The sequence below is a fragment of the Brachypodium distachyon genome, chromosome 3, assembly GCF_000005505.3.
Source record: "Brachypodium distachyon strain Bd21 chromosome 3, Brachypodium_distachyon_v3.0, whole genome shotgun sequence".
In the NCBI taxonomy this organism is placed as follows: domain Eukaryota; kingdom Viridiplantae; phylum Streptophyta; class Magnoliopsida; order Poales; family Poaceae; genus Brachypodium; species Brachypodium distachyon.
In genome coordinates, this window is record NC_016133.3 from 28403840 (window position 1) to 28475308 (window position 71469).

At 41.5% G+C, this 71469-nt stretch overlaps 5 protein-coding genes across 8 annotated transcripts; 3 read left to right on the forward strand and 2 right to left on the reverse strand.

Moving 5' to 3' along the window:
* Nucleotides 1–16959: 16959 nt before the first annotated feature.
* Nucleotides 16960–22694, forward strand: LOC104583657. 2 transcript variants are annotated; one of them, XM_014900636.2, is made up of 12 exons: nt 16960–17080; nt 17665–17815; nt 18255–18360; nt 19248–19376; nt 19474–19497; nt 19601–19650; nt 19736–19817; nt 19898–20007; nt 20151–20345; nt 20468–20524; nt 20599–20739; nt 22570–22694. In XM_014900636.2, the coding sequence occupies exons 2-11, from the start codon at nt 17696–17698 to the stop codon at nt 20701–20703; spliced, it is 978 nt and encodes a 325-aa protein (XP_014756122.1). In that variant the 5' UTR covers nt 16960–17080; nt 17665–17695; the 3' UTR covers nt 20704–20739; nt 22570–22694. The 2 variants fall into 2 exon arrangements, with proteins under 2 accessions (XP_014756122.1, XP_014756120.1); XM_014900634.2 differs by lacking the exon at nt 22570–22694 and having other exon boundaries at nt 20599–21230.
* A 9-nt stretch (nt 22695–22703) lies between these two features.
* Nucleotides 22704–25959, forward strand: LOC106866469. 3 transcript variants are annotated; one of them, XM_014900724.2, is made up of 8 exons: nt 22704–22810; nt 23163–23186; nt 23422–23503; nt 23584–23693; nt 23856–24050; nt 24173–24229; nt 24304–24444; nt 25283–25959. In XM_014900724.2, exons 2-7 carry the CDS (start codon nt 23163–23165, stop codon nt 24406–24408), a joined length of 573 nt encoding a protein of 190 aa, XP_014756210.2. In that variant the 5' UTR covers nt 22704–22810; the 3' UTR covers nt 24409–24444; nt 25283–25959. The 3 variants fall into 3 exon arrangements, with proteins under 3 accessions (XP_014756210.2, XP_014756211.2, XP_024316260.1); XM_014900725.2 differs by having other exon boundaries at nt 24173–24205; XM_024460492.1 differs by having other exon boundaries at nt 24173–24205; nt 24304–24340.
* Nucleotides 25960–38050: 12091 nt separating this feature from the next.
* On the forward strand, nt 38051–44317 carry LOC100842566 (protein GDAP2 homolog). The gene is made up of 14 exons (XM_003573933.3): nt 38051–38584; nt 38678–38755; nt 38883–38938; nt 39666–39785; nt 39954–40024; nt 40368–40461; nt 40528–40734; nt 42206–42457; nt 42582–42690; nt 43317–43384; nt 43476–43545; nt 43624–43698; nt 43785–43876; nt 43962–44317. Exons 1-14 carry the CDS (start codon nt 38207–38209, stop codon nt 44041–44043), a joined length of 1752 nt encoding a protein of 583 aa, XP_003573981.1. The 5' UTR covers nt 38051–38206; the 3' UTR covers nt 44044–44317.
* A 4251-nt stretch (nt 44318–48568) lies between these two features.
* LOC100842873 (probable inorganic phosphate transporter 1-8) lies at nt 48569–50604 on the reverse strand. The gene has a single exon (XM_003573934.4). It carries the CDS (start codon nt 50384–50386, stop codon nt 48773–48775), a length of 1614 nt encoding a protein of 537 aa, XP_003573982.1. The 5' UTR covers nt 50387–50604; the 3' UTR covers nt 48569–48772.
* A 17764-nt stretch (nt 50605–68368) lies between these two features.
* On the reverse strand, nt 68369–68734 carry LOC100843180 (ethylene-responsive transcription factor ERF096). Its single transcript, XM_003573935.1, has one exon. It carries the CDS (start codon nt 68732–68734, stop codon nt 68369–68371), a length of 366 nt encoding a protein of 121 aa, XP_003573983.1.
* Between the last annotated feature and the right edge of the window lie 2735 nt (nt 68735–71469).

Consider the following 71469-nt stretch of genomic DNA (forward strand, 5'->3'; position numbering starts at 1 on the left):
TAATTAGTAGATTGTCTACTTTCCGATCTAGTTTCTTCCGGCGGTTCTTCGTACTGGACGTCGAAGTGCTGCTGAACTATTCCTTCAGGACGTGTGGAGAGATCGTCCACTTCGATCTTGCGGGCGGATCGCTGTTCGTCTACTTGAAGCTTTCAGGCGCAGCAGATCGTGCGAGGAATATTCTCGCGGCTGGGAGGTATAACCTAGCTGCGGGAATCTGCTATAGGCTTCAACGACAATCTACTTCCGCTACGGTTGTTGGTACGTGATCAATCTATCGCATCCGCATAGTGATCTTGGTTGGTTCGTTCGTAGGAAAATTTTAATTTTTGCCTACGTTCCCCTTCAGGGTGGGGAGGGGGCTGCGGAGGGGGCGGAGGGGGAAGAAGAAAACCAAGTGGAAGAAATTGATGAGAGTGCGTACGATGGATCCCAACAAAAACAACCAAGGAATGCAACCAACTATAGTGACTCAGAAGATGTTACTTAGGTTAAGGCATGGGAGAGCGTCTCACTCGATGCCGTGACCGGCAAGAAGTATTTGGCAGCGAATCAAGGACAAATTTTACCGCCTCCTTCCTAATTATACCTCGCGCACTTTGAGGTCACTTCAAGGTCGATTCGAGTTGATCAAGTCTTGTTGTAGCAGCTGGAGTGCCTGCTTGGAGCAAGTGAGGAATGCGTTGCCGTGTGGATGCATAATCGATGAATATGTGAGTTCCATTGGCAGAAATTGCTCTCTATACTTCGTTGAATTGTGAATTGAGTCTATAGATTAGATTTTTGAAGCGATCCCCCTTCACCAAGGGTTTGATCTTTGTGCTTACTTGTGCTAGTCCCTGGATCGACTCACTAGCACACACAGTTCAAGATGTAATACCAAGATACAAAGGTCAAAAGTACTTTATTACATCGTATCATCCAGAACTTAAATTGTACTTACAAACTTGCATGACCTCCTAGGCCAGCATAAACAAATAATGTTCAAAACCATGATAACAAAGTATCACGAAGCTGCAGCGGAAAAGTAGAGAAAAAGGGCCTCATCTACTCCTAGAGGAGAGAGCATGTTGGAATGTAAGCACATGACCCAGAGAAATATCGACGAACCTCACTCTTCGTCAGTTTCACCTGCATTATTAATTGCAGCCACTACGTGGTCAATACATTTGAATGTATTGGCAAGCTCACTAAAGGTATAAAGGACCTACCAAGTACATGCATAGTTTGGCTAAGTGGGGTTTGGCTATTTTGCATAAAGGCATCATTATTCAAATCCTATCATTTTTAGACAAATAGTTTTGAATTCTATTGGACACGGGGTAGAAACACCCATGCTCCTATTAACCTAGGCACATTGAGTAGAAACATCAATGCTCCTACTCAGTTCAAACCATTTATTTTATTTGGAAATTTGAATGAGTGAGACTTTCCTTACAGTTCCAATATCTAGTTGCTCGTAATTGTCCGTAACCGGGGACACGGCTAAGTACTTAGTTTGACACTCTCGAGAGGTGGTACACTTTACCCACAAGAAATCAACGTGTTAATCCCTTGCTGTCCTCAGGGTAGAGTAGCAACGGCATCGACTACAGGAATTTTCAGAACATAATCCCCCAGACCACCTGAGAGACACGCCCCCACCTACACTGCTACATACCGATGTCACCTCGGATCTGGATTCATATTTCTTACATCCATTCTGGCAGAGCCCATAATACCGTGTGGTTGTACTGGAAGCTACTAAACAGAAAACTAGTCCAGTCTCTGGTTACCCCGGGTGGCATCCCACATTGTGACGCAGGCGCTCCCCGAATCCACGGGGAGACGACCATGGACGCTCCCGAATCACACGGAGAGACGACTCAGCGGGCCCCATAGAAATGGACCTAACGTCACTACATTCGAAAACTCAAAGCAGCCCACCCAGGACGGTTCATTGAATTACTTGTTTTGCCATACACTAGGAAAATCATATGGTAATTCAATAGTATCACATTGTAATAATACCACCCTCGTATATTATCATAGCATAGCATTTTACTACTACGATAGCAATTGGTGGTGAGGGTCATGACAAAGGTATCCTATACTAGTAGGACAGATCATAGCTAGCATAGATACAATAATAATCCTAACAATGCAACTAATAAAATCTAGTGCTTAATAAAGTAATAGGTGAATGATCAAAGTGAACTTGCCTTGGTAGTAGTTGGTATTCAGACACTCTTCACAGTCACATAGTTCGCTCTCCGAGAAAACTATACAATCAGGCAAACATACACATAAATAAACACACCATACAAGCAAAAGAATATGTATGTCATGATGCAATGCAAAACATGTGACATGAGTTTGGTTTATTTTATTTGGATGATCTGCTGATCCAATGCCTTGAGAATTAAACACATGTAATTAGGGTTTTTAAGCAAAAGCAAAAGCAAAAGCTAGGGTTTAAATCCTAAAATGAGGTTTTATTTGCATCTGCAAAACAATTTAATTCAAAATATTTATTTCTCTGCCCCATTGGACAGAGGACATTAAAACAAAATTTTGGGCACTGGTTTCATTCAAAAAGGACTTCTAAATAATTAGTTATGATTTAAATGGCATAAAACCCTAATCTGTAATTTGAATGTGATTCAAATATTCAAATTTGAAATTGGACAGTGCCAAAAGATTCTACACTTCCTAAGGATTCCAAAAAGGTGTGGATCACTAAATTTGGCCAAACAGATTTAAAGTTATGATCATTTGAAGTTACAGGGGCCTATCTGCAAAAGTGCCTTTTATTAATTCTGTGGGATTAAAATTACATTTTTATTTTATAAAAACCGGGTGCCACGTGGCGCATTATTATTGGACGGTACCGGTTCGGTTTATAAATAAATCTGAGCCGTTAGATCTAACTTATAAAGATCGGACGCTTCACAGTGCGTACCGGTTCGTTTTATAAGTGATCTAATCCTAGCCATCGATCTAGATCGGACGGATGAGGGGAGTTCTAGGGTTTACCGGGTGGCGCGGGCGGCCGGAGTCGGAGGAGACGGCGGCGCGGGCACGGGCGCGGCGGCGCGGGGACGCTTCGGTGACGTGGGCGCGACGGGGAGGCGCGGCGTGGCACGGCGAAGACAGGGGTGCGGTCGGCGGCGCTCGGGGACGGCGCGGTCGGCGCCTAGGACAAAGACGGGCGGCGGCGCGGGCGCGGCTCCGGCGAAGGATTCCGGCGGCCTGGCGGCGTGCGAGTGAGGGAAAACGGGGGGGGGGGGGGAAAGAAGAGGGGGTCGCGGGGGTTATATAGACGTGCTCGGGCGTGAAAATGGAAGGCCGGAGGAGGAGATTGCGGCGGCAGGCGCGCGGGGACGGCGGCCGGAAATCGCGGCGGCGGCGCGAGGGTTTCCTTCCGGGGAAGAAGCCCCTGACAGGTGGGCCCCACCTGTCAGCGGGTGCGGGCGCGCGCGTGGGGCGGCGGGGCTTGTCGGGCCGGCGTGCGTGCGGTCGGACTGGGCCGGTTCGGCCCATTTTGGCCGGGCCGGTCCGGTTTTCTATTTTTTTTTTCTTTTAGCCTTTTCTTTTTCTGCTTTTCCCATTTCTTTGATATCTTTTGTGTTTGAACTCCAAATTGGTCCAATCAAATTCCAGAGAATTTGTAAAATCATGTTCTATCAAGATACAACTTTTGGAAGTAGTTTATCTTCAAAAATAAAATATATAAAAATACATTTGCCCTATAAATGCCTTTAGGGCCATATATCTATTTAAATAAAATACTTTTTCAACTCTAAATAATTGTCCAAAAATTATGGGATAGCTTATATATGCATTAAACCCCTTTTGTATATAAACCTTAATGCTTTGAAGATCCAAAGCTCAAATAGGTGTAAAGAAAGTCTTTTAGAGCCCTTTTGAGATTTAATAATTGAATTCAAATATGATATTGTGGCATGATGCTCATGGATGCAATGCACATGTAAAAGTTTGAAATTTTGCGATGTTACAATTTTGAATTGGACTAGAATGCTAGTACGTATAGGTTTTGAACTTTTGAGTTTTGGTTGTGTGTGTATATATACAAGATTTTTGGACTAGAGTGCATGATTTTTGGACTAGAGTGCAATTTACCAGATTTATGAGTAAAGCAGAAATTTAAAAATGAAAGAATTAAAGAAGACTATGGTGCCTTTGGCCTAGCAATTTCTGGTGTAGTTACTTCATGCGATTGATCTTGGAGCAAAACCAAAATTTCTGTGAGGGAGCCTTTTGTTGTACGTGTTGCCTTATAATTACTACTCACTACAAATTGCTATTTTGTATAATGTTATTTCAAAGTCATTTATACTTTACATAAAATCCTACTATGATTGATATTGCCAGCTTCTTCTTTTTTCGGTTTATGAGGCACATTTTAAGAGTCCATATTTTTTTGTAAGCTCTGTTTTGAAAATATGGAAAACTAATTTCTATGTAATTTTGGTTCCTATCCATGGAACCAACCAATATATGAAGGAGAGAAAGGTGGAAATGAATGTTGCATTAATACTTTGCTTAGCACTTAACTAGGTATTCCTTGGTTACTGCAAAATTTAAGATATACTCCCTCAGTTCGGATTAAAAAGGCCTCTTTCAAAAACTTGTACTGTATAACAAAGACATAATAAAGAAAATGTAGATTTATTGCAAACAATACTACCAAGGTGAGACAAACACTAGTACCATAACAAAAATGACTTATGCATGCAAAGGAGTTAATGAATAAGTGGAAACCAAAAGAATTAGTCCATATAGTTAAAAGAGAGATATGTGAAAGGTCCATTACATTTGTGAATCGCGTTTTGAGCAAGATAGCTAGGCCTTCAAAACATGGATGCTAATAAACTGAAAATGAGGGAGTATGATTCAGTTCACGCTTCTATCATTTCTTAAAAGAGCATGCACATTTACATGTTCTTTTACTTTTCTTTGACCAACAACATAAATATAATTTTTATTTTATACAATTATGAGAAAATATATTTATAAATGCAAATAAAATGTATTTTTCATGTTGGGACGTGCTTTGCATTTCTTAAAATGCATGCACACATCTTCTATACCTAAATAGGAGATTCCGACTATCTATTTCTCTCAACATACAAACATGCCACCTCACTAGATTCACTACATTGCATGCATGGAAACCATGCCACATCATTAAATCATGCATGTCTTTTTTCCCACTCGAGCACATACAGTTGGCGGTTGAAAGTGCGTGTCGCCCCATGTGTGGTTTTGGTAATAAATGACAATCCCTATGGACTAATGTTTTAGTTGAGATATATTTGAAGAAATGTTTCATAGGCAATGAATGAAGACCACTTGGTTAATTCAATGATAAATGTCATGAAGATAAAGATATACATTGAGTTGTTGACAATTGGATGTGTGGTTTTGGTATCCGATGACAATCCATATGCATAAGTGTTTGCATTGAGCTTTAATTGAAGGAATGCTAGTATATCAAATATTGTCAAGAAGAAGAAAGTGAAGTTCCCGTGAATGATTAATATCTTGAGAGAATGATTACAAGATAAGGATTCAACATATGGTTTCATGATAATGTTATGTTGAGCTCATGAGTTGAGTCATGGTTAACCAAGTCATGGAGCAAGTAATCGAGTGAAGAATCCATTTGGTGTCTCAAGATTTTGTGTTAGAAGATGAAGAGGACTAAAGTGATATTCATGATATCATAAAGCTAGTGATAAGGAAATATAAAGGTTGACCAAGAAGAAGTGCAAATATTGGATTCAAGTTGGTCAACTCTAAAGCGTAATTATGTACCAATGAGATCTAGTGGTATGGTAAGCATTTGTCAATTGCGCTTTGTGAACTAACCCATAAACTATGTATTTGGTATATCTATATGTGGGTTAGGTTAAACTCATGGGTTTGGATCAAAAAGGAAGATTTGATATAGCCCATGAGAGATGAGATCAAGTGGTGATGATTCATCAAGGTTGAGAAAAGCAATATCAAGAAAAACACTCCGAGGATTATATACATGAATCATATGGTAAGCAATTGTATATTGCACTTATGGACTAACCCATATTATGTCTATGTTATTTTTGGTTGAGGGTTAGGTGATACATATGGACGAGCTTTGAAAAACAATCTTATATAGCCCATATGGAGACGGTCATCAAGATTGACAAAGGGCAAGCTCAAGATAAGCATCCCGAGAAGATACATGCTTGAAGCTTGCCATCCATTTGGTGATAATGGACATGTGAAGATGAGCTTAAAGTGAAGGTCTCCCACATTGGAGTATGGGGGAGCAAATTGAGTATGTTCACAAAGTGACCGTGATGAAGTGCAGGATTCCAACGTGAGACAAGCATGAACGGCTACATCAAGGAGTTTGGTGGGAGACCGGTTTATAGGTTCGATAGCCATTCTATCAAGAGAGCTTTCGGGCGGTAGCTTTCAACTCGTCGTGCGTACAGTGCTCAAACCTTTGCATATTTTGCATCATCTCTTTTGGTTGATCTTTTCTGGTTTTCTATGCTAAATCGTAGAGCTCGTTGTCTTCTTCGAAACAAGTCCAAATTCATCGAAATCGGAATTCGTATGCAAAAGTTATTGTCGTTTTCGTGTGAGTGGTTCTGCAGCTTTTTGTAGGCCGGAACTTTCGGGAAAATTCCGGGCAAACCTCCGGGTAAGTCCAGTAGCGTTTTTACTGTTCGATTTTTTGGTCCTGATTTCGTCCGGAACCTCCGGGAGTCCTCGGGGCTGTGGAATCTGGCCCCAACGGGCAGATTTGGGGGAACCCCTAAATAAAGGGCTTCTTCCCCAACGGGTAGGTAAGCTGCTTAGATCAAAATTTCCCCATTCCTTTGAGCTTTCTCCACCATCCCCAAGCCCCAAATCCTCCATCAAATTGAAGGGAGTTTGTAGATCTATTTGGAGGGATCATTTGTTGATCTCCTCCTTTGTTCCTCCTCTCCAATTTCTCCACTCCATTTGTTGATTTGGGTGAGATTTGGGAGAGAGGGATTTGAGCATTTCTTGTGTTCTTGCTTTGCATTTGGTGCATTGGTTTGAGCTCTCTTCCTTGATTAGTTCGAGTGAGAGCCCGTGAGCTTGTTACTCTTGGAGGTTATCCTCCTAGACGGCTTAGTGGTTGTTGCCTCGGAGACCTCTTTGTGGAGATTGTGAAGAGGCCCGAGGTTCTCCTTTGTGGTGCTTTGTGAAGTGGTTGTGAAGCTTGCCATCTCCGGAGTGGAGGAAGAAGCTAGCCATCTTAGTGTTTGAGCTCAAACTTTGGTGTGGGAGGCTGAAGGAGTTTGGTGTGCCCTTTCACGGCTATTCGGGTTACCTCTTGTGGTGCCCGCACCTCTCCAACGGTGACTAGCTTTCTAGGAAGTGAAAATCGGGATAAATCACCATCTCCGCGTGCCTCGGATATTTCTAAACCGAGTTCATTCACTTGTGCTTTAATTTGTGATAGCCATCGTGCTTGAAGTCATATATTATCTTATATATGCTTTGTGCTATCTTATATATCTTGTACTAGCTTATTGATTAATTTAAGTGCTCATCTTGTTATTGCTTAAGTTGTTGGTGCACTATAGTTGAGCCTACATATTTAGGATTTGTGCTTGAAAATATCCGACTAGTTTAATTCCACATTTAGGATATATAGAGCTAAATCCGTAAAACTTTTAAAACGCCTATTCACCCCCCCCCCTCTAGGCGACATCGAGGTCTTTTCAATTGGTATCAGAGCAAGGTCTCTCTTGCTTAGGCTTAACCGCCTTGAGAGTAAAGATGTCGACTAGTGGTATAGTGCACGATGACGCTTTTCGTTTAGATGGCACAAATTATCACTTGTGGAGAAATCGCATGCTTTGTAAATTTAGGACCATGGGTCCAAATACTATGCGAGTTGTTCTTGTAGGTTCTTCCTCTTGGGATGATTGGAATGTTGACATTGAACCTAAGCTTGCCATTGACCGAGTTAGAACTTTTGAAGTATTCTTGTCAATCAACCATTGTAAGACGGCTCATGAGGAGTGGACCAAACTTGAAGAAACATATGGTGGGTCCAATCTTCATGAGGATAATATTCATTCGGAGGAATCAATTGCGGAGCTGTCTACTTCTTTATATCATGAGGAGCTTCCAATTGCATCCACCTCCGAGTGCTTGGACATCATAACCCCATCTACTTCACCAACGTGTTGCTTGTTACAAGGTAATGACATGGTGAGTGGACAAATCATATATGATGATGATTTTGATCTTAAAAGAGATGATTCTTATGCTACCAATGCTTGTAGTGTTTTTTCCTTGGACTTCAACATATCTAGCACCGAAGATGTCTTAAATTCTTTTGTTGATAGTCCATGCATGTCTTCTAAAAATTGCTTGAATAAGTCTTGTGATGATATGCTTGCTACTCCTTGTTGCCATAATCAAAATGCTTATATTTCCTCTAGTTCTTATATGGCTAACCATTTAGAGGAAATCAAGAAAAACATGGCACACATCATCAATGAGGAATCCTCTTCTCTAAAAGAACCTTCATCATCATCATCATCCGGTTCTCTCATGTGCCTCATGGCTAGGGAGTCAAACGTAACTCCCACTTCGAATCCTCATTACTTCACTCATAATCCCGATATATCTATTGATAGTGATTGTAATAATGATGATGATAGTGATGATGAGGCGAAAGCCACCTTTGATGATATGATTAGATTCATGACCACTCTTCATGGTGAAACTTTTTACAAATTCAAATTCCTCATGGATTTCATTCATGAACGTGGTGAAACCTTTGAGAAAATGGAATCCATTATTGATAAGGAGAAAAGGAGAGTTAAACTCCTCGAGAAGGAGCTCCACAAAGAAAGGATTAGAAATGATTCTCTTAGCTTGTCTAATGAAAATAATGATGCTTGTGCTACTAACTCTATTTCTTGTGAAGCATCTACCTCAAAAGAGAATGTTGAGCTAAGGGCTCAACTTGAGTTGCTAACTAGCAATTATGGGAAATTGGAAGAAATCAATAAAAAGATCTTGAGCTCTCATGATAATCTTCTAATCTCCCATGGTAGGCTAAAGTTAGCTCATGAGGCTATTATGACAAAGGTAATATTTTGTGAGCCTCATGTGGACATTAGCACTACTTCTATCTCAAATGCTTTATTGACTTGTGCTATTCCTAGTAATTCATCTAGACATAATGTTGCTACATCTTGTGATGAATTGCTTTCCATGCCTTGTTGCTCTAACAATGAAGCTTCTAGTTCCTCTAGTTCTTTTGTTGATACTAACCTTGTAGAGGAAAACAAGGAGCTCAAGGCCCAAGTCACTAATTTGAAAAAAGACTTGGAAAGGTGTCATGATGAGAAATCCACACTCAACAATATGTTGGGTGTGCAAAAATCACCTCATGACAAAAGTGAAATTGGATTCAACTCCAATAAGAAGAAGTCCAAGAGCAATAACAATAAGAATAAAAAGAAGAGTCAAGATAAAATGAAGAATTTGGCCAACATCATTTGCTTCAAATGCAATAAGGAAGGGCATCATGTTAGAGATTGTCCATTGAAAAAGAAGCCTCTAAATGAGAAGCAACAAGGGAAGCGGCCTCAAGTTCAAACTCAAGTACAACCTTAAGTTGAAGAAAGGCCACTACCCATGAACAATCAAGCTATTGCTCCCCAAGTTGAGAAAATAAAGAAGAAGAGAAAGAGGAGCACATATTGCTATACATGCCGTGAGAAGGGACATATAGCCAAATCTTGTCCCAAGGGTAACACTTCTCATCCTCCCATTGCACTTAATGATTATTCTCTTAGGAAGGATAAGGTTGGCAATGTGTTTGCCAAGTTTGTTGGTGCCCAAAGTGGTTTGGAAGTGAAAAAAACCATTTGGGTTGCCAAGCCTATTGTGACTAACTTCTTAGGTCCCAACTTGGTTGGGGACCATCAAGCTCAAACTTGATCAATATGTGTTGTGGAGAGCACTGGAGACTTGGGATGAACATGGAGAAAAATGATACTCGTCTTTCATTGTTGATCAAGCCAAGTCATGTGGATTATCATCGTACTATTAAACCAATGCTCCTCCTTGCGGTAACTTCTTTTTGTATTGCTTACATTGAAAGTTGCTAGCCCCATTTGCATGTTTAGGTTTTGTACCTATCATGTGTTTGTATATGTTGTGCCTCTTACCTTGCTTAGTTTGAGTAATCTAGTATGTGTATGGTTGCATTGCACATCATATACTTGTGTTTGTTGTGTTGAGCCTTTATTGTATCTTATTTGTATCTTATTCGGCTCTTATGAGAAATTAATGGATTATCATATTATGGGGGAGTGATATGCCCTTGGCACTTCACAATCCTAAAATTTGATACATGAGAAATACCACTTAGTATTGATATTTAAAGATTATCTAGTCTCTATGTGGTATGTCGAGCTCATATGAAATTCAAATTATCATTGTGTCCATTAATTGTCTCTTGTCGAACATTATTTGCCTCTTGTGGAAAATAATATGTTTATCACATTGTGGGGGAGTGATATGCTTCTTTTGTGCACATCACAAGCCTAGCAAATATGAACATTTGAGGAATGCCACTTAGTATTGATATTAGAGATTATCTTGTATCTTTGTGACATGCAAAGCTCAAACAAACTCCATTTTTTTATATACTCGTCTATTGTTTTTAATTTGGATTTTGTTTGAGAGAGATTTCTTGATGCGGTTTTTCGTCCATGTTTATCTCAACATTTTATTTGGAAAACCGCTTGCTTCATGTTATTCCAATTGTTTTTATGAATGATCTTTTGACAAATTGGAACCTCAAGAATCTCTATCAAGCATTGTGCTTAATACTCATATCTTTTGATATGCTTTTATAGTGAAGTTGATCTTGCATATGTTTGCAATCTACCAATGAGTGATATTCCAAATACCAAGTTGTTCTTTCACATTTGGTATTCCCTTGTGTGGTAGAATTTGTTGATCATATTCACCTTGGCTTTTGCTTCATGTTATCTTATCTCTTGCCAAGAAAATGTTTTTTTTACTCCCGTGTCTTCCTTGTTTTCTTGTGGATCTTTTGAGTTATTCTATTTTTGATTCTTTCCAATTGTGTGTTGAGGGAAGACAAACCTTTTCTTTTTGGTACTTGGTGCCATTGTGAAAAGTGTATTAGTTTTGGTTTCTTTGAGGCAACCTTGCTCTTTCCGGAGTTTGTTATCTCATTGCTAGTACCATCTTTTATTATCTTCTTGAATGAGATAAGGCTATGAGCATGTATGCATCTATATCTACTATGCTCATTGGTTTGCTTAGTTCATATGTTGAACTTTGAGATCTATCATGTGTTGATTTGGTTCTTTGATATAATTTGGACAACTCCTTTCTTTGTTAAATCTTTGTGATCTTTCAAATGTATTTTGCTGTTTTGTCCAAATTGTGTCTCCTTTTGGATCTTGGAAGCTTTGTGCTTGCATATTTAGTATTTGTTTATTATTATGATTTGCTTGCTTTATTTGATCCAATATATAGGGGAAACTCCATCAACTACTTAATGGCTGAGATGTGCATGAAATTCTAGTTCATATATATATATATATATGTATATATTTAAGTGGAGTTTGTCCTATGTATTGTAGTTGTTCTAACTACTTCGGACCCAATGAGTTTGGGGACCAAATGTACATAAATGAGTTGTAGGTACATTGGAGATGCATTGGATGCTTGGCTCATACATGAGGAAGGTGATGACACCATGTGCAAATTGGAAGCCAATCTATATATGATTATTCGATCTACTATACATCATACCAATGCTATATCGGTAACAAGTATTTAAATTCATGTATGTATGGAATTGTTTCAACCTTGTGTAGGTTGCATCATGGCATCAAAAATGTTAGCAAACTTTGAGTTTATTGCAAGTGCTTAAAAAACCTCTTTAGTGCAAATGAGAGCAATTTGTGAAGTAGCATATAGTGTGGGATCTATAAATCATGTTCACGGTCTATTAATCCCATATATGCAAAATAGGCACTTTATTGCATATCAAATACCCAAAGTGCTCTCGTATGCAACATTGATGGATTTTGCAAAAGGTTTTATTCTCAATTGGCATCTTCAATTGGATTTGCAAAAGGTTTTATTTTCATTTGGTATGTTAATTCATTCTTTGATTTTAAGCATCTCAACTATTGCTGAATTTTTTTTGCTAGTTGGGATGACTAGAATGCTCTCATGCTTTAAATTCATGATTATGCAAATGAGATTACAATTAATTGTGCCATGGGCCATGCTTTATGCTAAAGATCAAATTTGTGTGGTTATGAATGCATTTCTTTTGAACATCTTAACTTGTCTTTAATGGCTTATATGTGTACATGTTTCCTTGTGGATGGACATCATGATGAATATTGGCCATTTGGAAACTTATATACGTGAACAAGTGCATATGTCTATGTGAAGTTCACTTTTATGCAAATGAGATCAATTTGAGCCGTGGGCTATACTTTTATGCAAAGATCAAATTTGTATAATTTTGTCATTATTCTTGGATATCATATTCCTTTCTCTTGTAACTATTTTGTGTGTACATGTCTCTTTGAGGATACATATCATCTAGAGTTGTGTCCACTTGGAAACGTATACACATGAGAAAGTTCATGCCTCATCTTGATATCCTCATTCCTTGTCGGTCACCCTTTTTTATCATTTTGATTCTTTGGTGACTCGGATAAGAATGTGTTTTATGAGTGCTTATTTTTTGAATTGCTTTACCTATTCATGCACTCATGTGTTTTTGGATGTATTTTGGAGCCATGCTTGACTTGATGATCTTATTGGATATCTTTATTACATCTTGTCCACAATATGTCATTTGGATCATGAATGAATGTTTTACTTGTTTGATGCCTTTTATCTTATCATATTATCTTGTTTCATTCTTTGATCCTCAATATATTGTGAGCTCCTCCAATTGTTCGTAATTGGATATGTGCATTTGATTTCACTCGCATTATGAGAAATGCACCACTTAACGGGGAACTCATACTATATTGTCCTTATAGATTAATTCATATTGATTTTCCGGATTTCTTCCATTTTGGCATTTGATGCCAATGGGGGAGAAGTTTAGAGGGTTTAGTTTGTTTGGGACAAAAAGTCTTTTGTCATTCATGCATATTTCTCTTTGATTTTGAAATGCTTGTTGCGTGGATGACTATATAGAGGAAACTCCACAAACGTTTTTGTTCACCAACATATACAATGAAATTCAAGTTCATTCACACATGCATATATTGTGGGGGAGTTTACTCTATATTATGGTCCTACTTGTTTAAATTTCATATTATAAACCCTCTTGTTGTGATTGTCATCAATTACCAAAATGGAGGAGATTGAAAATGCATGTCGCCCCATGTGTGGTTTTGGTAATAAATGACAATCCCTATGGACTAATGTTTTAGTTGAGATATATTTAAAGAAATGTTTCATAGGCAATGAATGAAGACCACTTGGTTAATTCAATGATAAATGTCATGAAGATAAAGATATACATTGAGTTGTTGACAATTGGATGTGTGGTTTTGGTATCCGACGACAATCCATATGCATAAGTGTTTGCATTGAGCTTTAATTGAAGGAATGCTAGTATATCAAATATTGTCAAGAAGAAGAAAGTGAAGTTCCCGTGAATGATTAATATCTTGAGAGAATGATTACAAGATAAGGATTCAACATATGGTTTCATGATAATGTTATGTTGAGCTCATGAGTTGAGTCATGGTTAACCAAGTCATGGAGCAAGTAATCGAGTGAAGAATCCATTTGGTGTCTCAAGATTTTGTGTTAGAAGATGAAGAGAACTAAAGTGATATTCATGATATCATAAAGCTAGTGATAAGGAAATATAAAGGTTGACCAAGAAAAAATGCAAATATTGGATTCAAGTTGGTCAATTCTAAAGATTAATAATGTACCAATGAGATCTAGTGGTATGGTAAGCATTTGTCAATTGCGCTTTGTGAACTAACCCATAAACTATGTATTTGGTATATCTATATGTGGGTTAGGTTAAACTCATGGGTTTGGATCAAAAAGGAAGATTTGATATAGCCCATGAGAGATGAGATCAAGTGGTGATGATTCATCAAGGTTGAGAAAAGCAATATCAAGAAAAACACTCCGAGGATTATATACATGAATCATATGGTAAGCAATTGTATATTGCACTTATGGACTAACCCATATTATGTCTATGTTACTTTTCGTATGCAAAAGTTATTGCCGTCTTCGTGTGAGTGGTTCTGCAGCTTTTTGTAGGCCTCCGGTGAGTCCGGTAGTATTTTTACTGTTCGATTTTTTGGTCCGGATTTCGTCGGGAACCTCCGGGAGTCCTCCGGGCTGTGGAATCTGGCCCCAACGGGCAAATTCGGGGGAACCCCTAAATAAGGGGCTTCTTCCCCAACGGGTAGGTAAGCTTCTTATATCGAAATTTCCCCATTCTTTTGAGCTTTCACCACCTTGTCCAAGCCCCAAATCCTCCATCAAATTGAAGGGAGTTTGTAGATCTATTTGGAGGGATCATTTGTTGATCTTGTCCTTTGTTCCTCCTCTTCAATTTCTCCACTCCATTTGTTGATTTGGGTGAGATTTGGGAGAGAGGGATTTGAGCATTTCTTGTGTTCTTGCTTTGCATTTGGTGCATTGGTTTGAGCTCTCTACCTTGATTAGTTCGAGTGAGAGCCCGTGAGCTTGTTACTCTTGGAGGTTATCCTCCTAGACGGCTTAGAGGTTGTTGCCCTGGTGACCTCTTTGTGGAGATTATGAATAGGCCCGAGGTTCTCCTTTGTGGTGCTTTGTGAAGTGATTATGGAGCTTGCCATCTCCGAAGTGGAGGAAGAAGCTAGCCATCTTAGTGTTTGAGCTCCAACTTTGGTGTGGGAGGCTGAAGGAGTTTGGTGTGCCCTTTCATGGCTATTCGAGTTACCTCTTGTGGTGCCCACACCTCTCCAATGGTGACTAGCTTCCTAGGAAATGAACATCGGGATAAATCACCATCTCCGCGTGCCTCGGGTATTTCTAAACCGAGTTCATTCACTTGTGCTTTAATTTGTGATAGCCATCGTGCTTGAAGTCATATATTATCTTATATATGCTTTATGTTATCTTATATATCTTGTGCTAGCTTATTGATTAATTTGGGTGCTCATCTTGTTATTGCTTAAGTTGTTGGTGCACTATAGTTGAGCCTAACATATTTAGGATTTGTGCTTGAAAATATCCGACTAGTTTAATTCCGCATTTAGGATATATAGAGTGAAATCCGTAAAAGTTTTAAAACGCCTATTCACCCCACCCCCCTCTAGGCAACATCGAGGTCTTTTCAGCGGTTCTAAATCATCTATTTCCTCCGTCCAACAAAGGATTTCTCAACTTTGACTAAATTTGAATGCATCTATACACTAAGTCATGTCTAGATACATCCAAATTTTGACGAACTTGAGAGATCTTTTATTGAACGAAGGGAGTATAAGTAAATAAAACAATTGCAAAAGCAATGTGTTGAATTTCAATGATATTTAGATGAAGTCATGCAAAGAGAAGCATGAAAATGTACCTTGATTGCCACACGAGGGGCAGAATCTGCAAAATTCAAGTTCTTATTTCTGGACCAGTCAACTCTATTGACTCTGCTCCATTTAGCCTCTGGCAATAGCCCTAAAGTATGGACAATATGTAGACAAGTATCAAATTTTACTCCGTTCACCAACTAGGAAATCTTGTACTGTAATATTTGAACTACATAGTTTGATCCACCAATAGGCGACAGCTCTACAGACCACGGTTTCACCAACAAAAATATGCTCACTAGTTTGTACCATCATTTTCAACATTACATATTCCGAATAAAAGTATGAGCACACAAAGGCAACAAAATGCTTTAGTCATTCTCATTAATCGTAGTATCCTACCATAAACTAACAACAACATACCGAAAATGCAAAAATGAGCATCAAAGTGACAAAATTCTCAAAGTAAAGGGGAGATTTCAGCATGAAACAATCACCTCTGGGGATACGGTGATAGTGTTTATAAGGTTTGGATGCCGAACATATAAGCTAAATTGTACTCCCTCCATTCCGTAATATAGCACATATAGATTTGTGCATTTTAAGGAAGATGAACTCTCATTTTTTAGTGCATGGCCATTCCTATTGGTTCATGAGTAAATCAGTGCAAGTGGTTATTAGCCAGGAGTGGGAGCCGAGAGCCAACGAGTTATATAAGGAAACAAATTGAAAAAATAAATAAATCTACTCCCGCCGTCCATGTATCAAAAGCCTATCTCTCTTAACATGTTATTCACAAATCCAAAGTCCCTCTCACATGTCTCCCACATAACTAAATGCATTAATTCACTTGGTTTCTACATACTAAATGCATCAAACATGCATGATTTTGAGTGAAGAGAGTACTCTTTGAAACTTATAACTATTAATAATAGTCCCTCCATCCCATATTAATTGACTCAAATTTGTCTAAATACGGATGTATTTATATACTAAAATACGTATAAATACATGTAATATTTCTGTACTTTTATTAAAAACCTGTCATGTGATCGCTAATGTGAACTTTTTTAAAACCGTTTGTGTCACGTGTTTTTCTATTAATATTGACTATGATTAATCAAGTATACAAATATACACGAGTCATTAGGAAAGAGCTCATAATTATGACTAGTCACATCTAACCATATATATTTAAAATATGATGTGACTGGATGTCGTCCATCAGAAATAAATGTCTCATTAGATGTCACCCACCAGATGTCACCCACCAAAATCCCACCGGACGGTGCCCACCCCCACCGTTCCAAATCAATTTAGGGGGGTTTGATGTCCGTGGTCATCCCTGTGCTGAGCCTGAGAGTCACTTCCAGTATAAATTTCCCACTCGATGTTCTCCTGCTTGGAAGCTCTCTCCTTCCTCCGACCGTGGCGCTTCGCACGTACTGCTCTCCCCTCCCTGCGCAGCACAGGTGAGCACGGCCGACCTCGCGCTTCTTCTTCTAAATCCCTTGCTTTTGCTCCTGCTGTTCAACTCTTGGTTCAGTTGTTTAAGATCGCGGCGGCCCGTGCTACCGGCCGCCCACCATTTCTCTTCATCCCTCCATGACTCCTTCTCCCTGTATCTGGGCTCCCCTCCCCGCGACTCCGCCCCTACTTCCGTAGCGCCGCTGCCAGTCAAGTCGATCGATCCAGAGCCGCTGAGGATTAACGAGCCAGTCGAGTCCATCGATCCAGTCCCCCCTCCTGAGCGCGGAAGGATTCCCAGGCCGCACGCAGACGCAGCGAGACCAAGACTCAAGAGGAAAACGATGTTCCAATGCCCCCAAAATAACGTTTTCATTCCTTGCTTTCTTCCTCGATTAACGTAACAGCCAGATTTAATCACACATACCTAATTTCTTGCTCCGAAGCCCTACCGGGAGCTCCGCCCGTGTTCTGGAGCGTTTTGCTTTATCCATGGTCTGAATGAAAAAGATCGGATTTTTTTGTGTATTTCTCTGGATGAAATGTTGAAAAATTGCATTTTAACGATTTCCCCTTGTTTCTTCGACAGCGGCGGAAGTAGTAGATGATACCAGGCCGCAATGGAGACGGCCGCATCGTCGGGGACGGGGAACTTTCCGGTGGACAACGGTGAGATTTGGACGCCGATGTACTCCGGTACTCTGAACATGGGCTCGTCTTCTATTCATCCTCCAACCCAGGTAAGCTCAATAATCTTTCTCACCTCGAGTTCTTCAAGAAGTGGATCCGTGCGGGAAATCGCCATTTTTTTCCTTTTTTGCACTCTTAGCCTTTCACTTTTCTTTTTGCCTCTTCTCACTCTGCATAAATAATTTTTCTTTTTCTGAGAATCGCGTAGTTTCTTTTCACTGGTTATCGTCACGAGGTATTGAAGTAGGACCCTGATTTCTTGAACTTTCAGTTTATTGGCCGTAATGTCGATTAGCAGAGTTCAGGTGTTCTTTCCGGAAAAGAGGGAAGCCCACGGCGTGTGCATCGATTGATGCACCCAGAGATTAGCATAGTTCAGATATGATCAAATTCTTTCGATCCTATAAAATCTGACTTGATTGTAGAGTTTGCATCTGGCTCATCTTAACCTGAATAAGAAATCAACATTTTCGTTGTTTTTATTGACAGATGGAGGTTGAATTTAATTCAGCATATGACGATGATGCCACCACAGAGATCCAACGGTTACTAGAAGGACCCCAAGATGAGCGTAGCCTGGATGAATGTTTGGAAGGTAGTACAGTATTAGATCATTGTTTTCTATTCTAAACATTTTTACAGAAGTAAACTTATTTTTCTATGGTCTGGATCAATGTTAAGGATATAACTGATCGGCTGGGATTAGGATTAACTTGTCTAGGTGGACGATTTTTTTTCCGAAAAGGAGGGAATACCCCTTGCCTCTGCATCGATCGATGCACACACCCATGTCAAGGCGGAGAATTAACTGAATTAACCGGTCAACCATTAATTCTTTTGTCAAATAGCGCATATACCCTAGATTTTGATGTAATGTAGCAATGTAATATGCTAAAATATACAACTGTAGAAAAATATAACAGTATATGGAGTAAAAATGTTACCTTGACGGTCTGATCTGATCCTGCTGGATTGATCTAGAATGTTTGACTGGAGAGTGATGAATCTGCAGACTAGACACAGATCCATGAGTGTGTGCTTTAACTTGGAAGAAATACAAATAAACAATAACTAGTCAATGATACATGTGGGACACTGAAACTGAAACATGAACATGATTTGTTATGTACTACGAGGTTCACACATCTATAGTTGTCGCCATAATATCACAGCAATGTAGCAAACAGCACACATAGTTCATAACTGTGTAAGTAATTATTCATAAGCCTTCAATTTTCACTATGTCAACAAATACAACCTTGTGCACTTATGCAAGTGTCCTGCCAGCCACATTTCTGGTTTCATTCATAAGACTGCAATGCTGTACTTGTTTAGAATCGTGACCTTCAAATAATGTGAAACCGGAAATTTTCCTCCTAAGTAATTGTTAGTTTATTCTGCATATTTTCATAAATCACTGTAATTAGAAACTATCAGCACGGTCACTAAATATGTATTTATAATTGATTTCTTGCCTTTCAGGCTGCAGTGATCAGCCCCAGAATATGCAGCAGCAGACACTGCAATGTATCTGTGACTGTCTCGAGAACAGCGAGTGGGCTACTACAGAAGCACCTGCCAATATAACGTGTGTCCTGGCTACTCATTCAGGTATTGATCTTTTCTTTTGTTTAGCAAGTACGTGATATGTGTGGGAGTTACCATATCTGTAATTCATACTTATTATAACATAATGTGCATGCAACAGATGGTAAAAACTCTGTCCATCAAGGTAAAGCACACACTCATGGATCCGTTTCTTAATCATCTACTTGCTGATTTCTTGACCACTCGTCGTCTGCACTTGGAACCAATGTGTGAAGCTTTTCTTGCAGGTCCACTCAGTCCTTCTACTTATATGAGGGAGGAAATCCTTGCTCCTGATGTATGATTTTGCCACAAATAAATGGTATAACTTGCTAAACAAATGAATGAGACAAATGATACTCAATTTGTTTTCTTCATGGCAGATAGAATGTGAAATTTATTCACCAACTAAGGACGATTGCATGACAACGCGAGCATGTATGGACTCCAAAATAGATCTCCTAGGTATGGATTATGAAGGCTCCAGTAATTATGATGCAATATGTCACTTATCATTACTCAAGTACACATGGTATGTGCTCCAGATTGCATACCAAAGAGAGATGTGAGGCGTGCCCGGAGAGGTCTTCGTAAGAGAAGAACAATTTCGTTGCTAAGCATGAAACAACCTTTGCTTCTGTCTAGCCATTTTGGGGTAAGAATCATGTTAATTTTCAGGTAGAAGTTCCACCAGTTTTTTGGCAGGGATATTTTGGTCAATTATTACACAGGGATTTACTGCTTTTTATAATGAACATTTGACTTCAACATTTTGATCTATCTTTATTGTTTTAATAGAACCCACCATTCCCCTGGAATATGCCATCTGCAAGTAAAGGTAAAAAACGTGGACCTAGAAAAAACAACGATCACTGGACAACTGAAGAAGTGATTAAACTAGTGGAAGGTGTATCCAAGTACGGTGTGGGACGATGGACTGAATTGAAGAAACAAAAGTTCTCATCATCAGTTCGAACAGCTGTGCATCTTAAGGTATAGTAGATTTGTTTTTCGATCCTATTGTGAGCATTGTCTGGTCATCACCCTCCCCCCCTCTAATTTGTGGTCCTAGGGCTGACACTGATATCAATCTATCATTTTGTTTCATGCGTCAGGATAAGTGGAGGAATCTATTAAAAGCTTGCGAGGTCAGATTTACCTCTACAAATCAGGTGCTATTTCATATGTTTCTTGCTCATTCTGGAAGCACCACTGATTTCATTTCTTGCATTTCTTTAAATTTCAGGGAAGAGCCCAAAACAGGAGGTTGCTTCGTCTAGATAGTAAGTTGATGAAAAAGATACGGAGGCTAAGACATGCCCACCCTTGTCCAAAACCAAGCGGCACATAGGAATTATACAAGAAACATTGTTTAGGACTTTTGGAGGTATCCGTGAGTTAGCTACAAGATTCTGCCTTTTTATTTTTAATGACAGAGAAGCGTAGGTTTACAAAGTAAGTTTGTAGATGGTAGAGAGTAGATTGAACCAGCTAGCTAGAGGGGAACAACTTGTATGTCCTGCCTAACCGCCTTGTGAACTAGTATCTTGGTAATGAAATGGAGGTAACCACGAGGCAAACGTGGTAAGCTATCTTCAAAATTTCATTAAAAAACAAAGAAATGGAGGTAGCTGTCCTGCTTTTTTGTGTTCCGTTGTCAAGCTAACATTATTTGAAGACTAGAAATGGGTCGCCTTTTTTGCTAAAATGCTTAGCAGGTCTACACACAAATGGTTTACATTTTCTTGTGGATCTTAGTATTCTGATAAACAGTAGCAGCTTGGTGAAGTACAGGGATGGGGATCTGGGGGTGAAAAAGTGTAAAACACTATGATTGAACGCAAGTGGTTTATTAACTTGGTACTAGAGTTTTGTTTTGTTACCGGCGTTTTGCCTTGGTACTAGTGTTTTGCATTGATATGAGCATTTCATCTTGATAGAGTTTGCCTTCTTGCCTTGGTAGTAGAGTTTTGCATTGATATCGGCATTTCATCTTGATAAACTTTGCCTCCGTATTAGAAATTTATCTTGGTGTCAACATTTCATCTTGGTACCAAAGATCTTTTTTTAAAAGGGGTCTTGTAAATCCGAACAAAGTGAATAAAGAACAAGTTGCAACCGATATTGTTCGGTGGACACAATAAATACAGTGATTTACACTTCAGCACCTCTTTTCATAAGACACTGATGCACTGCATAATTTTAGAAATAAATAAGCTCTCATTCGTTCGTCCAGCGTATGTTCCAAAATAAAAAAAGTACAAGGTTTACATCAGGAGCCGTTAAAGTTTTGGCTCTTGCTGTCCTGCTATTTGCAATGCTAGAAACTACAGTACTTAAACTTATTCCTTTCACAGCGTGGCATGAGAGGTTTCCATTTTCTTTGCTCTTCCGTACGATGAGTAAGGTCCTCAGCAGCTATGCATCAATCCCTGCCGATGGTCACATTCTTGCTTACATGTATTATCTGATTACAAGGCCTGTTGGCCAGGTAAAGGAAAAACACGCACACGTTAAGTCAAATTAACAAGAAGGTCACCTGCAATCTATAAGTTTCATCTCATTAATCAAAGAGTTAAACATCAGTGCTAACTTGCAGCACCTAGCACCTGATGGAAGACAGAAACCGTTTTCTGAGAAATGTTCCCATAGGTTGCCAAGAATGAAATGAAAGGTTCCCATGAATTGAACATAACTGTTGGTATCCATTAAAAAAAAACAGAACTGCTGAAGAAAAAGAAGAGTATTTCTAGCAATTGTCAAGTAACAAGTGGCAGGAGAATGGGAGCATAGAGGAGGAATCGAGGTCACCAGCTAGCTATGTTTTAAGATGCAGAGTGGCAAACGGAGACTTGTGGGGAGGCTGGGAGCGAGCGAGGCATGCACAGAGAAGGAAAATTTTTTTTTGAGGGGTGAGAAGGAATTGTTAGGACCCTCTCCTCTGTTTTTTTTAGAGAAACGACCGAAGCTTTATTAAATAATGATGTTTACAGGGATACAGAGGTTTGCTGGAGGATGTTCCAGCCAAATATAACGACCAACTCCAAGAGTTGTAGCTAGCCATGCTAATCTATGCGCCTCCCCATTAGCTTCACGTCGTTCATGACTGAAGATGGTCTCAATAAAACGAAGACTCCTCTCTGCAATACTACGCAGAATCATAACATACGAGCTCATCACTTGCCCTCCATTAATCTCCTCTGTTTATCACCTGCAGGCTGGCTGCTGGCACTAGGGCGTTGGGCCTTTGGGCTATATGCCCAGCTCTCAAGCCTACAATGCGGCTATTTTTTTGTTGACCAATAGCAATGCGGCTAAGTATAACAGGATGGCAATAGAGGAGAGATCAAGGATTCCTCTAAAAAAAAGAGGGCAAAGATCGAACGGCGGTGGCTTCTTCTTCTCCCACCTTGATCTACAGTTTTGCTGTCTTTGTACCTCAGAACTATCAAAACCTGGTAATCCACCTTGATTGATTGAGCGAACTTATTATTAACTGATACCTTAAGTAGTGTTGGTTGGTGGAATCAAATGTCATGAAATAAAACGGTTCTAAAATCTAAATCCACTTCTGTGTTTGGTTCGAGGAATGAAATATTTAGTTTCTCAAATATGATGAAATCATATGGTTTCATGCCATTTTACCTTAGGGAGTAACTATAGAAGTTTAGGTTGATGATCATTGTTATGTTTATTTGCAGCTCAACCGTCATCATTTTTAGACGGGTGGGCCATCAAGTCCCATTATTATGTGTGGGAGTTACCATATCTGTAATTCATACTTATTATAAAATAATGTGCATGCAACAGATGGTAAAAACTCTGTCCATCAAGGTAAAGCACACACTCATGGATCCATTTCTTAATCATCTACTTGCCGATTTCTTGACCACTCATCTGCACTTGGAACCAATGTTTGAAGCTTTTCTTGCTGGTCCACTCAGTCCTTCTACTTATATGAGGGAGGAAATCCTTGCTCCTGATATATGATTTTGCCACATATAAATGGTATAACTTGCTAAACAAATGAATGAGACAAATGATACTCAATTTGTTTTCTTCATGGCAGATTGAATGTGAAATTTATTCACCAACTAAGGATGATTGCATGACAACGCGAGCATGTATGGACTCCAAAATAGATCTCCTAGGTATGGATTATGAAGGCTCCAGTAATTATGATGCAATATGTCACTTATCATTACTCAAGTACACATGGTATGTGCTCCAGATTGCATACCAAAGAGAGATGTGAGGCGTGCCCGGAGACGTCTTCGTAAGAGAAGAACAATTTCGTGGCTAAGCATGAAACAACCTTTGCTTCTGTCCAGCCATTTTGGGGTAAGAATCATGTTAATTTTCAGGTAGAAGTTCCACCAGTTTTTTGGCAGGGATATTTTGGTCAATTATTTGGTTACCAAAGTGTTTTTACACAGGGATTTACTGCTTTTTATAATGAACCTTTGAGTTCAACATTTTGATCTATCTTTATTGTTTTAATAGAACCCACCATTCCCCTGGAATATGCCATCTGCAAGTAAAGGCAAAAAACGTGGAGCTAGAAAAAACAACGATCACTTGACAACTGAAGAAGTGATTAAACAAGTGGAAGGTGTATCCAAGTACGGCGTGGGACGATGGACTGAATTGAAAAAACAAAAGTTCTCACCATCAGTTCGAACAGCTGTGCATCTTAAGGTATAGTAGATTTGTTTTTCGATCCTATTGTGAGCATTGTCTCGTCATCACCCTCCCCCCCTCTAATTTTTGGTCCTAGGGCTGACACTGATATCAATCTATCATTTTGTTTCATGCGTCAGGATAAGTGGAGGAATCTATTAAAAGCCTGCGAGGTCAGATTTACCTCTACAAATAAGGTGGTATTTCATATGTTTTTTGCTCATTCTGGAACCACCACCGATTTCATTTATTACATTTCTTTAAATTTCAGGGAAGAGCCCAAAACGGGAGGTTGCTTCGTCTAGATAGTAAGTTGATGAAAAAGATACAGAGGCTAAGACATGCCCACCCATATCCAAAACCAAGCGGCACTTAGGAGTTATACAAGAAACATTGTTTAGGACTTTTGGAGGTATCCGTGAGTTAGCTACAAGATTCTTCCTTTTATTTTTAAGGACAGAAAAGCGTAGGTTTACAAAGTAAGTTTGTAGATGGTAGAGAGTAGATTGAACTATTTCATTACCAAGATACTATTTCACAAGGCGGTTAGACATGAGCTAACATAATTTGAAGACTAGAAACGGGTCGCCTTTTTTGCTAAAATGTTTAGCAGCCCTACACACAAATGGTTTACATTTTCTTGTGGATCTTAGTATTCTGATAAACAGTAGCAGCTTGGTGAAGTACAGGATGGGGAATATCCGGGGGTGAAAAAGAGTAAAAGACTATGATTGAACGCAAGTGGTTTACATTTTCTTGTGGATCTTAGTATTCTGATAACCAATAGCAGCTTGGTGAAGTACATGGATGGGGATCCGGGATTAGGAAATGAGGATGGTGAAAAAGAGTAAAAGACAATGATTGAACAAATGACACTGTTAAAAAGACTTCACAAAGGATTACATCACAATATATCAACTATGATGGTGCTCATATCGTTCCTGAGGTATTAATTAAGCAATTACCCACTATAACTGAAATAAAGTTTGTCTGAATCTAATCTTCTGATTTTCCACATTGGCTGAATCTTTTGACGATTGTAAAATGGTTTTCTCCTTAACTTGTTGGTGTCTTATCTTGTAGTAGCTGTAAATCCATTTCGTTGACCTGGTAATCTGTATGAGACCACTATATAGTGCATGTATTTTGGTGGCCCCCCCTGTTCTTCCAATATCCAAATATCTATCTTGCCCACATGCTGTAAAAATAGTAGGCTGCCCAGTTGATATTTAATTCCTATTTACATGTAGCCGTCAACCAAAGAGAAAAAGAGTGTTCCTCTTCTTTTCAGTTGCGCTGTGGTCATTATATGGAAACTGAGGATTCTGTGATATGAATAATAGTGGAAACTAAATGATGCATGAAGCATGAGATACAATAGTAAATGATACACTCTCCAATCAGGTTTATAATTTCATTCTCTGATTTTTTTTTACATTCAAGATTACAGGATCTCTCTTCCATGTCTCTCTCTCTTAACTGATGCATTAACTTTCCTGTTTTTTGTTTCAACATTATTAATTTCTGCATGCATAAAGCCATTATTGACTTGGTACTAGAGTTTTGTTTTGGTACCGGTGTCTTGCCTTGGTACTAGAGTCTTGCATTGATATCAGCATTTCATCTTGATAGACTTTGCCTTCTTGCCTTGGTACTAGAGTTTTTTATTGATATCAGCATTCCATCTTGATAGAGTTTGCCTTCGTATTAGAAATTTGTCTTGATGTCAACATTTCATCTTGGTACTAGAGATCTTTTTTCAAAAGAGGTCTTGTAAATCCGAATAAAGTGAATAAGGAACAACAATGTGAAATCATAGGTGATGTGTAACATTGGCAAGTGTTTTAGGTAAAATATTGATGTGGATACTTTGGATAATATGGATACTTATATGATGACTTGTATCTTGTTTGGACTTAGTGCTTTGCTAGTGGTGTGTTGATTCATTAGTTTCTTATGTGAAAAACATGACGTGAGTTCTGTGGAACTTACCCTGAGTCAAGTCATGGACTTGTGCTCGTACTGGTTATTTGTGTGTTCGCTTTCAGGTGTTGTCGGAGCTAGAGGAACGTGGTCGATGACGGGATCGAGGGACGAAACTTGGGAGAAGCTGAGGTCGAGGGATCAATGTCATGCGGGACGTTCGTGCGGAGGAACAATGAAAGTGAAAACTACGATGATCATGGAGGGCACCGGTTTGTTGTACGTTGTTTATACTGAAGATGTACGGTATTGGAGATATTCAACACGTGATGGTCGAGTTTTGAAGACATCACAAGAAGTGATATGGACATGCTAACCATGGATACGACCATTAGAACCCTAATTGCTGGTATATCTAATAACAATTATAATCAGGTGAATTCAATTACAAAATGTTTTCAATATGTTACTTGCAAAGATGCGGAGCTACTATCTTGTGTAATCTTATTATGTAGGTATTTTATTGAACTTTACAAGTCCAAAGTGAATATGAAGTGTGATAGCCTGCAAAGGGAGATTCAAAGTGAAGCCTATCAAGTCTACTTTCCAACAAATCAAACATCACATGATTCGGAACTTGCTAGAGAAAGATATCACGAATTAAAGTTGAATCCGATTCGGGTCCAAACTGTCAGAAGACCCGAATTTGTTTTAATCATCCAGGCCGCATCCGGAGTCCAAATCAAGCAAACAAGTACTTGTTGGAAAGGTAAGTACAAGAACTTTCCAACGGATCTGGCCCCATCAAGAGATTCGACTCGTGCTGACCGTGGCGGACAAAACAAGCTGACGGATCTGTTTTTCTGTTTCCTAAAGACTTGTAGTTTGTTAGGAAAGTTAGAGATAGAGTTGGATTTCGGCCTCCTTACTCAAGGTGGACGAAAATATCTCTCCCTCCTCCTTTATATACCCCATGAGCCCCCCTAAGGAGCCTTGGGTTTTGATTAGTTAAAAGTTAGCCATCGCTACTACTTCGTGTAATCGCGTGTGTCGTTGAGACATTGGTTTGATACAGTATATTCGCAATTTTAGATTGCATCCATTGTTTATCTTGTTCTTGCTTGTTATTCGATTGCTTGCAGGAACAAAGACCTTCGTGGTCAGGTTGATCGTGCCCCCGCATGATCAATAACCCTCTGGAGTTGGTGTATCGATTGCTAAGGCGCTATCTCCTAGGCCGTAGTCGGATCGTCAACGTCATCTCCTATCCAAATCGAGAGTTACCAATCTCATCAAAAGATCGGGCCACCCCAACCCACATCAAGAAGAGTTGATGGCATGGAGTAGCATCGACGTGAAGACATCTAGGTCCATCCGTGGCTGGATGAGAGCTGTTTAAAAATTAAACAGTAGTGTCATCAAGATGACGTCTGATGGAAAAATGGTCCATATGAAAGTTGTGTGCGCCGTCAAGGAAAACAACTTTGCTTTTGGAGTCATCTCAATCCGAGGTCATCTGTGGGCCTTACGGGCAGAATAACGACCGGGACAGAGGAGTTTGTGTTGGATTCAGACTCGGTTTAGGGTCGCGAATTTTCCCTTATAAATAGAGGGCGCCCTAGTTAGTTTTTCAGCAAGGACGTGAAGGAACTCAGAGCTTTAGATCTAAATCAATTCTTAGAGAGTTCTTGGATGCATGGTTGAATTTTTTGTAAGCTATCGATATCGTTGCAATAAAGAGACTCGTGGGCGGTGTCATCTCTGTTCTTCTCGGATCTTCGTGAATTCTTCATGCTAGATCTTTCTAACACTTAGCTGCAGGTTTATCACGAGTTCATAATACTTTGCTGCAGATTTACCACGAGATCAAGGAAGATCGCGATTACTTCATCTTTCTTGTTATTCCTCGAAATCGGTTATAGATTAATTCTCGTAACTTTCTATCAGCTGTTACTGATTTGATCATATCTTTTGATTGGTAAGTTCAATTGAGCTGATTCTTGTTGCGTTGGTTAGATAATTTTAATACCTTTCTTTTGCATACTCATACGTATTTTTTGGTTCATCCAATCAAAAGTTACGGCTGTTTTACTATCACGGACAGAAAGGTGATTTAGGGTTTGAACTTTCGGGAAAAGTTTTAATCTGCTTCCGCGCAATCATTCACCCCACCTCTGATTGCCTATCTCGATCTCAGAAACAAGTTGCAACCGATATTGTTCGGTGGTCACAATAAATACAGTGATTTACACTTCAGCACCTCTTTTCATGAGACACTGATGAACTACATAATTTTAGAAATAAATAAGCTCTCATTTGTTCGTCCAGCGTATGTTCCAAAATAAAAAAGTACAAGGTTTACATCAAGAGCCGTTAAAGTTTTGGCTCTTTCTGTCCTGCTATTTGCAATGCTAGAAACTACTAGTACTTAAACTTATTCCTTTCACAGCGTGGCATGAGAGGTTTCCATTTTCTTTGCTCTTCCGTACGATGAGTAAGGTCCTCAGCAGCTATGCATCAATCCCTGCCAATGGTCACATTCTTGCTTACATGTATGATCTGATTACAAGGTCTGTTGGCCAGGTCTGCAATCTATAAGTTTCATCTCATTAATTAAAGAGTTAAACATCAGTGCTAACTTGTAGCACCTAGCACCTGATGGAAGACATAAAACCGTTTTCTGAGAAATGTTCCCACAGGTTACCAAGAATGAAATGAAAGGTTCCCATGAATTGAACATAACTGTTGGTATCCATTAAAAAAAAAACAGAACTGCTGAAGAAAAAGAAGAGTATTTTCTAGCAATTGTCAAGTAACAAGTGGCAGGGGAATAGGAGAATAGAGGAGGAATGGAGGTCCCCGGATAGCTATGTTTTAAGATGCAGAGTGGCAAACGGAGACTTGTGGGGAGGCTGGGAGCGCAAAGGAACGAGTGCGTGCGCAGAGAAGGAATTTTTTGTTTTTTTGAGGGGTGAAAAGGAATTGTTAGGACCCTCTCCTCTGTTTATCACCTGCAGGCTGGCTGGCTGCTGGCACTTGGGCGTTAGGCCTTTGGGCTATATCCCCAGCTCTCAAGCCTACCGGCAATGTTTTGCTATATTTTTTTTTGACCAATACTGGTAACGCGGCTAAGTATAACAGGTTGGAGGGGGCAAGGATTCCTCTAAAAAACGAGGGCAAAGATGCGGCGGCTTCATCTTTTCCCACCTTGATCTACAGTTTTGCTGTCTTTGTACCTCAGAACTATCAAAACCTGGTAATCCAGTTTGATTGATTGAGTGAACTTATTATTAACTGATACCTTAAGAAGTGTTTGGTTGGTGGAATCAAATGTCACGAAATAAAACGGTTCTAAAATCTAAACCCACTTATGTGTTTGGGTCGAGGAACGAGATACTTAGTTTCTCAAATATGATGAAATCATATGGTTTCGTGCTATTTTACCTTAGGGAGTAATTATAGAAGTTTAGGTTGATGATCATTGTTATGTTTATTTGCTCCTCAGTCGTCATCATTTTTAGTGGGGTGGGCCATCAAGTACCGCCTACACTTCTAGGCAACGGGCTACCCAAAATTAAATCTTTTGATATCATCAGTAAACAATAACGATGGCAAATGGTCCATAGAAGAGATTATTTTTGCTAAAAAAGCACTCCCTCCGTTTCATAATTCTTGTCAAAATATTACATATATGTAAACACTTTTTAGGAGTAGATACATTCGTTTTTGGGCAAATCCGAGACAAGAATTATGAAATGGAGGAAGTAGTAGAGAACAATATGGCTATGTATGTACACTTGCTAAACTACCGCATCAAAGCAGCATGGCATTTAGTATCACAAGGTCGACTCTGATCCATAACAACCTTCGGACTGAAACTAGCAAACCAAACGTGAATAGAAAAAAAACAAATATTTCTTTTTATGTCTTTCTAAACCCAAAATTGAAAAAAAAAATCTCCAGTTCCCTGATTTGCACAAAGACAAGTCGGTGCAATTTAGGGCTTCAAAATGTGCAAACTTCCCAATTACATATTTCTAATTCCAAAATTACACAAAGTTAGTAATGTGTAATTTTGGGCTTAAGAATGTGTCAATCATCGAATTACCTGGCTTAAAAATGTGTTAAATTGCACATTTGTGAATCCTAAATTGCACAAAACAGTCACGTGCAAATTATGGCTTTCAAAATGTGCAAACTATACACTACAACAAAACATAGTTTAAGTAACACAATCATGTAACACATAGAAAAATATGTTACAAACTATTTTACGGTAACACATTATATGTGTTACATGGATAGACAGTAACACATATTAAAGTAGACCCAAAAGTGTGTTACAAGACCATTTCAATAGTAACATATAAGTTTGTGTTACTCCATATGTATTACAGATTCTAGCTACCATAGTATCATAGTAACATAAAAACGTGTGTTACTCCTCATGTGATATAAATTGTAGTTACAGTAACACATAATTATCTATTAGTACATTGCGTTACATGCTAATAACTCGGACATAAGCCATTCACTCCAAGATCATATGCGCATGTCCATGGCGTGCTAAAACAAAATATTTTGTCGCAGCACAAAAAAATGCAGCAAATTCCCCTACATCCGGTTCTTGCAATGCTAGGGAATGTGTTTAAGAAAAAAAATTGCTAATTTGATAATTGTACCCTTATAATTTGACATGAGTACTAGGACACTTTCTTCTAACTAGTTAAGTGCCCGTGCGTTGCTACGGACTAACATAGAAAATTATAGTCATCAATTAAAGGGTTTTTTTCTTGCAAATGCGTGCCAAGCAAAATACATTACCACATCGCATGAAATCCCAAGTTTTTTTCTTCTTTCTCGGCTAAACTTTAAGAAGTTTGATTTAACACGAAGTTAGAACTTCTTACATTTAGAAACAAAGATAGTATTCAACGAGCTCATTCAATATCTTGTAAACAAAATAAGAGAAACTATATGCACAGATTGTATGTCTACATCGGGATTGAAAGTGTTGCTTCACCACAGGAACTTCGCGAACTCTTATTAAAAAGGCATTTGCCATACGATGGGAGACACCTTTGAGGCTTCTGCCATAGGATCAGTAACCTTCTAAGTCTAAGAACCTTCTTGAATCTCGAGTTCAGTTAACTGAATCAGCAGGAATATATATTTTGCTATGTATATTCTGCATCCAGGTAACTATAGCGATACACAAACATTTATACATTTCGAGCAAATGTGTTTGAAGCTAGCATCTCCTTCCATGCATCTGGTTTAGCAACCTGAAAAAAGGCAAGAGTTGTAAATTTACATCTCAGGCTAAGAACTTAAGATGCCAAGCATTCAGACTTCAATCTTTCAGTTTGGACCAACAGTACATAAAATTGAAAAAATGAAGCATTAAAAGAATTCCATAGCCTGACCAAACTGTTCACAATTCATATAGTAGCATTATTGCTTGATTAAATCTAAATCAGAAGGGTCACTGGGTCAGGCATTTAAAAATGTAGAAACATCTATGTGAGCTAAATCATAGATATAGAGTTGCACATTTCTGAACCTAAGATTGCGCAAAAAACAATTATGTGAAAATATGGGCTTCCCAAAATGTACTCCCTCCAATCCATAATAAGTGTCTCAGATTTAGTATAACTTTAGTAAAAGTTGTAATAAATCTGAGACACTTATTTCCATGCTGCCTTCTGGTGGTAACAAAGTGGTGTTAAATGTTGCTTTCTTTGGGCATGTGAGCAAGAGAAGCAATTTTTGAAAGTGGTGCACGAAGTCTTCGCTGAATGATGTGGCTGTCTCATGCAGTTGTTCAGTTGGAATTCAAGAGAAATATTTTGCATTTCTTTGGCATCTAATATAGAATATATTATTTGAGAGAGCTGCAACTGCTCGTCACACAACCTGTAGCTGCAGGCCCAATGGCTAATTCTTACTGGAGCCATTTCCATTAGTGAGTTCAAAAGCAACAAGAGGAGGAGTTTTCTTTTGAGTTGATTCAGTTTGAGGTTGGTATAGTTTTGAGTTAATGGGTCTTTTCCCATAAACTAAATGTTTTATATTTTTCTGGAACTTTCCAATTATGATGGTCCAAGAGAGATAGTTTCTAACTCTTTTCTTCCCTAAGACCCATCGACTGTATACATTGGTCCTGAAAGAATTGTCCATTTGCACACTAGGACATGTATAAAGGTCACAAATGATCATGCAGTGTCCGATCAGGATCTCTGGATTTGGCATGCCTTCTTCGGTATGGCAGGATCGCACAATGACATCAATGTGCTCCAATGCTCGAATGTGTTTGCCAAGCTTGTTGAAGGCACTGCTCCTCTTGTGAACTATGAGATCAATGGCCATGTGTACAACAAGGGATACTACCTGGCAGATGGCATCTATCCAAGATGGTCGACCTTTGTGAAGACAATCTCAAACGCACCCCCAGGAGGAGCAAAATCCTGGTTTGGGACGCAATAGGAAGCATGTAGGAAGGCTGTTGAGCAGGCATTTGGTGTGTTGCAGGCTCGATTTGCAATCGTCTGGTACCCTGCTCTGACCTGGTCCAAAGATCAGATGTGGAAGGTCATGACTGCGTGTGTGATCATGCACAACATGATCATTGAGAGCGAGTGGGAATGTCCGGTGTATGACACTGAACCGTATGAACGGATGGGTCCTCTAGCCAATGTTAATCACCAGGTGCCGGGCGCCAGGAAATTTGAGACGCTGGTACTCATCAGCAACTTTAAGATGATCTGTTCGAGCATTTGTGGAGGCTCCGAGGAAAATGTCTAGTTCTTCTTATTTGTTAGATTGAATTTGCTTGAATTGTGATTCAAAACTTATTAAATATGTGCTTGTTTCAATTTCCAATATTTGTAGAATTTGGTTTTAGGGGAGCCGTTTGGGGGCGTCGGCTGGGAAACGACTCGGCCTTAAAAACAAAATCTAGCCGGTGCCCCCCCATATGGCCGAAAAAATGGCAGGCCGGACGCCATATGGGGGAGGGCGGTTGGAGATGCTCTAAACCATAGGTTAAATTCTAGGTATGCAAGATCAGATTATTCTAAGGGCTTCAAATAAAACTCCTAATAGCTCAAATGTGTTGTTTGGTGCCTATTCAACAGAATAAATTTCACAGAACCACAGATTTTGAGGCAGTCTTCTCACCGAGCCCCCACTTTTGCTAATTTGTCCGCATAACCACAGGTTTTGTATCTAATTGTCCCACATCACCTAAAATGAAGGCTTTCGCAATTTTCAAAGCTTTTCTTACAAGTGGGTCTTGCTTGTCAGATGCCACATCTCTTTCATTGAGCCCCTTGCTTTTTTTTGTTTTTGTTTTGCCTCATCCTCTCTCTTCTTCTTCTTCTTCTTCTTCTTCTTCTACGAATGGAGGCAGCTCCTTGACACGACCTTCTCTGTCCGGGACGACGAGCGGGCGGCTGGGACCACGCAACATATATAATGACAAGCATATATACATTACAATGTCTTGAAACGAAACTATAGCAGGATACACAAACACAGAGACTAGTACTTAAGATACACTTGATTGAAATTATAGAGAGGCATAAGCATAACTAATTGTTGATCGCGTGAGCGTGAGCCTTCATTTTGGGTGATGTGAGACAAGTAGACACAAAACATGTGGTTCTGCGGACAAATTAGCAAAAGTGGGGGCTCGGTGAGAAGATTACCTCAAAACCTGTGGTTCCGTGAAATTTACTCTATTCAACGAGATATCTGGCACAAATTATCACACTTCATCATCAATGAGGTAAACATTAAACAAATTCACTTCTAATATAATTTGCTATGAATATCGAATGACCCACTCTATTTACACCCCCTAGTAACACAAGATGACCCAACCCTCTATAGTAAATCCACACATGGAAGACTCGTATATATCTAAGTTTATGAAGATATTATATCCACAATGCGTACTTGTCTATGTCAGTTTTTATACAAGATTGACACAATATTGGCATAGAACAATCGAACGAGTGCATTGCATTTTTCTTGGGCATTTTGATTTGATTAATCATGGAAAACTATTTCTCCTAAAAATATGAATAAGAATGTTTCATGTCATGTAACATATACATGGCACAATAAGAGACCAAATTTGGTGGAAGGTTAGACATCTCTATATATATTGTTGGACGATGGATTGGGATGAACAAGGATTATTTCTCGTTGATAATTCCGGCACCAAGTACACCATAACTATTAGAGGAATCTTTGACGCCCTAAAATAGACAGATAAATTCTTAAATATTGGCAAATACAAGTTAGAGGTAAACCCATCCGATTGCGGCAGGGAGGGCATGCTCCCTATTCCAAACATGAAAACTTGTTTCCTTTTTGCATTTTATTTTTTTTATTTTTTGTACCACGTGCGTATATTATTTTTGCGCTATATTATGTTTGCAGAACCAATCGCCTTAGTTTTTACTTTCTATTAACTATATGTATCCTCTGTTTTCAACTATAGTCGTCCTTGGAATTGGAATTACTTTTCAATTAATTGTCTACCGGAAGAACTAAGAGTCTCTAAAGTGCAGTATATATGTTCACTCTCTAACCCTCATGAAATGCCATGAAACGCCATGAAACAGGATAGGGGTTGCCACATGTTATTTAATAAGATTGTGTAGGTAAACATTATTGTGAAGTTCTCTAGAATAACTGATTTTTGTCTGTATGAATGAGCCACAAGTATGTATGAGATGGATGGACCATTTTGATAATAACCAAAGGACACAACCACTAGATAGATCATTCAATGAATGACTCCAAGTACTAGCAGTTGACCCACCTTATCCTAAACTAAACAATGGCATGGTCATGAGTCATAGAGAATTATTAGCTCTAAGTGTTGGTTTATTAGAAAAGTTGTAGACATGTAAGATGAGGTTGTCAGCTTTGGATAAAAACTATTTAGATAGAAAGAGTTATTCACAATTAGCTCTGGATGTATTTAGTCTACCAGAGGTGCAGGGGGCACCGCACCCCCCCCCCCACCCCAACCATATATGTTGAACATATATGTCATTATATATTTGGATATGTTTATATATTAACTTCACCAAAACCCTATCAATATGTCGCTCTATGCTTCAAACGTAGAAGCTGACATTCCTTCCCGAATATCCTTGGAGGCGTTGTAACTACGATGCTTGCACAAGCTGTTTGAAGGGACTACAAGAAGGAGCGGGTAGTACGACTAAACTGCATTAACACTCTTACTTCCGTTACAAGGATCTGCACGTCTAGTGGCAACTGACGAGAGAATACCCAACCCGTTAGGACACTAAGGAGAAGTAAGCCTCTAAGGCGAAGGAGGCCCACAATCCGCATGAAAGAAGATGTCTATTGTTAATTCTGAGTACTCTATTTCTCAACCGACTGAGAGTAAATATTGTAACCGCCCCCGGCTGTGTATACAAGACCGGCTAGGGGGCGCCCTAGAGGGCAAGGCAATCACATGTAGTTGACACACAATCGACGTAAGCCTATTATTTGATCTCGACGGGCTGAACCTGGTAAAAATCTTATGTCTCGATTCTCCTGTTTCGAACGGCCTAAGCTGTTGGGGAACGCGGTAGGCTACGCTAGCACAAAATAAAAATTCTACCGATTCCGCTCGGATCAATGATGTAGATAATGGATCACGAGATTACCACTAGACGTGCAGACCCGTAGCAGAAGTAGAGTCGATGATGCATGTCGATGCCGAGTAGTCGTTCGGCTTGCTCCTCCTCGCCGATCCCACGAGCAGTTCGTCCAAGCGCCGCAGGTGCAGCGCCTCCGAGGTATCCACACGTACAGGGAGGAACTCCGTGCGGCGGACTGCTAGATCCGATCACAAGGTTTTGGGCGTAGAGGTGTGACGGCCGAGTATAACTCGCGTCTGGATTGGTGTAACCCTAACCGGGTTGGTCTCCTCCACTTATGTAGACGTCCCTAGTGGGCTCAACACTTGAGGCCTGTTAGGAGTCTAAGCCCGATACGAGTTGGATCCGATCCAACTCGGTCCCCACCCCTTAAGCGTGTGACCCTTCAGGTTCGCGGTCAGTCGGGCACGACTACGAGCTCGGACTGCGGGCCCGAGTAACACATTACTCGTCCACTGGCACCGACTCAAGTCGATAGTTGGTAGCGGCGCCTAGCAGCACGTGCCAACTCCTGAGTGACCACAAGGTATATTGACGAACCATACAATGTGTCATATGCAACATTCCTTTTGCCTCACGATATGTGTGTCGAGCTCAAGGCGAGTGCTTGTCATCCTTGTGGATAGCTCGACTCTCATCTCGTTTCTGTGATACAGATTCCCGAACGGGTTAACACTTAACCCAAGTCGCATGGCCATACTTTCCGAATCTCATCACTCGAGAGAGCTTAGAGATATCTCTCCGAATAGGAGGGGCAAATCCCATCTTGATCAACCATGACTCGCAGCATGCTTCTCAGCAAACCTGAAAGCTACCTTTATAACCACCCAGTTACGGAGTAGCGTTTGGCAACCCCTAAGTAGGCCGATTCACATCCCAAACTCATGCGATGACCTCAGGTCTAGGACTGGCATATACATCGTACTTGAGACTAACAAATGACAATCATCTCGTTGTGTCTCAGTGCGGGTCTGTCCGACTCAACAATCTCATTGTCGAGTCCATGCTTTCAGTCGGCAACACCTTGCCCTATGACTTGTGAATCATAGTCATCATACTGATTCACATCGCTAGTCTAAGTTATGTGTCCACATAACCTCAATGATCAGGGACCATTAGAACAACATCATAGAATACATAGTCTCACAAACAAAACACGTATTTATTGATACATATCAGTGATGATATTCAAGGACAATAACAATAACTCATGAATACATAGAAAATAACATCACCACATGATTGTCTCTAGGGCATATCTCCAACAACCGACGTAGGCCATCACGTGTAGCTGACACACAACCGACGTAGGCCTTTTATTCGATCTCGACAGGCTGAACTTGGTAAAAATCTTGTATCTCGATTGTCCTGTTTCGAACGGCCTAAGCCACATTTCTCCACCCGGCACAATCCGTCTTAGATGGTATATGCCGTGACTTTCAGACGACATTAACCCCAAGATCCATTATTGTAGCATGTTTTTGGTTACGCGCTAGAAAATTTTAACTTACGCTAATCAAATCCACCCATATTCCCACATGTACATGTACATATCAGTCTCAAGTATTTTTGACGCGCTTGAGAAATCGTTCCAAAACAACCAAATTTTGGGCAGGAATAATTTCTAAAATGTGTAACTACTCAATTCTGGTTGGATGAATAATATGCTTCAAAAAATCTTGAAATTCATACCACATCGCCATGACAATAGTATATGATGATCAACCGGTGCGATTGGAAAAATATGATTCTATGTGGCCTCGGTAAAAAAAAAGCTCAGAGCAATATATGTCCGCTGACTAGCACATAAACGGACATATGTCGTCTATTTACCACTAAACTGGCACATAAACGGAGAACTCGGAGTCGGTTTTGAGCCGAAATCTGATCTGTTAACGAGTCGTGCGGACGTTTTCATGCAGGGTTCTTGTCGTGGCTTCCAGAACATTTAGCTCAGCTCGGCGACGAGACGATCACACCAAAAACTAAGCTTGATTGATTCCTTCTGATAGCCGATAAAACTGTGCTTGATTCGATCCAAAGAATTGCGGACAGATCCTCCTGTTGCCTAGGCCCATTCAGCAATGCTGTTCCAGACTTTCATGGCTTGTCCTCGCTCCCAATTCGGCGGCCCCAACTCCGAACCTTCTCCTACAGACTGCAGCGACCCAGGCCCACCTGACATAGAGGATAGCCGATGCTGACCTGGCTTCCACGTCATGATTAGGTGGACACGCGGTGCCACACGAGCTATGGACTTCACGCGGTGCCACACGACACGAGCGAACCAGCGCCTAGCGGAACTGAGCATGTGCGCTGGTCCAGCACGGCTCCGAATCCCCATCGTGATGCCCCGCGGAGTTTTGGATAACAGTCCCTGACGTGGTCCGGCCCACACGTTCACGGACCCCACGAGTCATTGTCCAGATGATGCTTCTGTTGTTCCCTCGTGGGCTCGATCGATCTCCTCCTCCGCCTCCCTTCCGGCTCGTGTCCGCCTCCTCTTAACGGCCGCTTGGCCGCTCACGCACACCAGCGCCACCGCTACCTTCCGCCTCCATGCAGCACCGCTCGCCGGCGGCGGCCATGGACTCCGGCACCGGCCCCGCGTCCACCATGGCGCCCGGCTTGGGCGGCGTCGAGCCGGCGGTGACGCTCGACCAGGTGCCGCGCTGGAGCGACCCCGACCAGCGCCTCTACACGCCTTCCTCCTCATCCGCCGCCGCTGAGGCTGCGGACGGCGGATCCGAGCCCGCCCCGTCCGCCTTCCTCTCATTCTCCGACCCGCTCACCGGCGACGACGGCGGCGCCGCCGGCGGTGGCCACGCCGCCGCCTCGCGCTTCCCCGTCGACCATGAGATCAACTCCAGGATCTACCTCTGGCGTGGTCACCCCTGGAACCTTGAGGTCGACGCCGTCGTCAACTCCACCAACGAGGTTGCGGTTCTCTCTCTGCTTTTGTTTTTTTTACTTGGAATTGGAGGTTGTTCGTGTCACGTTGCTAAGATTGTGATCCTTTGGTTGGTGCAGAGCTTGGACGAAGCGCACAGTAGTCCTGGGCTGCACGCTGCAGCAGGTTCAGGGCTCGCGGAGGAATGCACCACCTTGGTACGACTTTGGTTATCAGGATTGGACATTGCAATTTTAGAGGGGGGGGGGGGGGGGGGGGATTTGTTCAACTAGTGGAAAATGTTATGTTATGTGACATTTCAACTTTACGGTTGATGTTTTACAGGGCGGGTGCCGAACTGGAATGGCAAAGATGACCAATGCATATGATCTTCCTGCAAGGTTAGCTGTGCTGTTTCAGTTTTGCCTGTGCTTTGTTATTTTTCTTTCCACATGTTCGCTCATGAGGGAGATAAATGTGTGCACACACACATGAATATGGAAGCACCATTGAAGTCTGAAATTACAAAATTGGTGTATTTTCTGTTTTTGCGATGAGAATTCCGGCTGGCACAATGGCCCTCATATAAATCAAAGAAAATAAATTAATTTTGATATGCACACTGTTTTAAAGGTTATTTTTCCATTATTAATAAAGGGAATACCAAAATTAATTGCTTCAGCAAAATGCAGACTGATGCTACAAAGTTTGGTAGATCATCGGAATGTACCTGTAAAAATTTGTCGTCAACCTCTTTTCTGTTTAGCTGGAGTGCTGTAATGCTCACGCAGCTTTGCTTATAAATTTCTGTTGAACCCCTAGAACCTGAACCTTGTTGGATCTTGAGGTTTCGTTAACAAAATCGGGAGCTGGACTTCTCTTCTGTTGGATTCAATACTTAGGTGGTGTCTCTATATGGGAAGTTCATATTTCGGCACAATGATCAGTTTTAAGTACCAGAATGTTCAACTCACATAACTCGAATAGCTGAAAATTACATTGGAGTTCAGAACAAATCTAATAGAGCTGAAAATGTTGTGTGATACTTCCAATCATTATTCACTGTACTGAATCCAAGTTGTATGTATTGCTACTTATGCTAACATGTATATACAACTAATTATGCAGGAAGGTCATCCATACAGTGGGCCCCAAATATGCTGTCAAGTATCATACAGCTGCGGAGAATGCACTTAGTCACTGTTATCGGTCATGTTTGGAACTACTCATTGAGAATGGCCTTGAAAGGTACTTATAGGATCATCTGGGTCAAAATTGATGGCTTGTTGTTTTTCTAGTTTAATAAGTTCTGTTTTGAGAAGTTAATAAGTGTCGTTTGAAGCTGGTTTGTTGCACTGTGCCTGTTTGAAATCTGCACATCTTGTTACTAATTTATTTTATTTTCTATTTCTTTAGCATTGCAATGGGTTGCATATACACGGAAGCTAAAAATTATCCTCGTGAACCAGCTGCCCATGTGGCAATAAGTAAGTTTCCATCATTCTATTTGCTAAATATTCTACTTGTAGAATCTATGTTTTGTTAAATAAGATGAAATATAATATTATATCAAGAAATGTTAGAGGTAAGCAGGTAGCTGTGGAAAAATAGTTTACACGAAAAGAAGCTTCAGCGACCCTCCACTTCATATATTGTTTCCAAATTCCAACTTCTTGTTCCTACTTGGAGGATGAAGTGACGCGTGGTGGAAAGTGAACAACATTATTTGTAAAGTGCACATAAGAAAAGATTGTTCTATAGTCACTCTACAAATACTTCACAATGATAGTTCTTAGATTTTGTTCTGCATTAACTCACTTTACTCTTCAGGGACTGTTAGGCGTTTCCTAGAGAAACAAAAAAGCAAGATAGCAGGTGTTGTTTTTTGTACTACATCATCATCTGATACTGAGATATACAAACGGTACTTAAGCTGAAACCCAATATTTATCTTACTGTCATGCATTTGCTAATGATAAGGATCCTACAGATTGCTCCCACTATATTTCCCTCGAGACAAGCAGGAGGAAGAGATTGCGATATCAAAACTTCCAGCTGATGTCGGGGATGAGAATGGTGAAACTGTAATAGACGAAAGGAAAATAAGAATAATGCCTTTGCCTGCTGGTGTGACAGATAGAATAGTAGCTACAGCTCCTCTTGCTCTTCCTCTTGATTCTGCAATGGCATCAAAGAGGTGAGTTTAAAAAGTTCAACATCTTCTTGGGTTCTATACTCTATAGTCACTGATGGAAATTGCACATACACTGTATGTGATTGATACATTGACATGAGGTAATTTAAATATCAGCCGTGTACCTGGTGCTGATGCCTTAGGCACTATGCAGCCTTGTTTGTCTTAGTTAGGAAGCTTGATCTAATAAGTTCAGTTTTGTTAGATTGATTTGTTGCATCCTTGTCATCCAGTTTTCACTGAAAGACTATCTTTAGTATAGTCCTTATATATTTTATATTTTTTGTAAAACACAACTTGCATTGTATTATATATAAGGAGAAGGTACGTGTGTGTGACTAACAGGTCCCATGAAAAGAACAACCCAGAGGGTAAGGAGATATTAGATATATATTGAATCACTCAATCACATGAGACACATATTCTGGGCACCCCCTAAGCCTTGCTGACATGTTGTGGATCGCTGGACGCTGCTCGGGTTGCACGAGAGACCTCCATGCATTGCCGTCGCTGACCAGACATTGAAGCGCCGCCTGCGAGCCTGTAGTCCGGTTGCCGCCAGCGAAACGGATGACCCTTGAACTGGTCAGCCTTCCAAGGACCCGAAGAGCTGAAGGCGGAGAAACTTGTTGCCTTGTTGGTGTTGCCTGTATGAGCACATGCCAAGGATGAGCTTGAGGAGCCTCTAAACCGGGCAGACTTCTCCCGCCAGTAGGCTGGGTGCTACCGTTGAGGATCTGACGCACCCAGAACCGCATGGCGACATGGGACTCCGAACAGAACAGGAAACAAATACAGAAACCCTGAAAATAAACAAGGAAGCAGATAATACTGGAATGAATACGGTGTGGACACGAGTAAGGAAGCGAATGTTTACTGAAAAACAAAAGTTAAAAATCCCTTGGCTCTGGGGCTCATGTCAGGGCGTCGGAGGGGTGGAGGATGGGCGGAGGAGGAAGAACGTCAGTGCCACCATGCCAGCAAAGAGGCGCCAGCACCAACGGCACCGTGGAGGACAGTTGTTGGTGGCAGCACTGTGGAGGCGTGCAAGATGTGGGACCAAGAGGAGTCACAAAGGGGGTTCGGGAGAGGGATTAGGTACCATGGGGTCAGGCCTGCTTGGGGTTGACGTGGATGGGCTTGGCTTGGGCAGAACTTGGCTGGGCTATATAGAAAGACAAATGGAAATTCCTCTGAAAAACGCCGTTTCATTTCCATTCCTGTAAGAAAATTTCCTTTTATGTTTCTCTCCATTTTTCTCTGGAACAGGTGGAAAGATCCCGCTCCATTTTCAGCCCTATACAAGACAATGCTTTCTTTACTACTGCTAGACTTATTCCCTCATTCAATTCGTCAGCTCTGGGCCTTTACCTTATTACATTATCTACAGTATCCATTTTATTGATCACATGTCATAATTGATCTTCTTACAGTATTTATGTACAGTACTCATTTTAGCTGTTTTATTCATCAGGGGTTCTTTCAAGTTGGATTCGTATTTGGATCCTTCATTTATGTCATTAATTAAAGACCCAGATCTGCGGCGTAAGGAGCAGTGGGAAAAATCTTCTCAAGCCCAAAAAGGATTTAATTATGCTAGGTTACTTGGATATGGTGATCTGGGTTTCCCTTCATTGTCGGCTGCTGAAGAATATTCACTTCATTCACGATACCTTGCTAAAGCAAATTCTCTTAATCTTTCCGAGATTGCTGAAATGAAAATAATGTATGTAACTTTTAAAGTTTTACTTTGGTTTGTAATTATGCTAGTTTATCCGTGCATATGGTTACTTTTCCATGACTGTACTTTTGTTGAAAAAATGTAGTCTGATGCTGTTTACCAATTGCAGATATCGTGGTGGAGTTGATAGTGAAGGGCGCCCAGTTATGGTTGTTGTTGGTGCGCACTTTCTTCTTCGATGCCTGGATCTTGAACGATTTGTTCTACATGTAGTGAAGGTAATTATGCAGTTGGAACTAATGTCTCCAACAGAAGTTCTGCAGCGACAGTTAATATGTTATGTCATGCTCCAATGGCCAATTATGTTCTTTCATATGTCCTGAAGTCTGGATCGTAGTTGTCTGCAGATACTTGAATGAAATTGTTGTTGGAAATTAGGACTAGGAAGTTAGATCAGCTTGGCAAAAATATTAGGGATTTGTGTGCTCTCTGCATTTCGTAGATTCGGAATACTACTTCCTGCCGTTTTTATTCTAGGCATACCTAGTTTATTGGCAGCAACTAACACAAAAGATTGATGCTATAAAATGTGGGCTTTTTTTAAACAACAAATCATACATTGAGGCACCTAATCCATGTAATTCTGTTATTTTAAAGGCTTGATATAATAATTGAATGAAACGAGGAGATGAATCTCTAAGAAGATAAAATTTAATCCAAGAAAACATACAGAAAAGGTTCCACAGGAAATACTTATGTAAAGCTACATTCAAAAAATCCTGTATATGCCTCCTAAGTTTACTGATGATGACCTCCTTTTATTTCTTAATTTATCTCGTATGTCTTGTGTCAGCTTTTCCCAGAAAGTTCATTCTGAAAGTAGCATATTCGATTCTCTTTGCAGGAGTTTGAACCTTTGATTCAGAAGCCATATACAATTGTCTATCTCCACTCTGCAGCATCACTGCAACCGTAAGTGTTGGTTAAATAGGTCACTGAACAAATTCCTTTTTGCTTTCGACCCATCTGTGCTGCTATAAGGAATTTTTAAATCTATTTCCAGGCAACCAGATTTAGGATTCATGAAACGGATACAACAAATATTAGGTCGGAAACACCAGCGAAACCTTCATGTCAGTATTTCGGTTGTGCTCACTATGCATTCTATTTATCTGGCAATAAGTTTCACTCTTCTAACATTACTGTAACAGGGAATATACATTCTCCACCCAACATTGGGGTTGAGAACAGCTATTTTGGCAATGCAGCTTTTGGTTGATGGAGAGGTACCTCCTAATTCACAATACTGATATTTCATCTTTAATCTTTTAATGTGTTTCCTGAGGTTTTAGCGTCGCCTTTTTATGACTAGGTCTGGAAGAAAGTTGTATATGTCGATAGACTTGTGCAGCTCTTCAGATACGTACCACGCGAACAACTAACAGTTCCAGATTTTGTCTTTCAGTAAGTAGCATTACACATGTTCTGGTTTGGGCACATTTGTATGGTAGCTCGAAAAGATGCAACGCTTATGAACTTAATCCTACAGGCATGATTTGGAGGTGAATGGTGGGAGGGGCCTAATTGTGGACCCAAGAACGAAACATATCTATCAGAGACCATCTGGGTGATTCATGGCGTTTCTGTTGTCCAAAGCTCATTGTTCTTGCTTTTTCAATACAATTTACAAGTCCCCGTATTAGTACTTGTTGTTCATATTTCCTTTTTGTATGTAGTATAGGCGTTCTATTCCTTTCATTCGTTTCTCAACCTTCTGGGAGAGGAGTTTTTGTTTGTATATGTTGATTTGTACAAACCAAATAAAAGTGTCAGTATCAGTGCAATCCTGACCAACAATCCATGTTCCACCCAGATTGGTCTGCTCTGATGTTCAAGTTCTGCTCTGATGTTCAAAGCTTCCAGTGGGACACAGCAGTTCGATGTTTTGGAAGATACAACATAAAATTAAGGTGCTAACAAAACAGCAGCAAAAAACTTAGTGAGATATTATACGTTCGCTGAGCACAAGGTTCAGACAAGAGGTTGCCAGAAATAGAGATAGATAGAAAACAGTTGCAGACTCATGGCAATGCGGTCGACAATAGTGGAGCCCTTTGTTGCGTTGAACAGATTGTCAAACAGGAGACCATGTATCTTGTGGGTTAGCAGTCCTGACTACCCAAACAAACTAGCTTACTGATTTTTTACACACACCCAGCTCTCGGTGGGGCAGCACGATTCTACTCACTAAAAAATCAGTAAGCTAAGCCCCACCGAGAGCTGGCTGCATTTTAGTGCATGCGCGCTTCTGTTAATGAGAAGACAAAATGAATGGAATGGCATAGAGAATTATTGTTCCTCTGTTTTTCATTTCATCAACTAGATATCTCTCAATGCGTGTGCATGGTTAATATTAGGATACAACCGTTTCAATGCATTGTCTCCTATTGTTATACTATCTAAAATCTAAAATAGTTGTTATTTAATAGATTTGTGTGAGAGATTTGACATATTTGTGTTGGTTTCGGTTTACTTTATATTTGTGATCTGAGGTCCGTTGAAGCTGCTAGGGTGTCTTTTCGCCGTGTTTTGAAATGACACCAAGGCGATAGGCTGGGAGGAGTAAGTGTTTTTCCTAACTTGTCATTACGAGCTGTAATAACTAAGATCTGTACGCTATTTGCGTCTTTAATAATTTAAAAACTGTGTGCATCGATTGATGCAGAGTCTGCGGGAACGTCCTTCTTTTGAGAAAAAAAAATGACATACCAAAACTTGACATGGATGGTTAAAAGACGGTGCCATGGAAGAAGAGTACTGAGAGAGGCATTAACATCTCAAACCTTGGTTAACAGTTGCGCATTTCCAATGGCCAGATGGACGATGCAAAATATTCATGAGATGAGGCATATTCCTAGGATCAAACCTTGGTTAACAGTGACGGATTAACAATGGGAAAGGTGGCTCAATTTGTCAAATTTCTACCATGTTTTTAGATTACAAAGTCTTCTATTTTATCTGTCCCTCTCAAGGCGAGCTAGGTTTTTCTGCCTCGCAGGCTGTTGGTAATTAGAAGCTGCAAACGTATCATGATAGCGATGCTTCCGAGAAACGTTTCTAGGATAAGCGGTTGGGTAGATACTTCACACTTCGTCATCAAATTTTGTTGTTTAGAAAATAATATCTCAATTATGATTTATGCACTTTATTTGTTTTGACCAACAGAGTGAAGACGATTCTTTTTCTCGAGAATACGCAAAAGAACTGCGCATTCTTGCATTAAAACTTAAAATTAAGAACTGGGACAAGCAACTCAATTGGTTCGAGCTGAAACATTGATACCTGGATAAGCTGGAGAATGAAGATAATGATTTGTACAATAATGCCTTATATATATCAACAAAATGGGAATCTTTGGTCACCTGCAGGCTTTCAATACTCACAGATCCTATCCAGCTAATGAGCTAATCATCAATGGAATATACATAATTATCCATCTCGAAGAGCGAGCATTCTTTTTCATTGACTTAGATTTTTCTGTAAATAAGGTTTGTAAATAATGCCTCTTCTGTGGTCGTTTACAGTGAAGTCGAAGTCACCGGTCAGCGGGATTATTGTCGATGACGATGACATTGTGGCGGGCGCGTCGGTGCGCCTTGCAACCGACACGACATCGATGCTCTCGTGAAAGGTTGTTCCGGTGTGCGGCAATGTCTAGCGAGTCAGCGTGTTTGGCCGATTGTTTGACATAGGTCAGCATGCTTTTTTTCGAAAAAGAGGTTCAACCCCCAGCCTCTACATCAAAATTTGCACACACCAAATTTTATTGATTTATTAAGAAGTCTAACAAAATGAATACATCGATCAAACAATCCAAATGAAGCAAACTATATTTACAAGTCTGATGAAGGGGATGACCATTATCAGAACCGTATGCCCTGACCACATGCCACCACCCAACATCGTGAATTATGCAGTGTAGTGGAGTCAGCATGTGCTTTATGCAGCTGCTAGGCTGAAGGCTACATTCGTGAATTATGTGGTAAGTGAAGTCACGGGTTTCAAGAAGTGATATTTAAAGATGATGACACTTTTGGGCAAACTTAATTGTGGTCTTACTCTCAGGTGGTGTGTCTGGGGTTCACGTTCACGTTGGTAGCCAGGTCGGTCAGTGGTGCCTTTGCTATCCTAATGATATTAGGAGCGTGTCTTGACAATTTTTATCCTGTATTTTGTTAATTTAATGGAGCATAAAAATTTCTAAAGAGAATTTCATATTTGCCACTTAAATTTTGCTCATATGTCCAAATGCCACTCAGAATTTTCTTGTTTCAAATTTGCCACTCAAAATTTGCATAGGGTACAAATATGCACCGTTAGTTGACTGCTACATGACCGTTAAGTAAAAGATGAAAAGACAATTTTACCCCTAGATACTATGTTGATTTTCCTTCACAACAAAATACTCCATCCGTCTCATTTTACTTGTCGTTTTAATTTAGTCTAAATACCAAAGCACACGATTAGTGCAACGGCTGAAATTGATTTTGTTGTAATTAACCTCACGCCCTGGCCCGCACTTCACGCCGTCTCGCACGTGCTTACGGGTGGTGGCTGCATGCAGCCCAGGCCCAGCGCATGCACACCAAGCAAAGTAATTAGGCACTGTTGTTCTAAAAAAAGTAATTAGGCACTGCTGTAAAAAAAAATTAGATAGTAGGTAAATGGATTCCTGCTCCTGGAAACCGATATCAATATTGCCTAAGACGACACTTATTATGGGGAAAAATAAAATGAGATGGACGGAGTATTTTATTGTAAAGAAAAAATCAACATACTATTTAGGGTCAAGATTGTCTCAACTAGCGTCAACTAACGGTAGTGGCATATTTATACCCCACACAAAATTTGAGTGGCAAATTTGGAACAAGAAAATTCTGAGTGGCATTTGGGCATATGAGCAAATTTTGAGTGGCAAATATGGAATTCTTTCAAACTTCTATATTCTCCGGTATTCCGTTAAGATTAGACTGTCCCTGACCACTTAGTTTCAATGCTCCATTAAATTACCGGAATAGTTGGTCTTTCTTCGAATAGTTATTACTTCTTCCGATACATATTAATTGTCTCAAATTTCCCCAAATATGGATGTATCTATGTCTAAAAAGTGTCTAGATACATGTAATATTTCGACAATTAATATGGATCGAAGGGGTAGTTTTTTTTGGCATGCTAATGTTTGCTTTGGCACTTTAGTTCATTTTTTGGCCGATGTTGGTTAATTCGTGTGTAACCAAAATCTTGGCTAACAAACTTTTTGCTAGGTAAAACTTAGACTAAAACTAAATACACCCTTGTTTGTATATAAATAAACCTGCATTTGATGTGTTTTTTGAGAGAGAAATTACAAGTTTCGTGGTTCCAGTGCTAAAGGTTATATCTAGGTTAAGTTACAATATATCTCTTTTCTTCCATTTAACAGGGAGCCACGCTAGGTTTTTGTTTAGTTGGTTGAATCTGTGTGGAATATGTATAGAATCTATTGTTGGACTTGTTACTTGGGCCCAATATATTAATGCACCGTGTGTAGGCACAATAGGCTATACAAAAGTTGTTAGGTTAGACACGAGACCACGAGGGGACGGTCCGGCGGGGCGCGGTGACCGAACTGGACATGGCGTGGTTGTCTGATGGCATAAGCGGATATTTATCGTCACTTGTTCTATGTTGATTTAGTACACGGAAGGAGTGCCCGTTAAACATGCCCGGAAGATATAGGCTTTGATGTCGAACCTCATCGACAAATATCGTCTCTCGTCTTTTGCGGATCACGTATATTCATAACAATCCGGCAATGTTTTTGATACGCTACAACGTGGGACATTGGGATTGGGAGTGAGCAATTATCCATCGAAAGTTAGCAATTTAAAATTGAGTTTTTTATTTTGGCCGGAAGAGTTTTCTCTTTCGTTGACTAAAATTGCTCTAATTTTATTCGTAAACAAGGCACAATAAAGGCATTGACTTGAGCCGATTACGCTTAGCAAGTACTCCAGTACGTTGTAGCTAGCTCAACCAATGACCTTTGCCTCGCTCCTCGAGCCAAGGGATACGCGCGTGTGTTCTAATCTTTCATGGTCAAATGGTTTACGAGACTTAAACAAAAAATGGGAGTGTGATTCCCTTTACTAATTTAAACTTTACAGATCACAACAAGATATATTGCCCAAAAAGAAAAGTTCGAACCAAATATTACTAAACAAGGTAGGTATCATTTGACCATGAACACAAGAGAAGCAACACATCTCCATCCAAATTAACACGATCGAGCAGTTGTCACGTACGTACGGTCGACGACGACTAGGCCATTTGAGACGGCTGCACGGCGGCGCCGGCCATCTCCTCGTTGTCCTCGGCCTCGCCGGACATCTCCTCGAGCGACTTCCCGTTGGCCTCCGGCACGAGGAACGTGAACATGAACCCCAACAGGTTGACCCCAGCGAGCACGAAGAGCGAGTTCCTGACGCCGATCCCTGGCTTGTACCCTGCCTCCGGCTTGTGCGGGTCCTGCGCCGCGTAGAGGAACCCGAATGCCCCGATCATGGCTCCGGCCTTCCCCGCGGCCGCCGATATCCCGTGGCACGTGGACCTCAGCCTTGCCGGGAAGATCTCCGCCGGCACGACGAACGTGGTGGCGTTGGGCCCGAAGTTTGCGAAGAAGAAGGTGAATGCGTACATGACCACGAACCCGATCTGGTTCCCTGGCGTGGTCCAGTGGTGGTACGGCACGGCGAGGCCCAGCATGAAGACGGTCATCATGAAGAAGCCCATGAGCTGGATCGCGAAGCGGCCCACGACGTCGATGAGGAAGACGGTGAACCAGTAGCCCGGCACGGTGCCGCAGAGCGCGATGAGCGTCTGCGCGCGGGAGATGCGGAACACCTCGTCCATGGCGCTCATGGTTTTCGCCTTGGGGATCCAGTTAATGGCTGCGAAGATGTCCTTCTGGAACAGGTTCTGGCTGTAGAAGGCGATGTCCAGGAGGAACCAGGTGGTGGCCGTGCCCACCAGGTGGAGCCCGTGCCGGCGCGCGAACTGCGGGGAGAAGAGCCCGAAGTCGTTCTTGCCCCGGCTCACCATCTCCTCCAGCTTCTCCGTCTCGTCCTCCATCTGCACCTGCAGCACCTTGGACATGTCGGACGCCGCCTGCTTGGCGTTCTTGGCCACCAGCGCCGTGTACCGCGCCGTCTCGGGCATCTTCATCCGCCAGTAGTAGGTCAGCAGCGCTGGCACCGCGCCCAGCATCAGGATGATCCGCCACACGAAGTCGGCCTCCGTGCCCGTGGACGCCGCGGCGTTGTCCTGGTACGCCGGCTCCGGGAACGCGGCACGGAACGCGGCAGAGATGATGAGCGTGACGATGCCGCCGGCCAGGATGCCGAAGCCTTGCATGGCGAAGACGGCGGCGATGAAGGCGCCCCGGGTCTTCTTGTTGGCGTACTCGGACATGATGGTGGCCGACAGCGGGTAGTCGCCGCCGATGCCGAAGCCGAGCCAGAAGCGGAAGAAGCAGAGCGTGGCCATGACGCTCTTGGGGGTGTGCGCGAAGGAGAGGCCCGAGCCGATGGAGCAGATGACCATGAGCAGGAGCGTCATCCCGTAGACGCTCTTGCGGCCAAGCTTGTCGCCCAGCCAGCCGAAGAAGAGCTGGCCGGTGAGCGTGCCGCAGAAGGCCACGCCGTTGACAGCCGCCGCCACGCCGGGGGGCAGCGTGCCGGGGTTGGGCTGGGAGAGGTCCGTGTAGTAGATGCGGCCCAGCAGCTTGGTGACGAGGGAGATGCAGAAGAGGTCGTAGGCGTCGGTGAAGAAGCCCATGCCGGCCACCACGATGGCCGTGAAGTGGTACCACTGCGTCTTGGCCGCGTCCAGCGCGCTCAGCACCTGCAGACCCTGCTGCTGCTCCGGCCGCGCCATGATCGATGCAAACGATGCCGGCCGAGAGGACCAGTTGGGTTCTTGTGTTGTGGTGCTGGAATGGGGCCGCAGCTGTGCGGGTATAAATAGCCGCGGAGGAAACAGAGTACACCGGAGCTCAGCCGAACTCCGCCGCAAATACGACTCTGCTCTCAGCTCGAGTCTCAAGTTTCACTGCTTGTAAGCTGTAGCAAGCTGTAGCCATCCTGGGGAATTTCCATGGTGGATCGTTGACAAGGACGCCAAGAGATATAATCTGAACGCAGGTATGAACACTCGATAGCATCCATTGATGACTCGTAATTTGGCACGAAAATGGAGGAGGATACTAGTTTTCTAACCGTCCCACAGATCTAACGGCTTCGAAAACATAGTATTGTCTTACGAAAGCCGAATTATTCATTTCTTATTCTGACTCCAACAAATGGCATAGGTTTTTTATTTTTATTTTTATTTTTATTTTTATTTTTGACAGTCCAACAAATGGCATAGGTGATATGACGCGGGAATACAATATCCGTCCGTCTTGGCTGACCGAGGTTTTGAAACAAGACTGCATGAAGAATATGATATATACTAGGAAACAAGATGCACGTCTCTATATGACCCGTATATCGTGCCATGTTGTAGCCTTGTTATACCATTGCTACAGAGCTCCACTTCTGCTCTTATCCTAGTCGGGAAAAGCTGGTTCAGGGTTGATACATGTTTTTCTATTTTATTTTCTGGTGTCCCCCTGTTTTCTTTTTGACGATGGATTCTACTATCTTCTCATGCGCCAGACTGAGGCCAGCCCAAGCTGCGCGGCTTGCCGACGGGCTGTCGGTTCCCTCCTTAACCTCCATTCAGGAGGCCCGCTCTGTGGTTCTTGGAAACTATAGTTTCTTGGCAATATGCGTCGTTTGTCATGGTCACCGGATAGGGAGCATTTGCCCGTTTCAAGGGTGTGTCAGTTTGGTCGTCGACGAGAGCATCTTCATCAACAAATGCAGCGGTGGCCTCTTCTTCCTCGTGACCATGCTATGGGTCAACGCGAGGCAGCTCGTCCTCTTGTGGATCCACCTTGCTGGTGGCGGCCTTGGCTCCGTCTCTCCGACAGAATTAACTCAGGTCGTCGGCGGCGAAATTTCGAGGACTCCAGAGGCGTCTCGGTGGCGCCTCAGACAACCCGTGCTTCACTTGGGTACACGTGTGCTTCGAGAAACCCTTCGACCAGATGCGTGGCCCATAGGGGTGTGCTCGTAATTTTTATTTTTATTTCGCCCCATCTGGTGGGTTGTAATGGTAGGTGGGTCTTCTCGCCCGCTGTTGTTCCAATATAAATGCAAGACTGTTTATCTTTCAAAAAAAATACCATTGCTGACAGTGTACTTCTAATTATCCCGGAAGTTGTATTCGCTCAGTTAATGATTTGTGGTATATTCGAAATTAACTATCACAAAAATGTTGTCCGAGGAGTTGTGCATCTACGGGCAACTCTATCAAATAGAAGCTATGTATGTTTGGATACTATATTTAAGTTGAGATAGGGCAAAATGCCAGATGAAAACCACCATTAAGATGTACGATACAAAACCTTAGAGATGATGTTTAGAAGTTTCAAAAATTTCGTAGAATAATAGAATATAATGAGGCTCTACAAATGTGCAAAATTTCAATTCAAAACTCAGTTGTACAAGAAATTAAAAAGAGAAATATATAAATGAATAGAGTCAAATGCGAAAAACCACTATCTATGTTGAATTTTTATATACTGCTAAATGCAATTGAATTCAGACTTGAAATTTTACACACAAATAGAACATCACTTTCCTTTTTTTTTTCCTTTTGAAAAGGAGAGTAGGTATACCTAACATGTAATATTTTTGAGGATTTTTCTATGGTCTAGTTTGCATAAAATTCCTTTGTTTCTATTGAAGCTATGGCTAACAGCCAATCCTTTAAGCAAGTTTTGTATTTTGTCATGTTTTTCGTTTTTCCGTAAATTCAACATGGCATGACATTTAGTTCATACATTTTTCTTATTATCGTGTTTTTGGAATCTTACGAATCAAAGAGACCCTTAATTAACATGCTTGCTAGGGCATTTTCTTTGACTTGATTCATCTTTACGCTATGAACTCGTTATAAAGACAATCCGTATTCGATTCATTTCGTGTTTGTATGGTATTCATGATCGATGTTTGCATACATGTTCTGTACAACTACAGGGAAAAATATATTCATACACCCAGTCGGAGAAGTTTTCTTGGGGAGTTCTCGGTTAAATCAATGTGCAACGATTATTTGGATATCTTTTCCCCTAAGATTTAAGATTTCTATTTGGTTTTTGATTGGAAAGTGGTTTTAACAAAAGATGGCCCCTAGCTCCTGCCCCCTCCCCCCAACATTTCTAATATGTTTGACAATTGGTTAAACGGGGACCACAAAAAGACTAAAGCTCACATACGGGTGGGGCAGTTTCTGTTGTTTGTTGGCCCATTTAGGAATGCAGAAATGACATTACTTTTAACGGATTCAGAGTTATTCACGTTTTGCAGGTTATCTTCAAGACCACTGCATTGATGCGTCCTTGTTGTGTAAAGGGTCGTTCAGGATATCTCCGGTCAGGCCGGTTAACGGCCTATTGATAGACTGTAGGATACATATAGACATTTCTTTACGATTTTTGTTTTAGTTTGGCTTATTTTTGTATCCACTTTATGTGAGCCTTGAAATGTGTTTCTTCAATATTATAACTTTTTAGTAAAATTGGTGACAGATGTCAGGAGCTTCTCTTTTCGGGAAAAGAAAACTAAGGCGATGCTTGTCATCCATTTCAATTTCATGCTACGCATATGGCGTCGGAATTAACAAGCAAATTTAATGGAGATTGCGAAATATGTATTCAATCTTAGCTGCATCTGCAATTCTTCTGATATCTTCTAAAATTGCGTCTTTCACGCGAACATACAGCCCATCAACTTATAAATCTCCAGTCAAACAAATGTGTTAAGCTTGTTTAATTTGAGACCACGTTCACGTGAGTATCATTGTGCAATGAGCCCCTAGTCTGTATGATCCATTCACATGCCTAAACGATTTGATATCTTTCTTGCACTCAAGAGAAGCGTAACCGTACAAATAAGTGTGCAAAGCATGTCCAAACAGTTCAATTCACATTTTTCGAAACTAAACAAGTGCATCAAAACCAGCGATGGGGCGAGGAAACCGGTAGGGACTTATTAGAAAATGCAAAAATCATGAATTTCGTAGGAAAGAATTCAATTTTCGTAGGAGTCGAGAAATATTGTGGTTTTCCAAAACGGAATCTTATTCGGTGACAGTTGTGTAGGCATATAGTTGACCAAGTGCAGGTCGTCTCAGCGCTAATTGATGAACTCATGACCTGAACTGATGACAAAAAAAATGAACTGATGACACACGAGTAATTTTAAATTGATGAACCGGTTCACCATTCTATTTTTTGAATACTATTCTCTCCCATCATAAAGTTGTACTAAATAAAAAACACTTGTACGGAGTATTATGGATTGCACGGAGTACTATTTAAACTTCAGTAATTACCAAACCTAAATTGGACGATGGCATGTACAATCAGGGAACACGCTTTCCTGTCCGTTTGCCGTTTGGTCCTATATATACCCAGATAAAAACAAAATAGGCTAGACGCATATGCGAGGGAATTCAGGGTCAGTAACGATCTGATAGTAACATGAAATTTGTAAACCCAAAAGTCTCGAGTTAAAGCGTGTTTCGGAGGTAAAAATAACGTAGACTGAGCTTTGCTTGAGATGAAAATTAATTGTCTCCCTCGCTATCATCAAAAAACAAAAATTGTCTCCTTTGTCAGATATTCCTCCGTCCAACGAAAGATGTCTCAACTGACTAAATTTGAATGCATCTAGATACATTCAAGTTTTGACAAATTTGAGACATTTTTTGTTGGACGGAGGGAGTACATGAAGAACGCGGAAATTTCTATCTGTTTTGTTTACAGCAAAATTCAGTCTGTTGCGACTGTAAATAGTCAGGTTTTAATAAAATTAACTTTATCTCTACTAAATTCATATGAAATCCCGTTGGAGCCGCGTGTGGATCTTGTGTCTGTCGTGCGGCAGCTGTGAACACGAGGAGCAACTTCGCGCCTGTCGCGGTTTGGTGACATCCAAAGTTTATGCTTTCGAGCCGAGACAGCAAGCAGAGGACGTTTCATCAGAAATATTAACAAGTGTGAGATAGTGTAAATACAACGAGAACGGAACGGATGCTTAGGATATGCTCAGGTATATCCGGTTATACCGTTGACGAAGACCGCTGGCTTCAGATAAATTACAGGCCAACCACGGGTAGCTGTTGATGAGTTGACGTACGTAGGGGTTGTAGTGTAGAATGCAATCATGTATATGCGTCTTAATTAGCTATCGTTAGCTGTGGAGTTTGCTATCGATGGGGCATGATTTGGTTATTTAATTGATCGTCCTTAATTGATAGGCTAGTTGGGAAGTATTTTTTGGCCAATACATATACTGCTTAAACCTTACCCATATTTTGTGTTGATAGTACTATTTTCTCCTTTTGTTGTGACAACTTACAAACGCATGATAACATGTATGATGTCTTGGGCATCATTGGCTGAAATATCACAATTAGTAGCTTGTTTCTAACCTACCTAGCTAGGTATATAGTCATCTCGGGAACCACCTTTTCTCCTCATCTTTGTCTTTTTTTTTTCTTAACACTGACCTCTTAGATAGCAGAAATGAGAAAATGTACGGATCAATTTACAGATTCCAACAAGGTCTTAGAACACAAGAATTCTGAAATGATACCTTTGCATGGTTCGTTAGAATAGCGCTGAAATCTGGAGGAATGAAAACAGAGGGGAGACCAGGCAGAGAGAGTTACAGACGTTGCATTTTTCTTCTCAAACGAAAAGAACAAAAGGAGCTGTAAGATCATGGCGCTTTTCTTGAAATTGGAGACAAATGAATGCATTGCATGAGAGTCTGACAACAGAATCATAAAAGACTCTTATACAAAAATATCTAAAGTTTGGAATCATCCTAAATCTCTCTTCCTCCTCTTTGCGTGAAGTTTTCAGTCCTCCTAAATTCCAGTTTTTTCCTGGTGTCTAGTATTTTTTCACGTGTACTCTGGGCGTTGCATACAAAGATGCACAGCCCAACGACTAATAAATCCGGACCACTAAGCTAGCTGGCTGGCTGGATAGTGTACGAAAAAATCGACATCGTTCCGTTTTAGGCGTGCACGCCATGTTGTGTCTCGCATTTGCAGGCGCGCGTTGGCATTGACCAGCAGTTCTGAAACTGTAAACTGAAAAGCCTCTCTCACTCACTCACTCATGCATAGCACTTTGTTTTTGTTACCGGTGGCACCGGCTAGAATGAGAAAAGAACTAGGAGCATCTATGCAACGTGGAAATGAAAACAAAATATAGAAATAGAAAATACATAAATTCGACAGAGGAAATGACCTCATGTTTCGTTTTCTCCAAAAGTTGTACATATATTGCCCCTTGTGAAATTTCTTTAATGCAATATTAATTATAGGACTTAAAATGCATAACTTGAAATTTTCAAAGGTTCAGTATCCTCTCTTTTTTTCCCCTTCATAATCCTTTTTTTTTTTGCAAGGATCCAGAATTCCTATAATAATTAAAGGAATGCAAAGATAATATATTTTGTTTTTAGCAAAAGTCAAAGATCATCAATAATTATAGTGCAATGCTGTCAAGTCCTTGTGCAAGGAGTTTACAACTTACAAGGAACAGTTGCCAAGAAGCTACCCAACGGTTGGTACAGATGCAGATGAATTACAACAAAAGTTGCACAAGTAGGAGACGCACTGTTTAGTCTTCAACACCCCACCATTTCTAAGTGTAAGAAGTCGCTTTGTTCTAAGTTAAACTTTTTTCATAGAAAAATTAACCAAATATCTACAACATCAAATGAGGTTTTTACGGTACAAAGTATACCGTGTAGTTACTATCATGATAGAATTAATAAAACTAATCTAGAGTTACAGATGTTGATAGATTTTCTATAAATTCTATCAAATTTTTAAATATTTGACTTATTCCAAAATTACAACTTCTTACATTAGAAAATGGAGGGGGTAGTGTCCTCCTGTGGCCACTCGCCGAAAAGATTGGCCTTATCACGAGAGTGGAATTATGGCTCAGGGTACCATGGCTCCAGGGGTCCTTTGACGTTGGATCCTGATCGCAGGAAGAGGCCTGACAGGTAGTAAATGCCGGTATTTGGGCTAATGTTCTCCTAATTATCTGAGGCTAATCCGTTTCCCAGGCTGGAGGTACAGAATCTTTTTGAATTCCTGGGCCGTATTTCTTTCCATTGCGAAGTACCGCAAGTCCGATGTGGCCTTGATTAGATTCGAACTCCACGAGGAAACACTGATTGTTCACTTTCACAGGATGTGAGACGGAGCGCATGGACAAATAGGACGAACGATAGCTGCCTAGAAAACATTGGGAGACTTTAGATGACTTTTCAACCTCTTTAGCTGGATGATTTGGTTCGAATAAATGGAGTATTGTTGTGTCCATTCCCATGCAGTATGGTGTGCAGGGGGAATCATGTGTAATGAATTTTCTATAAGGAAAATGAGAGTAGTTTGGTTCCCCATGCTTGTGTTTCAACACCAAAAATTTTGACTTACAAAAAATCCCGCGTGGCATTACTTGTATCTTCACGAATGGCAAACCTTTCTTTTTTTTGGTCGCACGAACATGAAGTGTGGAATAAGTGTTTGCCGGCGATGTTGAAGTCACCACCTTCGTAAAAATTTAATTTAAAATAATAGGACGATAGAAAAAATCGGGGAAAAAATCAGTTCACGCAGTCGCCAGTTATTTTAAGTTCCAACGATTCTCAGAAATAAAAATACAAAAATAAATTCTTGCGCGTGAAAAAAGAATTAGTCCTCGACCGTCTGAACGAACTGATCGGGCAAATAACCGCTGTTGCACTTAAGGTACAGGAGGTCATACATACAACATGTAAATGGGAACTACTCCATTAATTCCTGTGTGCAAAAGGTTAGGCTAATTAGCGTCCCACACAGTGCCGAAATAATTACAGTCGCCTAAAGCCACACGCTGCTTCCCTGCCTCCCTGGTAATATTCAATTCACAACGACGCACGCCCAGCTACCCGGCTGACACGCATTTAAATTAGTCGCCTGATCCTGTACCCAGCTTAGCGCTAATGATGCGCTGGGCCGGTGGGGAGGTGATTAGCACCAATCTCAGCGTCACAGACGGACGGCATCGAGCCCCTGGAGCCGTGGCTCCCTTGTGCAGCGGAATCTTTTCGCCTTATCACACACGGTCGGCACATGTATTCATCAAACCATCGTGAGCTTTGTTCGGCGGAGTAGAATGACTTGTGGGATCCTCTTGGACCAAGAATTTTGCTCCATATTTGCTAGCTGAATAACCATACTTTCAAATGGAAGTGACGTCTAATGCGTGTGTGCGCCGCTTGTCGATTATGCCCCTGCATGCAATATATATCCACTACCCTGTTGACTTTGAAGGCCATTAGATATTTGCACTTGCGTGATGGCATTGACTGTTTTGGTTACAATAAAATGTTCATACAGTTGAGGTTATTTAGAGGCATATAAATACACTTGACCTTTTTTGAGTGCATATATAAATGGTTGACTTTGCTTGGTTTTATGTGGCATTATCTGCATCTGTAGTACTCTTTTCTAAAGCATAAATATGGTTGATATATTTTAGAGGGCCTATGTAATGAAAGCGCCTCTGTTCTGCAAATCTCGAGTTAATTGAAGGTGAGAGAGGATCTCTTAGATCTAGGCCGCAAATTGCAGATAGGATTGCTGTGATCGATTTATTTTGATTGCAACCATTTGACTTTTTATTGGAAAATACTGGCTTTATTGATCAATAATATGCATGTGTAGCATAGGGTGGTTGAGCAAACCACATCGGCTACTATATATGAAGAAGCAATTTCACCACATTATGTGTGTCGGCATTGGAAATCCCACAACCATGGATGAACTTAGGCTTATGAAATGTCACCTGTATGTACCTCAATCTCCAGAAGCGATGTGGCTATTAAGTACCTTGGTGCATATGCTATTAATAACCTCAAGACAACAACATAAGTGACCTTCATGTTATGAACTGCAAGATTAATGGCAAGGGAGCGAGCCTGATGACATGCCAATGCTTCTCGGCAAGTGTTTTTGGGTCCAAATTTCCTGGGATCACCTCCGCCGAAGCTCCCTGAAAGGTGTCTCGGCAAATTGCGTTGACCAGTCTACCATATCCCACTTTGGATAAGGCACCATTGTCATTAATTTTTACAAAACCTCGTGGAGGAGGGGAACCTATCTTGGTCGCCGTATTGGAGTTGGAAGCATCCGGCTTCTCATGCCCACCAGATTGTTTGAAGCAAGATCGACCAGAAAACTATTGACATAACATAGATTCAAAGGGGGCTAGCTCTGATAAACTTCCTCGTGGATTGCCTTAATCCTCGTGGTCCAAACTACCTAAAGCGTAACCGTCATGTGCATGAAAGCCTCGTGGTTCAATGTTTCCTAAATCATACACCTGGAAGAGCCGCCACAAACTTGGCGTCGATGCATGGGTTGACACAAATATGCACATGCAAGGTTTCCTTACATAATCCCTAGATTGTAGAATCTAGGCCCTATATTAATTGTACAATCTAGGGATTCATTCCACTAGTGAGTTCCCTCCCGTGGCTTCTTTGGATGGCAAGAATTAGAAACCAAAGGAATAGGGAATTCACACGGCCGAGTTTTTCATATACTCCCTCCAATCCATATTAATTGTCTCAAATTTGCCCAAATATGTATGTATGTATGCCTAAAATGCGTCTAGATACATGTATATATGATTCCTACAATCTATGTTCCTAAATATGGAAAGTTCTAGTTTTGTCCTAAATTAAATTAACTTCTTTAAGTTTGAAAAAAACCATAACGTTTGAGTTCATGTTGAGATTCTTATTGGTTTCAACCATATATAGGAATCCTCCATACGATCGTGGTAACGCTAATCCTACACGATCTTTATAGAAGAAATTTCTAAAAAGTTAATATTATAAATTTCATGGATTGCGGACTAGGAGAGCATGCAGTGTAGAATGCAGGGTGGACATGGCCCGCAAATTACTAGAACCCGTGCGGTGCAACGGAACAACGAAAAATTGTATCAAAACGTCAAATTAAATGTTGATGTGTTTCATGAACACATATGTATATAGAGATTATGATATGTTTATTTTTGTGGGCTATACTCTGATCTCTTTCTTTCTTTCACATGTCTTATTCCTTGCCTGCTCTCTTATTACTTTTACTCCGTACTTTATTTTCCAAATCTCTTCTCCCAATTTTTCGCTCTCGCTCTGACTATCCTCTCCATCCACCTTGAGTGCAAACTCCTCCTCTCCCCGTCCCGATTCATCCCGCCACCGAACATCATGCCGCCATGCACGGCCGCCCGCTTGTGCGCATCGCCTCCGCCAGTACATTCCTGCCGCCCATCCACTCCCGCGCGCCGTCTGCTCCCACTTGCCGCCAGGTACGCCTGTGGGCCGCCCGCCTGCGCCCTCTCGCAGCCTTGTCTGCCCGTTCGCCACGCCCGCGCGCCGCCCACCCATCGCGTCCGGCCACTGGTCGCCGCACGCCACTACCCGTCCGGAGGGCCACCGATGGCTCGCGCCGACGCGGTCCTTGCGCCTTGCGTGAGGCCAGCGCCATCCCGGCCTCAGGCTCATCCCATCGCCGTCGAAGTCCCGCAAGAAGCCACTGGCACGCACGAGCCGGTGGAGGCGGTAGTAGGAGCGCGCGACGGAGCCACGGATCCGCAGCCGCCTTCCGCACACGGACGCCGCCGACGCGCACGAGCTGGTGGAGGCAACCAAGAGCGGCAATAAGTGCGGGCGAGATCCCAAGTGCGGCGGCGAGATCCGGATCGGACAGGCGGTGGGGGTGAAATTCGTAGAAGAGTAGGAGGAGCGAGGAAGGCTCTGTTGGTTTCTTTTTTTCTTTTTTGGGGTACTTGTTTTTTCTGCATTGATGACTGCAGGAGCCGGGGTTAAAAGACACGTGGAGACAACGGTGGCAGATTCATAATTTCGGTGAAGTGACGTACCACGAGATTCGTATCATCACCACGAACTTCAATTTAATATATTGGTATAGAAACTTGGTGAGCCGCAGTGGACCGTCCGTCTGACACCCGGTTCACAGCTCACGGCCGAAAAAAAGAAAAAGCCGGCGGCTGCATGAAGCGCGGTCCAAACTTGACGTTCGGTTTTCCGTGGAGGCCCATCTCATCTTATCCAGCTAGGTACAAAACTGTACTCGAAGTCAAATCTCACCAGGACACGAAGGCCCATCCAACAGCACCGCACCACGTGCACGGATGATCGATCGGCAATCGGTCTAAACGCTCGCATCCAGCACACACGGACTCTACTGATCCGTGTTTTCAGATACTACGGGGCTGCTTGCGTTTAGCTTAGGTTTATCCTACCAAAACTTGGCTAGCCAATTTGCTTTGACTTGCCCAAGATTTGACCAATATTAGCAAGAAAAATGAACTAGAGTGGCAAAAGAAGCATTGGCATACCAAAAAATTAGAAACAATCCAAACAAAGACCAACATTTTGGTCCCGACCAAAAAATTGGGAAGGCGCCGGAGTGGCTCGATCAAGCACTGGGCGTCTTTCATGCAGGAGCCATATGAATCAAGTACAAAACTGTACTGTACTGTACTCAAGATTTGACTTTGACCGTGAGAATATCGTTTGTCCGCCACAAAAACATAGTGTTGAATTTGTATTTAAAAGGAATTTTCATGATACACAAGTCAGGGTCGTGGAGTCTTGACTCTCAAAAGTAACCACTAATGACTTGGTATTGACACTTGATAGGTATGTCATCAACCACTGAAAGGATAATCCAACTAAAATATGATACACGTGACGTTAAACTTGGAGTCTAGATCCCTAGTGAGCTGGGGGTACAACCAGTGGCGGACGCAGCGGTATGGCTTACTCCGGCGGCCGCCACACCTAAAATTTGGCCAGTAACCTAATATATACTAGTATTAGGTGATTTCTCGCGTGTTGCCGCGGAAAATTCTATATGCACGTCTGGATATGATGTTACGAACAAATAATAATAATATGATTCAGTGCAAAAGAAATATGAATATTGTAGGACAACAAAACAATAGAATTAATTTTGATATACATGAACATTAACAACTTCAGAGAAACCGAAAAATGAAACTTCGTCAACCTTATATTTGCACATCTTAGAAAACTTACATACATATCATGAAAATATGCATACTTGATGAACGACTTAATGTGAAAGTGAAAAATTCTAAGTTTCAAAATATTAAATCGTCGAAGGTACCACCAAAATGGATTCCTAGTGATCTACAACAAATGAGATGGATGATGATGTGTACAATTTGCATGTTCATGATGTGCATGATGTGGATGGTGATGTAGACACCTTACATGTGAAGCTTGCAAACATTAATTACAATCAGTGGGTATCAACTTTATAGATTATATAGATATTGTCCTTATAATCTATGCCGATACTTTGTTTTTTCAATTTTTACTACTCCCTCCCCTCGGCCTCGAAATAAATGACCTGAATTTGTATAAAAATCTATACAAATTCACGTCACTTATTTTGGGATGGAGGGAGTACATTTGTTGAATAGAGCAACATATACAGTATTCTACTCAGTTGTATTGTACTACATGCATGGTTTTCTTTTTGTGTAAACTCCGCCACACCTACATTTTTTTCCCAACGTCCGCTACTGGGTACAACCATCACTTTAACCATCCAACCAATTGTTAGTTCTCTATATGTACAATCGATCCTTAATCGTTACTCCCTCCGATGCATAATAAGTGTTGGTGATTTAATCCGATTGATGGTTATCGATGGTCAGAATAAAACCTGCATTTCAGGAGTAAAAATTGAATTTCAAGAGTGCATTATATTTCAACGATCCGAGTGGAATTTCAAGAGTGCGATAATTTATAAAGGAGTAAGTACTACAAACAAAAAGTGATTCCTGGATGTAAGCACCACCTTCAGACATCGGACCTTGTTTTGGAGGGAGAAATTGCGATCCGACTGGAATGAATTACATATAGTAATTAGCATTGAATCGGAAATTGAAAACTTGTGTTTAAAGGACAATGGACAGCTTGAGAAAGGGTTCATGCATGTGTATTAGATTCATCATACTCCCGATTCGTACGTTGACAAAACGCTGACACTTTGACATAGTCTCCGGAACAAACTCCTTGGCCATAAATTTCCATTAAAAAATTTGCGGGTGAAATTTCAAATAATTTTTTTATAAGCCCTAACGAATTTTCATACTTTTAAAGTAAATCGCTCTACACAAATATAATCCTCATGTATTTATTATAATTTTTTCTTCGTTCCATGGTGTGTTAAGTTTCATTAAGACAAGACTTTAATCAAGAACTACTGTAATAAGATATGAATGGTAAGTTGGGGAAGTATCCACTAAAAAACCTCATTGGATGAAAACTTGCAAACTTTTCTCGTCGGTCATTGAATCTAAAACATGCGGTCTAGATGAGAGGTGGGAGGGAATCCCACAATCACTTAAACGCACTTTCGCAGAAAACCCCCCTACTTTCTTCCCTTTGCATAACCTTGGCTCGGGATGTTTCTTGCCGCCACATTCTATGTTGCCTCATCGTGCTGTTCCCATCGCCGGCGGCCGGCGTGATGACCGGCGCTCCCTGACTGTCGCTCCCTTGTCCGGCACCCTCTGTCGCTCCGCCGCCCCACGCTCCCCAATCCGGCACTCCGCCGCCCGGTCATCCGTCACCCGGAGCTTCTCCGACAAGTCCACCGCCACCCCGCGCTCCCTAGTCCGGCGCTCCGCCGCCCTGTCCTCCACCGCATCGAGCTTCCTCGGACGGTCTTCCGCCGCCCCGTGCTCCGCCACCGACAGTGCGTGGTGGCAGCCCGTTCGCGCCTGGGGGCACTCAGCCTGACGCCAGCGTATGGAGACACTGCCACCGCCACCTGCGCCTGTGTCCCGTACCGCCCGCTGACATGGTTATGACCAATCGGGTCCTCACCTTGAGGATACCCATTACGCCCCGACTAGAGGTCCATATAGAAGCCCACTACATTACCAGAAGCTGGGTACCTAAACTTGCGGCTCAATACAATAACAGATAAGGATACCGACTTAGGGTTTAAGCACATATTGTAACCTACTCCGATTCGGTACCCTGAGACCTAGCCTCCTATATAAAGGACTAGGAAGGGGCACTGGGGAGGAGGATCCAATCTCTCATAGAGGCTCAATCTCATACACTACACGCCAGATCTCATCTGCGCACCCTAGTCTCCACAACAATCCTATAATCTCTCATCAATTACAGATCAGACGAGCAAGACGTAGGGTATTACCTTCCGAGGGCTCTGAACCTGGGTAAACTTTTGCCTCCCCATACTCGTCAGTAGACGGGATCGCCAACACACACGCATGTCACTCTCCCTAAACACAAAGCCCTTCAACATGGGCATTGCCGAAGTGGAACTTCGTCACTCGCCGCCTGCCTTCTCTGATTAGTCGCCGTCGGCCTGTGCTAGGGCTTGGGATTGCGTTGGGAAAGTGAAAGATCGAGTACGTCACAGAGGAGGGGGGGGGTGAATGTGACCAGTTTTAATTCTTTCTTTAAAAATGAAGACTGAAGACTGAAGACAGTCACAGCACTTCAACAACAGGGATAACACTTAGCAAATTTAGAGTAGCAGCGGAAAGAAGAAAGATGAACAGGTTTATAGCAGTAGCAATGAAGACAGAACACAATAGAATCAGTTATACTTCAACAGAGAGTAAAAAGATGAGGAACGAAATCACCAGGACTGAAGACACGGGGATTTGTTTTCCGAAGTTCAGATTGTTGGCATAATCCTACGTCTCCGTTGAGGAGGCTAAGTCACACAAGACTCGCGGACACACAAGTCCACCCAATCTTTCTTAGCTAAGACCTAAGTCTCGCCCAGTTACTCGTGGTAGATCTTGAGGTGATCTCCGGACCTTCACAGACTGGTTGATGGCAAATCACAAGCTTCGATTGCTCTTCAACACTGACTCCTAGCCGTCTAAGTAATGCCAATCACCAAGAGTAACAAGCTTCAAGTGCTCGGCTAGAAAGGGGATCTCATTCTTCACGCTCGGTTCAAATCTAAGCGTTTTATCAGGTGTTCTTCAAAACAACTCATTGGGGATCACCACCAAACTCCTTCGGGGTGGGTCGTCTTATATGGCCTTGGCCACGGCTGATCTAGCCGTTATGACCCGTTGGATAAAGTGATCCTTGAGACTCCAGCTCACACTTTATCTCTTTGTCTCACAACGGTTAGATTAGGTGGTCAAGCACGAAAGCGACAGATTTTCAAACACATTTGAAATCAGAGTGAGGACTTCACGCGGAAGTTTCTGTGAAGCCTGAAATGTTTCATTCTTCACTCCGACGAAAAACACTCACATAGAAAATGGTTTTCGCCTAAGCTGAACATGAAGAATAGGTTTCACCTGAACCAGCTCCACACTTCAAACCCCCCTTAATAGTACGTCGTTCCTATACTCAAGTGAAGAAAAAACTACGGAAAGACCTATGAATAATGCTACGCTTCATGTTCTTCACCGTTCTTCACTGAGTTCTTCATATTTCAAGCCAGTACCTGTACTTCAATTTTTAGGGGTCGTCGATGCTGGTTAAACTAACTCTTTTGAGGAACTAAAACCTGAAACACTTAGTGTAATTCATTAGTTTCTCAACCATGTTGTCATCATTCATCAAAACCCATACAGGGGCAAGGTTTTCTTTCAGAAAGACGACGAGAGGGCGTCGGTTCAGAGTAGAGGGAGAAAAAGTAGGGTGGGTTTCTGTGAAAGTGCATTTAAGTGATGGTGGGATTCCCACCTCTCATCTAGATCACATGTTTTAGACCCAACGGCCGACGAGAAAAGCTCGCAAGTTTTCACCCAATGAGGGTTTTCACTGGATACTTTCCCCTGTAAGTTATGAGATCACAAATATTAATTAGTAAGTAATTTGAAATTGAATGTGATGATACCAATCTTATGTTTGACAGGGTGATGTTGATCCGATGAAATTACAGAGCTTGCAAGTTTGACACGGTGATGTTGATCTGATGAAAGTGTGTTGTCGTAGCTTGTGAAAACTTGTGCAAAATGCTAGCGTTTGTTCCTGTGGCATGTAAAAAGTTCTTGTAGCTACAGAAGTACTACTGTACTAATACTACTCCCTTAATCCAGTATGTGAAAACCATTATGTATCATTTGCTATGATGTGGTTGTCGTCGGCTTATCTATTATGATGTGGTTGTCGTTACTTAGCGGTTAAGATGAGGTGTTTATTTATCTTGTATTAACAGTTCATATTTGTCCGCCTCCGGTCCGGTGCCGCTCCGTTACCGTACCATGTCCGTTTCCGCTATTATCCGTCGTATTCCGTATTTGTTTCCGCATCCGTACCGTGTCCACGCCACTTCCGAATCTGGAAGAAAAATATGGAATAGGATACGGTATGACCATTATCCGTCCGAATCCAATCCGGTTTCAGTGAGACTGGTTTTATTTTGAAACCTAATCAGTCCAAAATTGTAAATCTAGATAGAGGGTAAATACTAAATTCTCCTTAAACAAAAGAGAATTGAGGTGAGAAAGGGAAGAAATAAAGAATACTACTTTCAGAAATAAAGAGTAAAATATCGGGGGTTTTGTCCGTGTGATGTCGACATTAATTACGGGATTTTTGTTATGAATCAGAAGAAAGGTCTTGGGTAAGTGAAGAAAATTCCAAGGGTTGTGATTTTCTAATACCGATCGTCCAAAGATGGGGGTTTCTTAATATTTACTCAAAAATAAATGATGTTCTAGAATAACTGCGTAAACACAATTTATTTTCTTTAACTTTTACTAGAGTGTCTTTTGTTTAAGGGAACTAATGTTAGTAAACAGTTGGATTATTCAAGTAAAATAGTGCTCCCCTCCATTCCAAAATACACCTCATATAGATTTGTGCACTTGGATCAAGGTAGCTCTTGTTTCTAGTGCCTGACCACTCATATTGGATTAATACTAAATGAATGTGACTAGTTATGGCAGGTGCCCGTACAAAAAAAAAGAGGTGTATTATGAAATAAATGAGAAAAATCTATATGAGTTGTTTTTAGAATGGAGGGAGTATCAATTATTAGCCATGTCATGAAAAATAGTTTCATAGTATCATGCATCATTTTTGTAAGTAGAATTAATTTACTAACATGCTGATACGGAAATTAACGGTCAAAATTGCAAATTAGGGATCATGTCAAGAGCCCCCGAAATCCTAAAGAAAGCAAGCGCATTAGTATTTTGGAAGCTTCGGACGCCACCAGCGATCATTTCGTCCTTTCCACTTCTTAATTAATCGCGTGGGTAGATTCGATCAGCTCTCCTTTACACTTAATCATATTCTGTTGGCACTTGTTTACTCTGATTAGTCTCCTTCTTTCAGCAACTAACATGTGATATATTCACATGCATGCATGCATGCTAACCAAGCAAGGGGGGCAGCCGCAGCCTAACACGTGATGAGAAGACTAGAGACGTATTCAGCGGATACATGCAATGCAACGAGCAAGCAGCGCAGGGTTTACAAAAGAACACTAAAGGTTCATGTACTATCTGGATTTATTGTGCGATGATCGAATACCATATGTATATCTTAGCGCAAGAGTAGATGAAAGCAAATCAAGTGAATTAATGCATTATGGATAGTACTCCTTAATTAAGTCCTGTTTAAAAGGAATGAACAAAAATCGTAGAATTAATATGATAGGAATGTAGTTGTAAAACATAGTATTGAGAAAACACGGGGAAGAAAAATCCTTAGTGACCGTTTGGAACGGAGGAATAATAAATCTACACGAATTAATAGGAATTAATAAAACCATATTTTAGGATAAATTGATGCTTCAAATTTTCGTTTATTAATTTATTTTGAGGAAATACAGTACAAACGTAGATACTTACAAACACACACGCATACTCATCCCTATGAACGCACGCACGCAAACCTTATTCCTATGAGCACCTCCGAGAGATTGAGCCGGCCGGGATCTTGAGATTGATGAAGTCACCACAGGCGCCTCATAGTTGACGGGATAGCTGCAATATTCCATGCGTGCGGGCGTTTGAGTTACAGGAAATAGATTTTCCTGTAAATAGATTTTCTTGGCGAGGGTAGAACCATGCGCGCGCGTTCGAGTTACAGGAAAATTTTCAAGAGGTTTCATTGGATGTTTTCCTATGAAATCACGGGATAGCTACAATATTCCAGAGGAATTTCAATCGACGTTTCCTATGTTCCAAATGGGCAAAAGTAATTGATCCCAGGAATCTCTATTATATTCCAATAGGTTTCCTCCAAAAAAAGTAATTCCCAACAGGACCAAAGATTCCAAGGGAAGATTACTGGAAATGTAATTGGTCCACTGCCATGCACATTGAGAAAAGAATTACATTCGCGGATCAACGGTGTCTTCCACAACAGACTCCATTCGAGCTACACACGGAGTATATATATATCACAAAATGTTGTAGCATTGCGATCTTATACTGTATCCGGATTTTTTTTGTTTGTTCATGAGAGTGTTATTAAGCTAGAGCTTCATATAGATAATGGTTTTGTGTGTATTATGACATGCATCCATGTTTGTATAGTTCATTTCACTGTATATAGTTCATGCACGTGTATTTGTGTACGCAGTGATCGTTCCTTTAATTTCCTTGTGCATGCTTGCATGCGCCCCCGCGCGCTCTCATGACGATCATTTACCACCATACTTGTCTTCGTCAAGGAGCTCGTCCAGAACGCTGTCGTCGAGGCACTCGAGCTCGATCTTGCCGGTGTCCGCGCGGCCCCTCCCCCTGCCGGCGCCCGCCGGAGCGGACGACGACGAGCCGGAGCCGGAGCCGGCCTCGCGGGGGAAGTTGAGCACGGCGGTGGCGCCTCTCTGGGCGAATGCGGCGCGGTCGTAGGCCCGCGCCGCCTCCTCGGCCGTGTCGAACGTGCCGAGCCAGACGCGCCCCCCGCCGCGCTCCGGGTCGCGGATCTCCGCCGCAAACTTGCCCCACGGACGCGTCCGCACGCCGCGGTACTTGGCGGTGCCGCCATCCTTCTTCTCTCCGTCCATCCCTAGCTTGGCTACCTTGATCGGCGAAAGAGAGAGAGCGCTCAAGCTATCAGCGAACAGGCTAAGCTCTTTGCATGTGACTGACTACCTTGCGCAGTGCTCTGCTATTTATAGCAAGATCGAGCGTCGACCGGGCTGGTATATACGTTATGTACGTACGTATTTTTGCATGTATTTCTTTACTCGTTAGTACAGTACGTATCATGCATGTATATTGACTCGTTAGCAGTATCCGTCACAAAGCCAACCTAGCAGGCGCGGATCGATCGATGGAGGCGCGCGTTCAGACTGTAAAAAGGTGGAAACTAACTAATTAAAAGTCGCCTGCGTGATAAACTACAAATTTCAAGCGATTATTGCTGGAAATACTGCCCAGTAGACCGTTGAAAACCACACCGCTTTGAAGATGGTCCCGGGTCCCGACCGGCAGCACTACTATAGAAAGAGTTATCAGTAACGGTCGAAAAACAACATCAGTAATGGTCAGGACCGCCGTTGCTAACTTCGTGTTATTGATGATGGTTATCATCAGTAACGGTCGCAGTGACCGTTACGTATATACATCAGTGGCGGGCGGGATGACAAGACCGTTACTGATGTACGGTCGCGTTGTCACATCAGTGTCGATAGAGCAACCGACACTGATACATTTTCGGTATTTTAAAAAATAATTAAAACCACAGAAAATACACAGGAAATACACAGAATTGTATATACAGCACATCACAGATTGTATATACAGTACAACACATAAAAATACATATAAAGCCGCATCACATCACAGCACAGCACATCACATCATTTAAACCATACAAATGATATAAAGCCGCATCATTTAAAACATATAAGGAATACAAAAGTATCTCACTTCACGATATTGATTACAAAGTGTCAAAATTTCATATAAGCATAATTACAAAGTGTCAAAATTTCATAGAAGCATATAAAGAATACAAATGTATCTCATTTCAAGCTAGGTCCTAATGTTGTGGGTGAACCCTAGACACCACTTGTTCCACGCGTTCGTAGAAGTCCCCACTAGGCTTGATGATCTCATTGTTGATGAGATTGGCGAATTCCCTTTGAATGTTATACACGAGCCATTTAGATCAGTGTCCCATTGTCATTCGGGGCCACCGGTACTCTTCCATCGCCACGACTGACCCCTTCCACTCAGGCTTGAACATGCTGGCATTCTCCATAATGATGTGACAGCAGTAGTAGCCACAGAACACACTGCCGGGCGGCTGTTGCTGGCAAGGGAACCTGTGGTTGTAGTGAGGCTCGTCTTTATAGCCTTTACCAGCTAGTTTTCCCCTGGTCGCCACTTTCCAGGCAGTGTTAATGAGTGATTTGATGGGTTTCCAGAACCTACCTCGAACACCATTCTTCGGAAGTAGTGAACCGAAGTAGTACACCACAGACCAAGGCAAACAAATGAGTAGCGTGACCCAATGATCTCTGTTTTCAAAAGAAACAAACTTTAGTATCTAAGGGTGTATAAGAAAGACTGAATTAGAAAAAACAGACGGTTCCATATATAAAATTGAACTTACTCCAAATTAAGGAAGAAGAGGATAAAATCGTGGTCCGCGTATTTCTCTAGACATGCCACCAAGTATTTAGATGCAAGGGTTTTTGAGACATCCTTTTCTGGCTCAAGACCGATGTCACCGTAGTTGAACATCGCGGGTTCTAGAATGGCTACTTTTTTTTACCTCCATTCGCCGCAGTTCTCTTATTTGGTAGGCAGACCACAGCCTTAAGAGGTTGATATAAAGCTTTTGGCGGTTGAAGAGGTGGAACAGTTCGTTGAACTCCACACCAAAGGTGATAGGACGTTCCTGAATGTTTCCGGTTTTTTGGTCAAAGAAGCCATAGTCTTTTCGGATTCGAACATTGATCTGTTGGGCATGCCATTCAGAACCAGCTGATGCTTGCATGTAGAACTGATGAAGCTCTTGCATCTCTCTGGACACAGCACGCAGGAAATCTTCGATGCCCATCGGTCTTCCAAGATAGTAAATAAGCACCCGGTCAAACTTCCTAGCCAAGAAATAGGATCCGTCTTCGAATCTTTGGCCTTGACGGGGGTTTTTCATGAGAATGTCAGGCCTATTGTCCTCTCAAACTCTAGTTATGTCAGGCAAATAGTGCATCTCATCTTGAGTGACATTGGAGGACTCCTTGACGGTCTTGCCTCCGCGCCTCCTCTTTTTATGCCTCCTCTTATTATCCCATGCCTTCTGCTCCTCTGCCTTGTACTTGTCATCGATCTTGCGGCCACCCATGGACTCAGCAGCACCCAAGAGAGAGAAGGTAGGAGGGACTCCAGCCTATGCCGACCCTGTGGTCTGGCTATCTTTGAGCTGTGCAGGCATTGACATTGCCCGCTCTTCGTCTCCGCCGGCATCGACAGGAGGAAGTATCCTAGGAGAAAGGCCGAGCGGCGAATGAGAAGTACCTTTGTGGGCGGAGGGAGATGGAGTCATAGAGGACTGGCGCTGGTTGTAGAAAGATACCAAGCTCCTAGGCCACATAATGCGGTAGTTTGGACAATCGCCTAAGATATCCACGCCTTCCTCCGGAGGTAGCGGGATAGCATAATCCTGATGCTCCTTGACGACGGAGTCCACCATCACACTCACTTGTGCGTCGTTCATAAGAATGCCGTGCACCAGTGGCGGTGATTGTCTGGGCATCAGGCGGCCAATGGCGCCTACAGGCTTCCCAGG

What these genes read in the sequence shown, in the direction of transcription:
- LOC100842873 (XM_003573934.4), bottom strand. Translation starts at nt 50,386, where the DNA reads ATGGCGCGGCCGGAGCAGCAGCAGGGTCTGCAGGTGCTGAGCGCGCTG.
- LOC106866469 (XM_014900724.2), top strand. Translation starts at nt 23,163, where the DNA reads ATGGTAAAAACTCTGTCCATCAAG. An exon ending in TTCTGTCCAGCCATTTTGGG is followed by an intron (nt 23,694 to 23,855) that starts GTAAGAATCATG and finishes TTGTTTTAATAG; the next exon opens with AACCCACCATTCCCCTGGAA. An exon ending in GATTTACCTCTACAAATAAG is followed by an intron (nt 24,230 to 24,303) that starts GTGGTATTTCAT and finishes TTTAAATTTCAG; the next exon opens with GGAAGAGCCCAAAACGGGAG.
- LOC104583657 (XM_014900636.2), top strand. Translation starts at nt 17,696, where the DNA reads ATGGAGACGGCCGCATCGTCGGGGACGGGGAACTTTCCGGTGGACAAC. An exon ending in TAAAAACTCTGTCCATCAAG is followed by an intron (nt 19,498 to 19,600) that starts GTAAAGCACACA and finishes CTTTTCTTGCAG; the next exon opens with GTCCACTCAGTCCTTCTACT. An exon ending in TTCTGTCTAGCCATTTTGGG is followed by an intron (nt 20,008 to 20,150) that starts GTAAGAATCATG and finishes TTGTTTTAATAG; the next exon opens with AACCCACCATTCCCCTGGAA.
- LOC100843180 (XM_003573935.1), bottom strand. Translation starts at nt 68,734, where the DNA reads ATGGACGGAGAGAAGAAGGATGGCGGCACCGCCAAGTACCGCGGCGTG.
- LOC100842566 (XM_003573933.3), top strand. Translation starts at nt 38,207, where the DNA reads ATGCAGCACCGCTCGCCGGCGGCGGCCATGGACTCCGGCACCGGCCCC. An exon ending in AGCTTTTGGTTGATGGAGAG is followed by an intron (nt 43,699 to 43,784) that starts GTACCTCCTAAT and finishes TTTTATGACTAG; the next exon opens with GTCTGGAAGAAAGTTGTATA. An exon ending in GTTCCAGATTTTGTCTTTCA is followed by an intron (nt 43,877 to 43,961) that starts GTAAGTAGCATT and finishes TTAATCCTACAG; the next exon opens with GCATGATTTGGAGGTGAATG.